Here is a 72,089-nt window from a genome sequence, read left to right as displayed (position 1 = left end):
AAATGTTTTTGATATTTTTTCATGACATTATTCGATTTTTTTTTTTTTGAAGATTTTTTTTTAGGACATTTTACAATGTTTATGAGATTTTTAATGATTTTTGCAAGACATTTTTGAATTTTTTTTGAATTTTTTATGATTTTGCCCCCAATGTCTAGCAAGGCAAGGAATATGACAAGTTAATAAATAGGCTTGCTGAAATGATGGTGGATAGAGGGAAGACAAAGGCCTTTTATTATGGAGACAATACGGATGCAATTTCCAAGGGCTATGGCGTGATGGGACAAGAGACTAGATATGACAATGTAAATCAGTGACATGGCATGAGGGACATGTCAAGAGGTTTTTGAAACCATGTTTAAATTTTGCGTCCTTTTGTCAGATCAAGATCAAGGAATGAAAAAGAGTGTATGGATAGTGATAAGATATGGATAGGATAAGCAAGACCAAGAATGGATAAGCGACATGGACTGAAGGTCGGGATAGGATACGGGATAGTGGCAGAAAGTTGCAATAAGCCAGGGAATATGGATGAAAGGTTATAATAAGCAAATGGATAAATGACCAAAAGCTATGATGGACTCAAAGCTGCAAACAAGATGCATGATGCTCATGAAGATCCTTAGCCTTGTCAAGATCAAAGGTGGAAAGGGAAACTGGACATGAGGGACAATAGGATAATGGAGGGGTATGACATGGTATGATAGGATAACGAAGGGCAATAGGATATGATAGGATAAAACCTGCCCCCAAGTGTGGTATGCAAGAAGTTCATAGATTACGCATGACACCTGTTTGCCAGCTTTTTATCATGGTACTTGCCAAAGGTGCCTATTTGCCAGGTTTTCACTAGTGGACGAATTATTTTTTGCCTAATTTTTTTCTTTTTTCTTTTTTTTTTTGCACTTTTTTTTTTTGTATTTTGACTTTTTCAATAGAAGATGGACACATGATAGGGGATGGAAGAAGGACTCAAGCGTCTTTTTGTTTTTTTGGATACTAGCCTTGAAAAAAATGGACCATGACCTTTAAAAGTATGCTCAAAGACGTTGGTAGGATAAGGACATGGAAAATGAGATGAAACTAAGGCAAGGATTTATGCAAAGGATTGGACCAGAGGGATGGAAGGATGGAAAATATGCATTGGATAATGGATAGGGTATTGGAAGAATTGTGCTTGAGTGGATGGAAATGAAGGCAAGATCAACATTGGCACACACCTTGAGGGGTGATGGACTGATGGAGGAAAAATGTATTTTGGATATTGAGATTTTGAAGAAGGAAAGGCTATGGATTTTGGGACATAAGGGCCCAAAATGGATGAAGAAGGTGGTGGAGGAACAAATTTGAGAGGTTTGGATGGAGGAATAGCAATTTTGGATGCCAAGTTGGATGTTTCTTTAGGCTTTGGTGCTTCAAGGAGTTGCTTAGGGATCCACATGGTTTTTGATTTTTCATGCTTTTGTGATTCATTGGAGTACATTGCTTGCACAAGGGATTTAGGAACCCATATATATTTTGACTTTGCTTTATTTTGCCCAATGGGCCTTTGTGGCCTTTTGGATATTTCTTTTTCTTTATAGATCATATTGTTCTTTGTTTTGACATGTCGATTATATTGGACATGTTGATCCTTGAATACATGTGGATTTTTAGACTTATGACTTTTATACTTGGCATCCAAATTGCTTGGAGGGGGAAAGGAATGCATGGATGGATATGAATGAAATGGAGTTCTTTTGGATGGATGGAATTTACTCAAGGATGTGTGCCTTTGCTGACCTTGTATAGAGGACGAAGGGCTATAAGGACCTAAGATGGATGGAAGGTATGATGGGGAAGGTGTATGTTTTGATTTTGATGGAGGGATACCAACGTCTTGAGAGTGAGTTGTGTAGACATGACCCTTAAGATCTTCTTTGATATGAAGGGGTTCTTTCTCATGAAGATCTACTCCTTTTCCTTTATGAATATATTGACTTGTAGGATACTCTTTTCTTTGGGAAGAAGACGCGAGTCCATTATGAGGTGGATATGATATGAGAGAAATAATGAGATCTTGAAGTGGATCGGATTGCACCAAAGTGGAAGAACCCATTATGCATGTCGAGGGTTCATGAACATCTTGCACTGACACGTTAGAATCATAAGGGGGAATAGGATTGTGTAGTGGACATGGTTCAATGATAGGCTCTTCAAGAGATGGAATGGGAGAAATAATGGGATCATCAAAAGAAACGTGATCTTGGAGTGTATATGGAGCATTAGGACAAGGAGATGGAGGAACAAAAGGATCTTGTGGAGGATCTGAAGGAATGATAGGGTCTTGTGTTGGAAATGAATTTGGAAGGATACTTTGATCTTGACAAGGAGGAAGATCATTGGATTCCTCTTTAAAGGTGCTTTGCTCTGGACTTTTAATGGGATCATCGGAAAGGATGGAAGGGATATCCTGATCTTTCTTAGGAAGTGGAATGTCAATGGGATTTTAAAGGACATTGTTTTCATGAAATGGAAGGGGATCATTTGGGATTGGATGGACTGTGATATCTTGATCTTGCTCGGGGAATGGAGTGTCAATAGGACTTTGGATAGGATGGACAAGAATAGGGGAATCATCATGAGTTTCTGGGAAGATGAGATCCTAGTCAACAATTGGATGGGATGATAAGGTTTCGGGATCTTGATCTTAATCTGTTTTAAGACACATTTCTTCATGCTCTAAATTATCCTCTTGACATGAGGTTGGACTTTGGATATGCACGAGCGATTCTAACAAGGGATCAATGGTTTGGCATGAAGGAAATGCACTTTGAACATTTGTGATGGATTCTGGCAAGGAATCAATGCTTGAACATGAGGAAGAGGGACTTCGAATGGGGTCCTCTAAAATAGGTAATGGCAATAAAGTGCATGGTGACATTGGGTCTTGTATTTCTGAAACATGACAAGGATGTGCATCATGAATTGGATTATCTTGGCAATCAATTATGGATAGCCCTTGGGTAATTTCATCCTTGGGTGTATTGTTTGATGAGGACAATATGGAAGGTTCTTGTGAAACTTCTAGAGGTGTAAGGATAGATGCCACTGGAGAGTCAATTTGTTTGCGGGGGGATGAGGCATTGCTAGACATAAGTGTATTATCTTGATCTTCCTCAAAGAACTCACTTGGTAGTTTCCTTAAGAGCATTGCAATAAAGCCACCTTTCTTTCAAGGTTTTGACATGGTTGTATCTGGAATTTGAACTTGTTTTTGGTTTAATGTCATGTTTTGATATTGGACTTGTTTCAATTGTTCCGACATGTTTAAAACTTGGGTTGGTGTTTGCTACAACCTTTGTTTTTGAATGTTTGGCTGTGGTTGTTGACATTGATATGTTGATTGAACTTGTTGATATTCCACCATTGGTTGAACCATTTGTTGACATTGTATAGTTGGTTGGACATATTGTTGAAATTGGACCATTGGTTGTGTCTGTTGGAAATGTTGGAGCTATTGAACAATTGGTTGTGGTGGTTGAAAATCTGATTGATAGTAAACACCTTCTTGTTCTTGTTGTGGAGGCACATACTGTTGAAATTGATGTTGTCTCTTTTCTTGAAATTGTTTCATCATCTCTATTTGTGAGAGGAGAGCTGGTATGTCTGATCGTTCGATAAGAGATCTTACATCAATTGGCTCAATATTTAGATTTCGACCTGGAAATTTTTGAAACATTTTGGACATTTGTGATCTATTCTTCTCAATGTTTTTCACTCTTTGCTCCAATATCTCCTCTTCTTGAGCTAGTTTCTCCTCTAGTTTTTGTATTTGGAGACTTGTTTCATCATAAAAAGTGTGATCAATATTGCCTTGTTGTTGGGTTGAATAGAATTGTGATTGCATTGTCAGTTGATATGTCAAACTTTGTTGCATCATTGGTCCTTGGAACCTTGTTTCAATAGACATGTCACTATGCAAATGCAATATTTTTGGAATTTTTCAAGGACAATGTATGATATGCAGCTAAATGCAAACTAAATAGACGAGCATGCAATCTATGTTTTTGGTTGTTTTTCAAGATTTGGACAAACTTTTTGGAATGCAAATCTAAAAAAGAGACCCTAAGGAAATTGAAATGATGTCTAGACCTCAAAGGACAAAAGGACCACGTGACAAAAGGACAAATGACAAAGTCTCCCCTATATGCTTAGATACTAAGCTAGGTTAGACCAAATGACAATAATGACATAAAAAGAAAAGGTTTGATAAGGTCCAGACTTCTTAACAATGACTTAGGGTTTATCAAATATTTGGATTACTCAAGTATGACAAAACCTAGTTTTGACACTATATGCAAAGGGAACAATTAATATGCAAGGGACCCTAATATGATATGATAATGACCTAAGCTTGATGAAGAGACCTAGGGTATGCAAATATGAATGTATGACAATGGTATGACTTTAATGCAAGAGGACACATGCAAATGGATGACCCTTATTGAAAAGAGTATGACTTAGGTGAAACCTAACCTTGGTACTTGACAATGAACTTTGCAAAATGCAAGCTAGGATGAACCTAAATGTAAGTGACATGAGTGTTGAGACAAGATTTTGAACAATGTTTGACAACCATGTTTGAAGATGTTTTGAACTTTGTTGGATGAAATGCTCTTGTGCTTAATCTTATGTTGGATCAATTTGTTTTTCTTTTTGAAATGGGATGCAATTCAACTTTTGACAAGCAAAGAATACAAGATATTGCAACTTAGACTCAAGACAATCATGCTCATTTCCACATTTCTTATGGTAGGCAAGGACATTAGGTACTTGAGAGGTAGACTCATTATGGGATTCAAGGAGAATACATAGATGCTTGACCCCACGGGCTCCCCTCCATGGCACTCACTTCTCAGGGCAGCCAAGCATCAGTCCCCATGGAAATCTCCCCATGGCGAACTTAGTATCTCTTCCGAGTATCCGAATTTGTCCTTCTCAAGCAACTAGAAGGGTTTTTGGCCTCTAAAAACAAGGTGTTTAGTAAGGATTTCTGTTAAGCATTACTCCTTGATGTCACACAAGCGTGATTGAGACATTAAGCCCATCAAGATATCAAACAAATGTAGTCATGCAAGCACGATTTAGACCAAGAGGCCCTACTTAGATGTTGATATGAGAAAGAGTTCAAGGGTCATCACTTCCCAAGTAACTGCAATTCCCACGTAACACTTCCTTCAAAGCTTTCGCTCATCGGGTATTTGTTTATAGTGAGTTAGAATGCCAAGGTATTCTAGCCGTACTCACTTTGGGTCGTTCCCTTCTCACGATTATCACTTGCTTGCAAAAGCAAAGTGGTCGGGAAGGCAGGCCCTCTAAAGGAGACACACAATCAACAATACAAGCATGGTATCGAAGATCTGGATTTCTGATCACCCTAAGAAGGATGAGAGCATACTCTCCTACTCCAATGTCATACTCAACAATCAAAGAAAACAAATGCTCATTCCAACCTATTTAGAAATCACTAGGTGCCTAAAAATTAAATGCAAACACAAAGTTTGATTGTTTCTCCACGGCAACCTGCAAAAACCCAAGTTAGAAGTTTAATACGCTTATTCTTTGACTTTCGAATCTGCACAAAGCATGTTAGTAGTTTGATTTATTGTCTTTGCCATGCATATGCCAAGATTCTGCACAGATAATTAGTACCAAAATCCAAAGCACAGAAAATAGAATGCAAAAACACAACAAATTTCAGGTAAACACTGCATTTTTTTACCTCTGTTCTGGACTTTACACAGGCGCAGAACTCATGACATAGGTGCAGAACCCATGACACAAGTGCAGAATGTCATCTACACAAGCGCAGAATGCTCAAAATAGGCACAGGTTGCTTCACACAGGCGCAGGAGTCTCCAGAAAACCCTGCACAACCCTGTTTTTGGGTTTTTTGGCCTGCAAATCAACTTGAGAGCACTCAAAACACCATAAAGAGGTTAGAAGGTTAGTGTTCACATCGGGTTCACCAATTAATGTAGCATAGGAAATAGGAAATCATCACAAACATTATAAACATAATAGCTCAATCACAAATGCATTCATTGCAATGATCTATCCTAAACAACACTCAATAGAGACATGAAATAAAAACATTCAAAACTAAAAATTATGCAAACCAGATGACGATTTGAATGCTCGTTCCATGCGGCTCCATTGTTCTGCTTTCCTCTTCAAAGGGTTGTGGATCTCACCTACAAGTGCACATACATAATTGAAAGCAAGATTGACATTGATTGTTGATCAAGAGTACTAGAAGTATAAATTCGATAGCCTGATTACCAATTATTCTCATTATTAGCCAAGATTGAAGAAATTCATCCAATTTATAGATAAATTGGAGAAAAGACAAGATTAGCATGAAAGTGATTCGAATGGAAATTCAAATCAAGAATAGCAAAATTATGACATGTCTATGACAAATTGCTATGCAAGGATTTATGACAATTTATGACAAATTCTATGTCAAGAATTTATGACAATTTATGACAAATTTCTATGTCAAGAATTGACAAATTATGACAAATTTCTATGTCATTTCCATGAATTTAGGAGAGAAATAGGAGGAAATTGAAATTAGGAATTAGAAAATTAGGAAATTGAAATTGATGAAAATTAGGAATTTGAAATTAGGTAAATTAATTAATAATCTTTCATTTATTAATTAATTCACAAAGAGGAATAATTAGCCAATTAAATGAAGATTTAATTGTAATGAGAAGACTTAGGATAAATAAGTAATTTATTAATCCTAAAGGAAGAAAATGATAAGCAAGGTTAAATGACTAAATCACAAAACCCTAGAAGGTGAATTAGCAATGCGAGGATGACAATTAGGTCTTGATTGAAGATAATTAATGTCGATCATGATTTTGATTTAACAAAGGACCAATGTGATAAATGATTTCATTGATAAATGCACCAATTGACGAGGAACAATGACAAATTGATCCAAATTGACATAATTGAGACAGACAATGATCGATAGCGAAATGATCGAAAAATGACAAAATTGACAAGAGGACAAGGATTGATGACAAAATAGATTGCAAGATGACAAGATTGAAAATGACCACGATCGATGACAAATCGATTACAAAATGACAAGATCGAACATGACAACGACCAATGACAAATCGATCAAAAAATGACAAGATTGAAAATGATAAAGATTGATGAGAGGACAAAAACCTAATTAGGATTGACGATGTCCAAAATGATAACAAATTAGCACGCACATTGATGCGATAGGATAAAATCGATCAAAATCATGATTGGATAGTGTTGTCAACAAGACCAAATTTGAAAGCGAGACAGAATGAAGAATGTAGAAGAATGACTCGATGATCGTAAATGATAAAAACCAAGTGCGTGACATAGGAGAAATGTTAATGCGATGCAAAAACCTAAAATGAGGCAATGTTCAAATGTTAAAGTATGACCTCGCAAGCGTTGATCATTTTTAGGTGTCTACAGTTTGTATTCTTAAATGCAAAGGTGTAATGATGTTGTATGTTGTATGTTGTAAGTGATCTCCTCTTCAATGGTTGAATCCTTGTCTTGAATGCAACATCTAGCCTTGAATGGAGACTTAGAATGCTCAATTGAAGGAATGCTTGAATGTTTGAATGTTTGAATGTTTGCCTAGCGCTTCCACCTCTTGCACTTGCTTCTTTTCTTCCTTACCCTTTCTAGGAGGGGAAAAGTAGTTTATATACTTATCAATTAGGGTTGAGAGACTAATTTTTCCAACCTTAGGCTGACATAGGCACATTATTTTCCGAATTGCAAACTTAAAGACTCGATGCCCAACAAGAGACCGGGCCCAAAATAGTGCTAGGGACTAGGGCGTTGGGCGCCATGGTCCTAGGGGACCAGGGTGCTAGGTGCCATGGTCCTGAAGGACCAGGATGCTAGGTTCCATGGTCCTTAAGGACCAGGGCGCTGGGCACCATGGTCCCACCTCCCGGGACAGCAGGGTGCAAGGAAGGATCAAGCCAAGGTGCAGAAATATGCAATTTTTGATGTCCTAAACAGGTTTCGGGGTCTCCATTCAGGTTCAACATTGCACCACAATCGTGAAGACCCAAATGCAGTCAAAATTACAAGTGTCACAATTTTAGGATGCTACATTTAGCCCCCACTTTAGCGGGAGTATAAGCGTACGCCCATACTTCCGGTAAAGTACAAGGAAACAACATTGAAAGACTTTCACCACGTCAAGGAGGCAAGATACACCAAGCCCCCAGTGGACTAAGGATATCACAACTTTGATTGACAAAGTAAAAGGGAAGATCACGAGGGAGAACCATGACTGTCAGTAGTAAGGTTCCCTCACTATGAGTCATGCAATAAAAATACCAAAAATTTTCAAGGCAAAGCTAAGTTTGCCAAGAAATTTTCAAGTATCTTGAAGAGATATGAACGGGGTGTATGCCCCCCTATGTTAAAGCAATCGCACATGCCTCATCGGGGGTGATTTCTTTAAGGTAGTGATACATATAGGAAATGAGAAGGGAAAGGAGCATGTTATCATAAGGATTTAGCCCCCAAGTGTGAGATAAACCCAAGGATAATAGACACAAAACACAAAGCACGAGGTGACTTCACTTTCCTCGGGGTCAGTATGCTGTATGATAATTCATGTATATCATATGTGTGTATGCATAATTGTTCTTCATTCCCCAATCAAGGAAGGTCACCTAGAAGAAGGGAACACATGTGTCTTTTGAGTCAACATGAGAGAGACCAAAAGAGATCTCAATGCTTTGCATCATCCTCAAGTAGACAACACTAAGGACAACAAATAGAAGAATGAGAATAACACATAGAAGAAGTACCAAAAGAGATCAAGAGAGGAGGAGAGAGTCTGCTATGCTAACGAAACTAGTCTAGCATGTCATCCACCCCCTGGTCTTGCTGATCAATATTTCGAGAAGGCGGGAAACACGCTAGAGGAGGAACATCCAACACAGCAAATGGAGCTATCACAAGATCCAAACAAGGGCTATGTTCATGTTCCATGCCACGTTGTTCTTGTCTAGGAGCTATGATAAGTGCTTTAGAAAATTCGTTAGATAAATGGTTATCAACATCAACATATTCATATTCACTATTAGAAGAAAGAGGAGTAACATTTTCATCATGAATAACATTTTCATCTATATCATCATCAAGATTTATAAAAATAGGATCTTTAACTTGCACAGGATCAAGACCATCATGCATCTTATGTTTAGGAGATTTCGGCTCAATCGTTGGCTGAGGAGAAAATGGAATAATATTAGTTGAGGGTGTTTTTGGGGATTGCAAAGTTTGAGAAGCAGCTGCCTGAGCTCTAAGACGACGCTTTCGTCGGCATTCACATGCAGAATGATTTCATCTAGTCTTAGTAGGAAGTTGAGAAGATTGAGGAGGAGGAATATTCTCATCCTTATCACTTGGGTGTTTAGGTTGTGGTCTCCTAGGTTGAATAATAGGAGAAGAGGAAGGTCTCTTCTCTCTATAAGAGGAAGGAGGAGGAACTGCTCCATATAAAGGAGAAATATCTGGTTTAATAAGGAGACCAAGTCCATCATGACGAGGACGTATAGGTCTACTTTTAGGAAGTTTATTAGATATAGACATAGTCACATTCATAGGGATGGGTTGGGAATCTTCTTCAGGAAAGACATTAGTTTTATCTTTCAAAGGAAGAACTTCCTTCTCAAGAACGATAGGAATATCAAGTTTGGGTGTTCTAGGTTCACTTAGAGATAGGATCATATCTTTTTTCCACTTTTGATAAGATTTGAAAAGATGATCACTTCGCAGTGGAAAAGATTGAAATTGTTTAGGCCAAAAATAATCAATAGGAACGCTAGAAGTTCTTTCTACTGGTTTAAAGAGACTATGATTGATAGTAACAACTTCACCATTATGGGGAAATTTCAAACACTTGTGAATAGGAGAAGCAATAGCTTTCATGGAAGATAGCCAAGGATAGCCTAACTTCACACGAAATTGTTCGGACGATGGAATAATAGCAAAACTCACATCAAGGGATTTGTTATGAACCTCAATAGGTAATGTAATAGAACCAATTGTAGGAGAAGAAAATGCATCAAATAATTTCACAACCACATTTGTTTTGTCATAGATCACTTGATTCAATTGCAAAGTAAAAAGAAATTCTTCAGTAATGACATTAACCATACAAGAAGGATCAATAAGCACTCCACGGCAAGGTGTATTCTTGAATTTTGCAACTATATATAAAGGACCATTAGGTGCCCTGATAGTTTCACTGGAATCAAATGTGATGGAAGGTTCTTTAGGGATTTTCTGCTGCTCCACAAAGTTAATCACATTCGGAGTCATAGACACAAGACTATTAGGTGAAAAAGAGGAATCATTAGTCTCAACCACATTAGAGGTATGAGAAGGTAATGGATCAGTAAAAATCTTAAGATTTTGGTTAGGAGGAGCTACAGATGTGTTGCCTTTATCATTCACACCAAAAATAGAGATAGTATTTTTATCAATCAAATCTTGAATTTTACCCTTTAAAGCAAAACATTTTTTAGTATCATGCCCAGGTTGACGATGAAATTGACAAAAAGATTTGTTATCAAAATAAGGTGAATTAATCTTTGTAGGATCTATTTGCTTTATAGGAGGGAGGGTAAGCACATTTTGTTCCAATAACTTATTCATAATACTATGCAATGATTCATTCAAAGGAGTAAACTTTCTTTCTTTCTTGAAAAACTTAGAAATAGGAGGCACACCTGATGCTGCATTCACATTGTTGTTGATGATGTTTTCATTGAACTTAATGGACTCTCTGTTCGGTTTAAAATTCCCAAATGGTTGTTGACTACTATCACCCTTATCACTCGGAGCCATAGGATTTGCTTGTTCCATTTGACTCACAGTCAGTTGATAATTGTGAAGAGTTGCGCACAACTGTTGGAAAGAAGTAAACTCAGAAAACAGAAGTTTTTCTCTAATATATTTTTGTCAATTAGAAATAAAGATTCTTTGAATATCATTGTCAGGTACTGGAAAGGAAATTTGAGCATACAAATGCTTATATCTACCAATGAAATCAGTCACTTTTTCTTTAACACCTTGTTTACAATGCATTAAATCAATCAAAGTAACTTTAGGACTTATATTGTTTTGAAATTGTTGAATAAAAGCATTTGCAAGTTGTTGGAAAGAAGTAATAGAATAGGAAGGCAACGAGCAATACCATTGTAGAGCCTTATCTCTTAATGTTCTAATAAATAGTTTTGCAAGCAACCTTTGGTCATGAGCAAAATCGGTACATATTGTTTGAAAGGTCTTAACATGTATTAGAGGATCACCCTTACCATTATAAAGCTCCAACTGTGGGATTTCAACATGTTTAGGGGGGATAGCCTGAACAATGTCAAGAGAAAGTGGGCTCGCAACATCAAATGTGGGCACACTAAACTTAGATTGATTCATAGAGGCAATTTGTTGCTGTAAAGAAGAGACAATTTGTGCAAGATTGTTAATGGTCGCTTTAGTCGAAGAGTTCATATTAGACATGTTAGATTGTGATGGAGGTATTATGTTATTGAAAGAAGGTATTGATTGAGATTAAGGTGGTGGGACACTATGATAGTTAGTCATAGGAGATGATTGGAAAGAAGGAACACTACAAGGAGGAATGGAAGGGTTAAATGAATTTCCCCCTTGTGTCATGTTTATTTGTGGAGATATAATAGGAACACTCATTGAAGGAATGAATGAAGAAGTAGGATTCCCCCATGACTAGTGATCATAGGTGGAATGTCTTGTATTGAAGTAGTCATTATGTTTGATGTAAAAGTAGGTATACTAGCAATAGGAGTTGTCAAAGGAATAGAATGATTGACTTGAGTAGGAGGTTGTGTATAACCTAAAGTTTCGGCACAACTCTTCATAGGCATCACATTCAAATCCACAATGTGTGCAATACTACGCAAAATATCAATTCCATTCTTATCACTTTGAACCATACGTTTCAGACCCTCAATTAATGAAAGAGCTTGACTATCAGGGTATTCTTGAGACATCCATTGTCGAAAATCATCAAATTGGTTATCCAATTTTGAAAGTTGTTCTACAGAAACCTCATGGAGAGCTTCTTCATCATTAAGAGGATTAGAGGAATTACCCATGTCCTCGTTAAAAAGGCCATTCAAATTAGGTTCCATCTCCTCAGTAATTAAACCTTGGAAAGACTTAATTCTAAGGCTTCGTCTAATGGGAATAGTGTAAGTAGGGCTTATTGTTGTAAAACTCATGCACTAAAGAGAGAGATAAGATTTTTAATTTTAGAGGTAGCAAATTTCAATAAAATCAGCCAATCTCCTAGATTTAAGCTGTTAAATGCAATCATAACAATCTCCCAAAGTTTCAGAAAAAATGTCAGGGACCGTGGCGAACAGAGTGCACACGGTCCTCGCAACTTTTTTTGAAATTTTCAGAGATGAAAGTTATGGTGATTTTAAAGCTAATCTGAAAAAATTGAGTGATTTTAAGATCTGTAGATAGGCCAAATTAAAGTTGCAATCTCAAAATTGAACCCTACCAAGATTGTTGAAAAATGCAAAATTTGAATTTTGAAAAAGAGAGGGAAACTGAAATTTTGAATTTTATGATTTTAGAGGGAATACTAAAAGCAATGCAAGCTTTGAAATTTAAAAGTTGACTCAATTTCACGCAAAATTCAATTTTGAAAGCAGAAATCAAAGTTGTTGCAATTAAACATTTAATTTCAAAAGTCACAAACTGCAAAAATTTGAATAAAGCACTGAAATTTCGAATGAATACCAACACACTTTTCAGATTTATGACAGTAAGAAACACAATTTTAACACAAATTTCAATTTCAACAATTTTTTGAATGATTATAAGCCTTAATCCAAGCAATCACTAGACCAACTTTGACTTTAATTTTGAAAGTGTTAGAATTAATGAAATCAGCCAAGATTCTGGATTTTAGCAGAAAAATATAGTAAGATCTAGCTCCCGAAATTTCAGAAAAAATGTCGGGGACGATGGCGCTCGGGGTGCACACGGTCCTCGCAACTTTTTTCAAAATTTTCAGGGATGAGAGATATTGTGATTTTGTTGCGGAATCCAAAGTTACAGCCGATTTGGAGGTGTTTTGATCAGTGAAATCATCGGTCAAAGGTTGAATCAAGAGGGTTTTAAAAATTAGGGTTTTGACACTTAACCACTTAATTTTTAGAATTAAAGCACAAATATGATTTGACAATTTGCAATAGAAGAGTAGATCTGAAACAAGCATTAACAATTAAACATTTCACAAGCTTAATTACTAAAATGAAAATTTAGGGTTTTTATGCCATTAACCTCTAAAATTTGCAAAAGATCAAACATGGAAATGTAATTAAGGAAGCAAAAAATTTTCAGATCTAACCAAGAATAATTAGAATTAGGATGTTCACGTCGGGTTCACCAAAATGTAAAGTGGAAAATCGAACCCTAGGTGTTCCCCCCACTCCAAGGAGAGAGAAAGGAGGTCACTAGGATTGACAGTTTTCACTTAGGAGAGACTTTACATTCAAAAGAGGGGTCGAAACCCACAAGATCCAATCCCACACAATGTAAGACTGGATTCTAAATGAGTTTCAAGGGTTAAGACATCAAGGATACCCTCTTTTGTAAAGAATGTAGATAGAATGATTGAACTAGGAATGCATGTGAAGTAGGAAAGATTCACTTATAAATAGAGATAGGGACAGAGGATGAAGCTACGGACTTGAAATTAGCAGTAAAATGTCGAGACGATGCTGTCCTGCAAATTTGAGTGAAAGTTGATGGGACAATGGCGCTCGGAGTGCACACGGTCCTCTAGAAAATCCGTGAAACGAAGGGGGATTTGTTCGTCTCTGCACAAGGATTCCAGATCTTCAATTATAGTCGCGTGCCTGCAACCTACACACAGAAAAGAGAGGATGATTGGGGGGTTAGGGATTAGGGGTTTGCCTTTAGGTCAAACCCCAGTTTTGGAATTAACCAAGAAATGAGAATGCTGTAAATGTAAGTATTTGTAATGTAATCAAGTACTGATACCTTGTTGTAAGAATGTTTGTATTCTTACATGCAAAGGTGTAATGATGTTGTATGTTGTATGTTGTAAGTGATCTCCTCTTGAATGGCTGAATCCTTGTCTTGAATGCAACATCTAGCCTTGAATGGAGACTTAGAATGCTCAATTGAAGGAATGCTTGAATGCTTGAATGTTTGAATGTTTGAATGTTTGAATGTTTGCCTAGCACTTCCGCCTCTTGCACTTGCTTCTTTTCTTCCTTACCCTTTCTAGGAGGGGAAAAGTAGTTTATATACTTGTCAATTAGGGTTGAGAGACTGATTTTTCTGACCTTAGGCCAACATAGGCACATTATTTTCCGAATTGCAAACTTAAAGACCCGATGCCCAACAAGAGACCGGGCCCAAAATAGGGCCAGGGACCAAGGCGCTGGGCGCCATGGTCCTGGGGGACCAGGGCACTAGGCACTATGGTCCTGAAGGACCAGGGCACTGGGCGCCATGGTCCCACCTCCCAGGACAGCAGGGTGCAAGGAAGGATCAGGCCAAGGTGCAGAAATATGTAGTTTTTGATGTCGTAAATAGGTTTCGAGGTCTCCATTCAGGTTCAACGTTGCGCCGCCATCGTGAAGACCCAAATGCAGTCGAAATTGCACGTGTTGCAATTTTAGGATGCTACAGTTAGGTGATCTATGAGAGGAAGAGTAAGAGAGGACATGGATACCACAGGTTAGTTGTGTTTTGTTAGGTGATCCATGTTGGTGAGGAGATTTAGAATAGTCTAGCTATGTTTTGCTAGTTCCACTCATCCTACATATGCAACATTTTGGTTTCAAGAGTTAAGAAGCTCATATTAGAATTTATTTTGTTTAATTTTGAGCATGCAACAACTTATATAAAGTGAAATAAAAATACAAATGTATGTTTGGTTTCAAGTATGAAGCATCTTGTGTAAGAATTTATTTTTTCCGGTTTCAAGAATGAACACCCCATGTAAGAAAAATATATACCTAGTTTTGGGAACATCTCAGGTAATACTTTTTTTTTCTAGTTTCAAGAATGTGTAAACCTGTATAAGATATATACAAATTCTACATCTAGTTTCAGGCATGAAGCATCTTGTGTAAGACTTTATTTTGTTTGGTTTCAAGAATGAGCACCCTATATAAGACATGCAAAAATATAGTACAATATAGTAGAAAGAGGGCGATATGTAATTCCCCCCTTAAGATGTCAGTGTAACCCTATGTTGATGCCTTAAGTAAGCTAGAAAAAAGGATACACACCTTCAACACTAAAGAGATATCCTTTTAGGCAGCAATGTTCATTAATCCAAGCTAAAGAGGAAATACTCTTACAAGCAAGGATAAGATAGTTGAAAAAGAGATATCTTGAAACAAGTGTAAAGGAATCCTTGGAGGAGAAGAGAACTTATCTCAAAAGACATCTACCTCCAAGAGGAGTCCTTGAACAAAAATATCACCACCAGCCAAAGGAGAGGAAGGAAAACAAGAATTATGTTCCCACTATTTCTAAGATGACACACTTTTGACCCTAAGTGGGGGATTTATTTATAATAGATATACAATTCCAAGTGAAGAAGAGGTTGTATTCAAGGATACACACCTCTTGTATAAGAGATAATCCTTGAGAAAACAACAACTTCATACAAGGAATGACATCACATCATAGGAAAACACCACTCATCAAAGGAAAAATGGATCTTTAGAAAGGGTAAGAAATATCAATGCCCCCAAGCATAGGGACAATGAGATGCATTTACAAAACCTCTAAGGAGATATTTATTCATAAGAGATGCATGGTTTCAAAAAAATAATAGGTTCCACTAAAGGAAAACACATATACTCGCATGAAGAATAATTATATGCAAGAAAGGACATCATGCTATACAAAATTAAATTCAAAATAAGAGGTTATCATGAAAAAGGAGAGAATTGAATATATGTTGCTCTTGCCTCCAAGTGAGGAAACAAGGAAGAAATATGTTATTTCCTCAAGATGTTTATTATTGAAAAAGAATCTCCACTCATGATAAAGAGCCCCCAATGAATTTAACTACTAGTTTCATAGGGTGAGTAGAAACATGAGAGGGTGAATGGAGTGTTAAGGCACTACCTCTTCACCAAGAAATAGTGCAAGATAAATTGTATGAGCTATGCAAGATCTATCATATTGGTCTTGAATAAATGTTTTAAAAGCTTTACAATTTCCAAGAGAATGAGAATAAGTATGATGAAAAAGACAACATTCATCACCTTCCTTATGCTTATAAATGTGATTTAGTCTAATGAAAGGAAAGACAACATTCAGTAGTATCTTAAATTGTACTCCCTTACAATTTTTTCCTTATCTAGGCCCCCACCTTGTTGTTCCTATCTAGAGGCCTAATCAAAGCCTTGATTTTGCTCACACCATACAAATATCTCATAATTTTCAAAATGAACACATCTTTCCCCTCTTTTCATGGTCCATGATTGGTCAGGACTAGGGCACTAGCACCTTGGTCTTCAAGGACAAGAGTGCAAGGCCCATTTTCAAGTCCCTTAATGATATCATCATTTTGGTGGGGACCTAGATCCTATGTTGGGTCATGCTGGATTTTTTATTTATTTTTGACAAGCATGTATAAAAGTAGGTCTACCCCTCTCATTTTGATGTACAAGAGACCAATTCAAATTCATATCCACTCAAGAGAGAAAAATTGAGATTTAAATTCAAGTAAGCAAGCAATTGATCTTCTTTCAAGCATTGAAATAGAAGTAAGGTCAATATTCAAGCATTGGATTTGACATTCATGTTCTATATTTATGAAGACTTCATGAAACCCTAATTCCTTGTGGAGACAAACAAAACTCCATTAAAAGGTACAACATTAGTTTTTTAGATATTATTAAATATTTCCCTCAAAAGGAGATCACTTTCATGCTACAATTCAATTACATTTCATTTATATTCCATGGTTAATTCCAAAATTGGGGTTTGAACTAAGGCAAAACCCTATTCCCAACCTATTTCCCTTCTCTACTATGCATAGTAATAGGTACGAAGCTATGATATTTAGAATTTACTTTATTCATAGAGATGAACAGGTTCCCCTTTGGATGATGAAAAGTGCAAAGGACCAGAGCGACGGGCATTTTGGTCTTGATATTTCAGGAGCTCCTTCTGGGAATAGATTTGAACACTCTTACATTACTTCAATCAAGGTTTGTGGCTCAATCTGACAATTGTAGCTCACTATTTATGCATATTTACTTCAATTCTAGTACATCTATCCTAATTTCAACATTTTCACAATTCAACTTAAAAGAGGATAACCAACCCGACAAAGGGAATCTAATAAGAATTCTCAACCCTAACCTTCTTGATTTGTGGCTAGATATATTAGGTTCACTACTCTTTTAATGTAATGGTCCCTAATTCTAAAAAATGGTTTTCATACATCTAATTATGGAAACCCTAATTTTTCACCATTACACATTTTTATCATACTTCAATCTCCAAAAAATTCTAGTAGCTAATTTCTCTTGATCATAAATAGGATTAGGTTTTGGCTCTTTACATGTAGAACAAGGGTCACTAGAAGGAGGAGGATTGTCTTTTATGACTTTTGTTGGATTTTTGGGGGGATTCTTGGATATTTCAGTTGGTATGCTACAAATATGTGCTTTGATGATATTTGAGAGATGTGTTGTCATTGATGTCAACATATTTCTCTATCTATGATAGTGTTGTAGTGAAGTTCAATGTGTTTATTTGTTCCATATAGTGATCATCAGAGTTTGTAGATTAAAATTTTTGTAAAGGATTGAGTATAGAAAAATTAGTATGATTTCTAGAGGTTTGCATGAAGATTTGAGTGAGTTATGGATATATGTGTTGTGGTTGGCCTTGCTACTATCTACTGATATGAGAATGCTCAATATTTTGATTAGTATTACTCTGCATTGTAATATCTTGATCTGTGGATATGGAGGATTGTTTGGGATGTTGATGTGTGTCTTCAATTCAAGTGGTTTGTGGTTTCAAGCTCCACAAGTTATTTTTTGAAGTTGACAGTCATTGTAGTTAGTGTTCTCGAAGTTTGATATAATGATGATGTGAGTCTAGTAATTTGAGTTGTTGCAGATGTTGCAGTGGTAATTCATGATTCTTGTGGATGCTTTGGATCATGTGCCTTTTGTGTTGGTGGTCCCCATTGATCATTGTGTGTGTTATTGGTGATTTTCTCCGATGTGTTGGTGTTCTTCATATTTGGGCCCGACTAGATGCTTGTAGCATGTTGTGGATGTTTGTTGCATAATTTTTGGAGGTGTTTCATAGTTGAGGCATGTGTTATGGGTCTATGCTATGTCTTGGCCGATATTGTTTGGTCTGTATTTGATTTTGTAGCTTTTGTGGTTATAGTTTTGTAATTAGGCAAATGTGTTGAGACAACCTCATCAAGAGTTGATGTCATGTATAAATAAATGTAATATCTTTGTAATCATGTATGTGTATGGATGAGAATCATAATGTATGTGCCCTGAATGTATACATCTTTTGGAGGTAGAGAAGAAGTGTGAAAAGGAGAATTTGTTATGTTCTTAATTGAAACTATAACATGACATTAGGAGATGCTATTTCTTTAGTTCATGATCTTCTGGATGTAATTTGAATATGTTTGTAAGGCAGTGAGTCTTCCCCAGGTTTGTAGCCCTTTTTGTTTTTGAGAAGTGAGCTCTAGGAAGTGTTCCTGAATGCATGTGTGTTCGCCATTGTAATATTTCATATACTGGTAACAGAGTATCATTATATTGTGGGCAGGTTCCCACCATGGTTTTTCCCTTGACCGAGTTTTCCACATCAAAAATATTGGTGTTATGTGTGTTCATGATGTGTTGTTGATTTATGATTTCAGAGTTAATAATCAAATCAGATACTAAGTTTAATATTTGTGAGTTTTGAGACAACTGATTCATCCCCCCCTCTCTCAGTTGTCTGCCCAGAAACAAACCTATTTCATAAATTTTGACTACTCCATTATCAATGAATCCTTGCATTCCATTTTGAAAATTTGGAAAATCATTGGTATCATGGTCATTAGTTTGATGATATGAGAGAAAAGGAATGTTTGAGGAAGAAGCACCTTTAGATGGATGATAATTTTTATCTTGCAAGATACTCAAAAATTTGTATCCTATGGAGATCATCCATAGGTGAATGATGAGGATGTCCTAGCCCTTTGGTACAAGATTTTGAAGGAGGGTTTATATGGACTTTTATTCCTTGTTCATATTTTCCAAGTCCTTTTCCTCTATAACTTTGTTTTGAGATTATGTTATAACCACTCCTATAAGAGCTTTTTAATTATGAAGAAGCAGGAACATTATTATGAATCTCCTTAAAATTTGTAGTATAAGGGAACATGGAAGGATCAAAGGGATAATTAGATGAAGAAGGAATATTCTTTGTAGGAATCTTTTCCTTTCTATCGTCATTATTCATATCCTCTTTGATAGGTTGAGAGTGAAGGTCCTTATTATCTTAGGCTTCATCTTTTCTTAATTTTTTATATGAGGAGATAGGTCATGAATAAAATTCATATCATCATCTTCCCTACAAATATTTTTATGACTAAGATAAGCTCTAGGAGAATAAGGAGGATCTAAAGGAATTGGTAACCCAATATGTGGACCTTGACCTCTTTGCACTAATGTATTATTGTGAGAAGAGGATGGTGTCATGTTTCTCTTCAATTATTTCTCTCCATTAGAGAGATCATTGATAGGAGTATTGACTTTTTCCCCATTCACATTACATACCTTAGGAGAGGTACAAGTGTTGTTTTGTTGATGTCATCTTTAGGATTATCATTGTCTACAAAAGCCTTTATGTGATCTACACATGTAATGAATGTACTTAAAAATGTCATCAAAAAACAACATATAACATGGATAAAAGCTTTGAGATATGATTTGAAAGTAGGAAACATTTTAGAAACCCTAAAAATGCAATATGCAAAAGTACTATGGATGAAAAGAAGCAATGTAAAATGAAAGAAGTCATTATCCAACACATGATTATGATAAAGGTAACTAAAAAAATGTAATCATATGTAAAATAGAAAATAAATCAAATTTATTAATTTCCATTATGAGTGCTTAAAATCAAATATGAAAATATAAGTGAAAAATTAGGCAACCCAGAAGCCAAAATTAGCAAAAAAAATTAGGGTTTTATATGAAATTAACCACTTAATTTATGTAATTATGATCTATGAGAGAAAAAATAATTTTTCAAATGCCTACAAGTCATATTTGAGACCACAAATAAAAAATAAGCATGCAAGGAGTCGGGTTCACCAAAATGTAATGTGGAGAAAATTAGGAATTAGGGTTTAAGATAGTAAAACCACTAACTAGCCCACTTAAACCATATAGATTGAAAGAGGATTGAACCCAATACATATAGGCTCAGTCCTTGTGAGGAAAGAGATTAAATTATAATTGGATTCAATTGGGTGTGGGGTTGATTAATCCTCTTTATAAGTTGAATTTGATTGAGTATGAAATTAAAGTAAAATGAGGGATTATTGAGGTAGTCTAACAAAAAGAGTAAGCTACATATGTCCCACGAAGCCACCAACCTAGATCTAGGCAATATGAGATGTTTAAAACTTATCCTCTAGAGTTCAGCCTAATTTTTTGGGACCAGGTAGCACAAATATTCCCTAGTCCTCTGAATTTTCCACTGTTAAAAGTTGACCTATTCATCACTATTGACTCTTCCAGATTTCTTAAGTACAACTACACACCTGTTTCCTATACACAAAAAGAAAGGGAAAGATGTTAGGGATAGGGATTTTCCTTAGGTCTAATCATGATTTTGGGATTAGCCATGAATGAAATAATGCAAATACTAAAATAAATTTTAAGGAGATTTACATTAGATCTACAATTGTTGATGATGATGCAATGCTCTTTGAATGTAATCACAAGTATTGAATGTAATGGCATGAAAAACACATGAAGATGAAAAAATATGATCACACACATATATTTGCATGAACATTGATTTAACTTTTCTCCATAATGCTTGAATGATGAATATGCAGCCTTGAATCTCTGAAGATGCTTAATGATGAATGATTCATGAATGCACCAATACTTGGGTAGATCATGGATTTATTCTAGGTTATAAAATGCATTGATAGGATGTATTTATATAGGGTTCCCTAAGTTAATTATTTATTAGGCCTATCTCCAATGGTCATTGTAGCTTTGAGGATCAAATTCTATTGGGGATATATAGCACCTACCCCATTTCAGGGCTTTTGGGGGTTCCCTAGTCTAGAATAGGGCATTCCATGCCTTAGTCCTTTTACAAAGAGGACCAAAAAAAACAGTCAGGGGGGTGGGCATCTCATAGTGGGACCCACCAAAGGGTGTACATGAAATCAAAGATAGATAATCAGACCTAGACAAACCTAGAGAGGGGATGAGGATAGGGCACACTAAAGTGGGAGCACAAATATGAGCTATCAATTAGAATAGCGATAATTTATGATGATACACAAGCTATGAAAGCAATCCATTCTAGTCTTCATCACACAATCAAATTGATCCATAACAATGAACTCCACATAATGAAGGCTAATTGTAATCCTTATGATGTCGTTAATGATGAAATATGATGCATGTCTCCCTTTAATAATATGATTCCTATCCCAAATTCTTTAGAAAGGAGTTAAGGTTCATTATAATTTACACCTTCCTTTAGTGGATATAAGGTCCCTCAATCTAAATATGAAACCTTAAAGGAGCCTTGTGTATCATTTATCCAAGCTTCTTCTATTCCAGCCTCTTCTTCAAACACATGTCTTGACAATGACGAGGGATCTTTAGACCTTGAAACTAAGAATGAGCTCTCTCCTCTAAACATTTCAATACCAAGATATAATGGACATATTTTGGGATGTGTTCAATTATTTTTGAAGATCATAAGGAACCACACTTTTCCAATGAATATTTAGGTTTCCAACCTCTTCCTTTCTTGACATCATCTCCCACATTGTCTAGTGCATCTATGACTTCTCATGTTTCTGTTAGGGATTGTTCTTAGCTTGAGCTTGTATAGTTGTCATTGATGTAAAACTCAGTTATCTAGATGGATATTTATCTAGATTTGCTTTGTCAGACCTTGGTTATCTACATGGAGTTTGGTATGGATACTCTTTTGGTGTTGGTTGTGTCATCCTATATTCAAGGTGGTTTAGAATGCTTTTAGTGCCCTTCATATATGTTGTTAATTGCATTTTGGGTTAGTGGATCATGTTATTTTGGTCTAGATAAGTATTGGAAGATGCATTGATATGTTTATTTAGGTCTCACTTTTGTTTTTGAATATTTGCATGAAGTATTTAATATCAGAATTGGTTATGTGGTCGACTAGTTGATTATATCTACACGTTATGCTTTGTAATGTCTTTTGGGATATGTGTTAGTATGTGATGTTTTTCATGTCATTCATGGGATTATGTATTATGATATGTTTTGGTTCCCTCTTTCTCTTGGAGTGTACCAATCTAATAATTTTAGGTCTGGGTGGCTTATTTTTGAGTAATATTGCTTATTCTATTTTGGTCAACCCTTGATTAGGATTTCAATTTTGTGTTTCATATATAAGATGAGTGAATGGATGAATTGAGTATGGAAGAGAAGTGAATTATGTGATAAGTGTATGTGAATGATTTTCAAGCATATTTGAGTTTGTGGTGATGTGAAAGTTAGTTTGGGAAGAGCTTTGAAGCTAATATATTCTACCAGATAGAGTGTTGTGATAATGGCGATCACCAGATATGTTTGCCATGTTATTAGTCACTTGATTATTGTTCAAGGATAATTTTATGATTAGGAGAATCCTTCTTAACTTCAATTCAACTATTTCATTTGTTGTTAATTGATAGTGAGTCCTTTGGGAGTAGTTTGTATCTTGTCCTGAAGAAGTGTTCTTCACTTGTACAGGTCCTTTTGTATCTTTCCTAAGGTAGTGTGCCTTAGTTATGCAAGTCCTTTGCTATTGGTTCTCATTGGCTACAAGCCTAAAATTTTGTAAACATTTTTATTCATATTATGAGTTAGATTCTCACCATGGTTTTTCTCTATTTGGGTTTTCTACGTAAATCGAGTGTTCATGTGTTTTTGTTTGATGAACTGGTGTTTAAAGTGATGCTATTGAACTAGTTGGTTTATAATTGTTTTTGATGTTCTCAACTGATTCACCCCCCCTCTTAGTCCTATTGGGTGTTCAATAAATGGTATTAGAGAAAGGTTCCTCTTTGGAAAGCTTAACCACTTGAGGTAGATCTTGAAATGGTATATGACCTTCATGTTAAAGCTCTAATGTTTGATGGAACAAACTACAATTATTGGATGGAAAGAATGGAATCTTATTTGGAAGCATTTTATAATAGAATATAGTGTTATTGTGAGGATCTAGTTATTACTGAGAGGGGGGGTGAACCAGTAATAAGCAATAAACTAAAACTTTTCACCAATCTGCAAAATACTTCACAAAATAGTTCATAACCAGTACTGGTAGCTAATCAAGCAATCACTTAATGCAGATTCACCAAAATATTACTAGTAGCAACTTAAGTGTTCATCATTAAGAAAATATAGTAAAGACATCAAATGCATAACTCAATAATCCATCCACAACATGAACACAAGGATTTTTCATGTGGAAATCCAAATGGGAAAAACCATGGTGGGAATTGGTACCCACAAAATTTGCACTCTTTCGGAATGCACCTTGTTAAAGGCCTAGCCCAGTTAAGAACTTTACAATAATGCCTAGTTAAGAGCAGACCCTGTTAGGAGTCGCCCAAGCAAGAGATTTTACAACTTAGCCCTATTAGGAGCTTTACCTTGTTAGGAGTAACCTCGTTGGAGGATTTAAACCCAAATTAATGAGCCACCCAATGAAGGGATTTACAGGATTAGGCCTGTTAGGACCTACCCAGTTAAGGGATTTTAATGTTGTTACAATTATTAGGAAACAATAGATAAATGATCTAGAATTAGCACTTCATAGCTTTCTATTACAGATCCTTGCCAGCTCCAATATGCTTCTCTCATATATACATCTCAATTTGGTTCGACACAAACACACTTCTCTGATCACTGACACAATAAACCTTCAAAAACTCTACCTAAATAGACTTTACAATTAGGTCAGTTACATAAACCTAACCTACAATGAATCTAAATAATAGATCATATCAGATCATTATAAATCATTATAGATCATCATATAAGTCATTACAACAAATTACAAGACAATTACAATCATTGAATGATCATAACTCATCACCGCATATCGATCTGATAAGCTATCAAACACTTAACACATTCTGCTAAGCACTTTGCTGCTTCCCAATAAATTTGATCCTTGTACGTGCCAAAACAACATCTTATCTCTTCACATGGATTTTGACACGTTATCATCAACTTATGAACCTAAAAAGAATCACCGCCAAACCATAAAGCATCACCGGTCAAAGATCTTATTACCGGTTCACAAACCCTACATTGAATAACAACAGTTAATTATGAACATGATGCGATTCAACTCATAGACTCCTTATAATTTTGTAAGCACACATTCCAAACCGCAACACCTAACTCAACACAAATCTCTACCGCAACCATCTCCTTCTTTGTTCATGCTTATCGATTCATTGTCACTTGGTAGTTTTTCTTTCCAGCTCAATCCAATTCAGTCTATTACCAGTTAGACTTAACCTATAACTTAGATAGGTTATATGACATACCAAAACATAAACACAAATGGTTGCCATCAATGACAACAAAAATAACTGATCATCAAGTATCATATCATAGTTATATCATCACCAATAGTCCATCAGTATATCATCACCAACAATCCATCAATATATCATCACCAACAATCCTTTACTAGTACACGATCATCTCCATTAGTTATGCCAACAATCTCCCCCTTTGGCATTGATGGCAACACAAAAAATTGCAACACCAAAAGTTCATCATGAAACCTATTATGTCTGTTGTACATCACTCACTGTTTGTTTCTTAGTTCTTCTCGTTTTCTCTTTATTGATCTTCTCCCCCATACAAAGGCATCTTTTGTCATCATCTCAACTACTCCCCCTGAGGAGTAGCCCACTTCTCATCAGTCGATAGTGAAAGATATTCAATGAGTCCACTGGATTGATGTTTCCACATCTTCTTAGTTGACCTTGGGTATGGGTATAACCCCTAACTTACCTCTAAGATATTCAAAGGTAGCCTTAGGTAATGACTTAGTGAATATATCTTCCAACTACTCTTTACTTGACACATGCTCCAATCTCGCTTTCTTTTCCTGCACTCTTTCTCTTGGAAAGTGATACTTTAATTCAATATGTTTAGTCCTAGCATGCAGTACCAGGTTTTTTGAAATGTTTATAGTGCTAGTGTTATCACAATGTATGATCACTGATTCTATCATATCCTGCTTGAATCCTTCCAAGACATGTCTCATCCATATAGCTTGTGTACAATTCATTTATACATCCACATCTCTTTAGTTGTAGAGTGAGATATACAAGTATGTTTCTTACTGGTCCAAGCTACCAGTCTACCACCTAGAAAGAATGCACCACCAGTTGTGCTCTTTTGGTCATCTACATTCCCTACCCAATCAGCATCAGCGAATACCTGCTTGGAAAAAATTCCTCTGTATGGATACCATAATCAACTGTCCCTCTAAGATATCTAAAAATCCTCTTCATTGTTGTCATATGTATCTCCTTAGGGATCTTCTAAAATCTTAATACTAAACCAACTACATGGGCAATACCCACTTTTTACCAATCACATTTTTATCATCAGGTCTAGGAACAAGTGACCAAGCATTGTTTTTCTCAATCTGATCAAGTTCTTCTTTCATTGCATTTAACCAATCATCATCCTTAAGAGCTTCTTTAACTATCTTTGGTTCAACTGTGGAAATTAGACAAGATCTTTATCTTATTTTCCTTCTAGTCTGTGCTCCAACATTCTTGCCACGTACTATCTAGTCTTCAAAATGATTTAACCTTACATAACTAGGTATAACCTATTTTGGTACAATAACCTCCTCTTGTTCTTCATCTTCTTCATCTTCTATTGGTTGAGCTTCTTCATCTGGACTATCCTACTCAACATCTTTCTGCATTTTTAGTTCAATTGTAATGCCTGCCAAAATACCCTAGAGAAATATAGATAAATACACACTAATTTAATCTAATTTTTTTAAACAATACAACACATAACATCACTTAATCAATGCAGACAGAACACAACAACATTTAAGTGTTATGAACATAGAATAATGCACTCGATCTATTCAAACAATTATGCAATCATAATACAATAAATCATTTCTACTAAATCCCTAGGGTATCTCAACGTCATTACTTAATCTACATACATATGTAATAAGCATTTACTTTCTTCTAGATCAATACCTCGTAATCTTAATCATTATACATACATAGGTGTAACATAGCAATACCTAACACTTAAGATATGCAACCTTCTCCTAAACAATCACAAGCTTCTTCTAGATCAATACCTCATTTATCCAAGCTTCTTCTAGATCAATACCTCATTTATCCAAGCTTCTTCTATTCCAGCTTATTTACACTTAAGATATGATTCTATGCTCCTAGCATGCTTATTACTTCATCATGATTCCCAAAGTACATAAGGCAATAATCACAAAGTCTTCCTAAACATTCAACCCATAGCTCATTTAATACTCCTAAAATCTCTTACACTATATCAATTAATCAACAATCATCTTATTACAAAATAAGTAACTACAAGAAATCATCTCAACACAAACTAAGGTACAATATCCTAATTCCATAACAAATAATAGCATCCACCAAATGGAGATATAATCTTAAACTATAACACATGATACATTCTAATCCTTTCCTAAAAGACAAGCATTCATTTTACCATCTACCCATACACTTACTAGTAATTTCCATTAATAAGATTAGTAATTTATTCATTATGAACATCCATACAATATTTTCATAAGGAACATTCAACTACATCCCAAGAATTATAAGATTTCAATCCTACCATTAGATCACTGACTACGAAGTATGATACCATAAGTTCAAATTATTTAATCACGACACAGAAACATGTCCTAAGATATCTTCCAATATTACTCATACTCATACATCATACCAAGACTCAGCATTTCTTCTAGTCAAGTATTAGTTAAAAACATCATTTCAAGACTAATATCATTATCATAGCATTTATACTATTTCCTTTTAACATGGCCTATCATTTAATTCCAAACCACAATACTTATCCACATCTCACGCATCCATTTCATTTAATATAAATGTGTTACAATACAACTTCAAGATTCATCATTACAATCATCTACTATAACCAAAGTTATCACTACAACTAGATCAACATAGTCATTTCTCATAAACATGAATTATTTTACAACCATTACATAATAATTTCACTACATAAATCACATCATCAATTACATTCTTTTTGCACTTATTATCCATGAACTATCTAAAGAAGCATCCTCATCCATGCAAGAAGAATCCAAACGTAGGAACATCCCAATGGTTCAAAAGTACCAACCACCCAACCATGTGGAACCAAAGGAACCACTCCCCATGCTAGGAGATGACACAAGGTCCCAACACACTCTACATCTAGGGTGACACTTATAACTAAGGAGACTAACCACATGAGGACTCTCAAGCAAGAACTCACACAGAACCACAAGAATAAACTCCTAGAGGCGTAAAACTCATCAGGACATAAATGCATCCAATAAGCATAATCATAAATCATAAAGGGGGAACACATGTAGGAGTGGAGTGTCATCACATGCCATCCTCATAACATAATAACATAATAACACAAGGCACTAGCCTAATGGACAAGTGCAACCATCTCAACCTATGAGAGACTAAGGGAGATTAGCTTACCATCTTCATGGCCTTCTCATGATTATCCTAAAATACTCTCCCTAGGACTAAGCCATGAGGCTCCAAAACTATTCATTATCTTATTTAAATGAGTTATAATTGCCATTCCCAATTAATTCATTATCAATGTTATCACTTGTTTACAAATCATGGAAAACTCCAATGTGCCCTAGTGGTCTAGACTTCATGTATCCTTACAAGGAACCTCATGCAAGCCTATCTCTCATGACCTTGGTCATCACAAGGAAGCCCAATCCTCCTAACATGGCCCAACAATAAATCACAAGGGGCTCTACCAGCATATACACATGAGAATAATACTTAATGCGGCCAAAAACTTCCACACATACTCTTACAACATATGCAAGGCTACAACAACATCAATATAGCAAAATGAGCCTCTTGGCTAGCAATAAACAAAGGCATATCAAGCCATCAAATGTTGCCATCAAATAAAAGATACCACCACAGCAAGGTCTATTCACTTGCTGGTCCAAAACAACATAGTAATCATCTCAATAATCCATGGCCTATCCACATGGAAGAGAGTCTAAAATATCCAAGATGGTGTAGAGAAGTAAATATACATAAAACTATCAAAATACATCAAAGCTGATAAAAGCCAAATCTGGAAAATAGTAACAGACCTCAAATAAAGCCTCTGGTACAAAATCAATTTGGGAAAATTAATTAAAATAAGCAAAACTATGAAAAATAAATAAATCAGACAAATTCGTGTATTTGCGCAATAGGTTCGTGATTTTGTTCAACAGGTTCGCACATATGTTCAATAGGTTTGTGCATATGTTCAACAAATTCATGCATATGTTCAACAGGTTCGTGCATATGTTCAATAGGTTCGCACGTATGTTCAACAGATTCGCGCATATGTTAAAACAGCGCATATGCATAAATTTGATGGAAATACTCAGAAAAATTATGACAGAAAAATAAAATCTTACACTTAACCAAATTTTACGAAACAAGGACCAACAAGGTGATCCAAAAATATGGAAATAAAGGGCATAAATGAAATAAAATCTAACCAAGTATAAATAAAAATATATCAAGTTTTTCTCATGGCAATACTGACAGAGAGAACCAAATAAACTCGGCAGATCTCCAAATAACCCAACAAAACTCTCACAAAATAATAACACTCCAAGAGGGGATTGAAAAAATATCCTCAAACAACTCGAATGGAAAACACAAGTTCACAGAGAATAAAAATCTATAGAGTCGTGAACACATTCTTAGAAAAAACCAAAATATAATTTCCAGCCAACTATATAGAAACTCACATAACATAAAGTTCTCACCAAATATTTATTTCCCAAAACTATATTGAAACTATAGAATATGCAATACATATTTCTTTCAACCCAAGCCCAATACACTTGCAGACACGGTGCATACACATAGAGGCCATTAAAACTAAAATGCATAGGCTCAAGCTCCAAACTGCAACCTGAAGTAATGGAATGAAGGTGAAGAAGAGCTCCCACAAAATCAAACCAAAATCCAACCAAGCTCCAACCAAAACCAAAAGTGAAGAAATCCAAAACCAAGGAAGAAAACTTGTTGGAGAAATTTTCCAGAGAAAAGCCAACCTAAAACACATCACGGGAATGAAAATAAAAAGCCAAACAATGACCAAAAACCCTAGCCTCAATCTCAGCCAATCAAAATATTTCACTCTATAATATATTTTACCAACCCCACCATATAATATAATTTTACCTCCCTTTTCAAATTCAACCAATAAGAGAAGAGGGTAGGTAAGATAAATATAAATTATGCTTTTACAATTAGGTGGGAATGTTTTTATTATTTTATTTTAAAGTGTATTTATACAACCCACTTAACATAAAAGTCAAACTAATAAATAAAACATGAGCCATAATTGAATAAATCAAATAGGGAAATTAAGTCAAATAAACCAAAGGCTCATAAATGAATTAAAGAACTAAATAAACATTAAATACAAAATAAATATTAAACCATGGCAATTAAATAAATAAATAAACAAATAAATAATTAAATACCAATAAAATATCAAATCACAAATAAATATAAAACCACAACATAATCTAAACAATAAATATTAAATCATCATTAAAATAAGTAAACATTTAAATATCAAATAATTAAATACCCAAAAAGGCAAGAATCCAATAAATTAAAATAAACATTAGATAACCAAATCACTATTAATCAAAATAATTAAAATAAACATTATTAACTATTTAATCTCGCATCAATAATCAACCAGCCTCAAAATAATAGAATTAACCAGCCAATACTAACATACTCACAACACCGAAGAAACCAAGCTTACTAACTGACATGGTGACTTGCGCCAAGATGCTGATGACTCACAATGAACAACTTAGACCTAGAGTATGTGAGGGGAACATGTGTCACCTCCAAACCATATACCATTGGGATTTAAAGACACACTCAGACCTATGGAGCTAGGTAGAGTTGATGTTTGGTACCTGCAAATACTACATCCACAAAGCAATGATACGACATATGCATATATATATTATAACAAACAAGGGTTAGAGAATCGCAACGACACATCTCACTTGCAATGAGTGATGTGGCATTGTCTCTATACCGAAGACAGTCATACAACAATCAAACACACAATAAGATCAACTCATCATAGATAATCATTAAATATGGTCAATACATCAAAACATCATCAAGTGCATGATTAGTATAATTCATGATTATAGTAAGGCATGTAAAATCCATCAACACTTATGCTCATCAAATCACATGATCAATATAATCTTTCAATAATATATCACATTATAAATATATAGTGTCTAATAAATCACATGATCAATAATGATAGTATCAACATCATATAAATCATCTAAAATAGCCTATGCCCAATAATGTTTATCATGCATGAATTAAAAGTCAACTCTAGTCAAAACAAGTCAAGTCAAGGGTGGACACTACATCAATAATCACAACTTTTTGTTCATCATCCAATGGATTAGATTTGTTGGTATCATCACGTTCATCAGAGTACTCATCAACTGTTACATTCACACTCTCCACAATCTTCTTTTTCCTTTTGTCGTAACACTTGAAAGCTTTTCTCTTACTAGAGTAGCCAAGAAATGTTCCTTCATCACTCTTAGCATCAAATTTACTAGTATAATAATCTCTTTTTATAAAACATTTGTTGCCAAAAACTTTGAAATAACTGACATTAAGAGTTTTACCATACCATAACTCATAGGGTGTCTAGACGTCATTACCTTTCTTCACCAGTACCCAATTCAATGTGTATACTGCAGTGTTGTTTACTTCTCTCCAAACCATCTTAGGTATATCTCCCTGTATCGACATAGTCCTTGTTGCTTCAACAATGGTTATGTTTCTCCTTTATGCAATTTTATTCTGTTGTCATGTCCTTGGAGTAGATAACTGCCTATTTATTTTATTTTCATCATAATATCTCACAAACTCATTTGATATAAACTCTCCACCCTGGTCAGATCTCAGGTACTTAAGATTCTTACTGGTTTCCTTTTATACTAAGGCCTTGAATGCCTTCAACTTGTTGAAATCTTATGACTTTTTATTCAGAAAATTAACCCACACCATTCTAGAAAAATCATCAGTAAATATCTTAAAATACTTGTCACCATAAGAACTTCTACTCCTCGTAGGACCACATAAGTCAGTGTGCACCAAATCTAGAATATGCTCATAAGAAAAAGATTCTTTTAAAAGAAGATGTAGTCATCTTACCCAACTGACATTCTTTACACATCACATTGTCTATTATAACAAGTTGTGGAATGCCTCTCACCATACTAGATTTGCTGACTTTAACCACATTATCAAAGTTCACATGACAAAACCTTCTATGCCATAACCAGCTATCTTCAACCTTAGCAACCAAATAATTGTTCACATTAGCATTAAGGTGGAATAAGTCACCTTTAGTTTTCTTACCGGTAGCAATTAATTCTCCTTTGCATCCTAAGATCATGCACACTCCACTCTTAAACTTAAGATGATAACCTTTGTCATTCAACTGACCAACACTCAAAAAGTTATGTTTTAAACCTTCAACCCAAAATACATCATCAGTATTACTTGTACCATTCAAATAGATAGAACCTTAACCTTTAACCATACAAGGTTAACTGTTTCCAAATCTTACTACACCACCATCAAATTCTTTAAGAGCAATAAACTTGTTCTTATCACCATTCACGTGGTGTGAGCAACCACTGTCAATAATCCATTCATCATTGTTGTCAATGTCAGATACTAAAGCCTTCTTATCAGACAGAGCTTCCTTAACAACAACAAAAACAATCTTCTCATTCTCTTCACCCTCAAATTCCTCATCAGTAGCACCTTCATCCACTACAACATAACATTGTTTCTTTCCTTTTCCCTTATATTTTCTAAACTTTTCCTTTTAATCACTATTAGGATAGTTTGTAGATATATGTCATATCTTGTTATAAGATAAATACTTAAGAGGAAGCTTGCCTTTGTACTTACTAGTGCCTCTAGGAAGTCTTTTTGCTAATAGAGCTTAAAACTCCATCAGTTTATCTTCATCATCCACTTCAACTTTACTACCACCATGATGACTTGACTTTCATTCATGACTATGACAAACATCTTTCCCTTTTCTCACCAGTACACTAGATACAGATGCTTTGAAAGAAGATTATGTCTTAGGTACACTGTTATCAAAACTATTTAACTCAAAAGTAGTGAGATTACCAATCAAAGAATCAACAGTAACCTTATCCTTAGTAACTGACCTCAACTCTTGAATTGAAGACACTCTAATTGCATAGGCAGGTAATAGAGTTCTAAGAATCTTATTCACAATAGTGTCTTCTTCTATAGTACCACTAGCACTTTTGATTCCACCGATAACTTCTTTAATCCTCTATCCATACTAAGTAATATTTTCACCTTCCATCATTCTTCTATCATCAAACTTTCCTCTAAGACTATCTTCTTTAGCCTTTTGAACATGATTGTCACCACCATAGATTAATTCTAACTTCTCCCAAACTTAAAAAGTAGTCTCTAAACCATGGACATCAATATATTTAGTATTAGACAGTGTACTTACTATGGCTTCCAATGCTTGCATGTTTTCTTGTTGCTCCTTCAACTGATATGCAGTTAGAGGATCGGTAGGAGGTACATATTGAGTAATAAAATGCTACCAAAATTGAGCACCCATACCTTTGATGTAAATCTTCATTCTATCACTCCATATCTGGTAGTTGTCCTTAGTGAATTTGGGACCCTCCTTCTTCATCATCTTCCTCAGATATTTTCCTCAAGTGGTTAATCTTCTACACAAAAGAGGACCTAATGCTCTGATAGAAATTGTTCTTGTGAGGATCCAGTTATTACTGAGAGGGGGGTGAATCAGTAATAAGCAATAAACTGATACTTTTCATCAATCTGCAAAATACTTCACAAAATAGTTCATAACCAGTATCGGTAGTTGATCAAACAATCACTTAATGCAGATTCACCAAAATATTACTAGTAGAAACTTAAGTGTTAATCACTAAGAAAATATAGTAAAGACATCAAATGCATAACTCAACAATCCATCCACAACGTGAAAATGATTATTTTTTACGTGGAAACCCATGCGGGAAAACCCACAGTGGGAATTGGTACCCACAAAATTTGCACTCTTTCGGAATGTGCCCTATTAAAGGCCTCGCCCAATTAGGAGTTTTAAAAAAAATGCCTAGTTAAGAGAAGACCCTGTTAGGAGTCACTCAGTCAAGAGATTTTACAACTTAGCCCTATTAGGAGTAACCTCGTTGGAGGATTTAAACCCAAATTAATGAGCCACCCGGTGAAGGGATTTACAAGATCAGGCCTGTTAGGACCTACCCGGTTAAGGGATTTTAATTTTGTTGTTACTGTTAGGAAACAATAGATAAATGATCTATACATAGCACTTCATAGCTTACTATTAAAGATCCTTGTCAGCTCAAATCTGCTTCTCTCATGAAGACATCTCAATCTGGTTCGACACACACACACTTCTCTGATCACCGACACAACAAACCTTCAAAAACTTGACCTAAATTGACTTTACAATTAGGTCAGTTATATAACCCTAACCTACAATGAATCTAAATCATAGATCATATCATATCATTATAAATTATTACAGATCATTACAACAAATTTCAAGACAATTACAGCTTTGAATGATCATAACTCATCACCGCACATCAATTTAATATGATGTCAAACCCTTAACACATTCTGCTAAGCACTTCGTTGCTTCCTAAGAAATTTGATCCTTGTACGCACCAAAATAATATATTATATATTCACATAGATTTTGACACGTCATCATCAACTTATGAACATGAAAAGAATCACCGCTAAACCATAAAACATCACCATTCAAAGATATTGTTACTGGTTCACAAACCCTACATTGAATAACAACAATCAATTACAAACACAAATTCTGGTTGACCAAACATGATGCGGTTCAATTAATAGACTCCTTATAATGTTGTAATCACACGTTCCAAATGACAACACTTAACTCAACAAGGATCTTTACCACAACCATCTCCTTCTTCGTTCCTTCTTACTACTTCACTATCACTTGGCAGTTTTTCTTTCCATCTCTATATAATTCAATATATTACCAGTTAGACTTAACTGATAGACTTCTATAACTTAGATGGCATACCAAAACATAAAAACACATGATTTCCATCAATGACAACCAAATAACTGATCATTGAGCATCTTATCATAATTATATAATCACCAACAGTCCTTTATCGGTACACCATCATCTCCATCAGTTATGCCAACATATAGGAGATTATCCAAACTAGTTATCAATGACCTTTGAATGGACCATCAACTATAAATGAGATTAAGGCTTAGGAGACAAATGCAAAAGATAGAACAATTCTTATTAGTTGTCTTAGTGATGAATCTTTTGGCAAAGTCTAAGGAATGAAAAAAGAAAAGCGAATGTGGAACAAGTTGTGTTATGTAAATGAAGGTGATTTGAAGACTTAGAAAGCAAGACACTTAAACCTGACGAAGAATGAAGGTTTTAGAATGGCTAATGATAAAAGCATTGGAAGTTACATACATAGAGTGAACCATATATTAAAAGTTGTCCTAGCTATTGGAGGAGTGCTTGAAGAAAGTGATGTTATCAAAAATATCTTGTTTACATTGAAAAAACCCTACAAACTAAAGAAGTTTGCAATTGAAGCATGTCATGACTTGAGAAACTAGACAATTGATCAGCTTATTGGTACATTATCTACCTATGAGATTGGAGAGATGGAAGATATAAATTCCTATCAAAGAGAAGTTGAATTCAATATTTCAAGGATAGTAGGAGATGAAGTGGAAACTACTGAGAACTTGGATGAGATTGAAGAAAAGTTTGTAAGAAGACTAAAGCGAGGAACTGGAAAGTATAAAGATAATTTTTCCTTGAAATGTTTTAATTGTGGAAGAATTGTTCATTATGATTGTAAATGTACATATAAATAAGATTATAGAAAGTTTGAGGATGATGAAAAGAAAAAAAGTTATAGAAGAAATGAAGTTAAGAGAAGAATGGATGGTAGAAATAAAGGGAAAAAGAGTATATATTCTATGGAGGTACATTCATCTGAAGAAGAAGATGTTAAAGACTTGAATGAACAATTTTAATTTCTAGCTATAAAGGAGAATTATCAAGAAAGAACTGAAAGATCGGAAGAGAAGACTGCACTACATGTTATATTGAACCTAGATCATGGATCATTGATTCTGAATGCTGAAATCACATGATCGGAGACAAAGACAAGTTTATCACTTTGAAAAAGAATGATGGTGGATCTGTAAAATTTGAAGGGGAATAATTTGTACCAATATGTGGGATATGAAGCATCTCGATTGATGGTATGCATAAAATTGGTAGTGTTTATTATGTAGAATTATTGAGATATATTTTGTTAATTGTTAGTTATATTTTCAATCGAGGTTATGAAGTTGTGTTTACAGAAACTAGATGTATGCTTAGAAAAGGTAAAATTGAAAATTTGGTAGTAGAAGGAATAAGGACAAGTAGGAATGTTTGATACATAAAATATAGAAGTAGAAATAGATGTTATCTGATTCAGAGTAATGAATGTAGGTTATGGCATAAGAATATGGGACATGTTAACTTTGATAACATGATAAAGATCAATAACTATAAAGTAGTGAGAGATTTACTAAGGATTATCAAGCTGATTGACATTGTGTACAGGGAATATCGGTTAGGAAAGAAAACAAGCAGAAGTTTCAAGAACAAGGAGTATTCTACATCACATCCATCAGAGATAATTCATACAGAATTATGTGGTCCTACAAGGACAGGCAAACTCAATGGCTAGAGATATTTTATGTTACTCATTGATGATTATTCTAGAATGACATGGGTTACATTTTTAGGAAAAAATCTAAATCTTTTGAAAGATTTAAAGTTTTCAAGTCAATGGTAGAGAATCGGGTTGATTCTAGAATCAAATGTTTGAGATTTGATAGAGGTGGAAAATTTACTTCAAATGAATTTGACAATTTCTATGAGAAATATGGCATTAGGAGCCATCTTTCTACTTTGAGAACCCCTTAGTAGAATGGTGTGGTAGAAAGGAAGAATAGAACTGCTATTGAGATGGTTAGATCTATGATGAAAGATGTTAACCTAGCTAATCTTTATTGGAAATAAGTTATACATACTACTATTTACATTCTTAACATGGTTCAGATAAGGCTAAATCATACAAAGACACCTTATGAGTTGTGGTATCCAAGACCACCTACTATGAAATATTTTAAAATCTTTGGGAACAAGTTCTATATCAGAAGAGATGGGAATGATCTCAAAAGGTTTTATACTAGAGTTGATGAAGGAATATTCTTGGGATAAGCTATGAACATCAAGCCTTACCAGTTTTACAATAAAAGATTGAACAAGATTGTGGAGAGTACAAATATGAAAGTATGTGAAGCATGAGATCAGATTTCCCTAGAACTTGTTTAGGAGACTGAATTTGAGAGCATACCTACTGCTATAGAAGAAAAGACACCTCTAGAAGGAAGCAATGAAGAGAAACCAGATGTAGCAAAAGAAGAGGATAGAGAAGAAGTGGAACAAACAATTAAAACCCTAAAATATGTGCATACGAATCATTCAGAAGATCAAATAATTGGAGAAAATAATAAAGGAGTTCAAAAAAGAAGAAGTGTTATAGAGGTAAATGTGTTAGGAATCCCAAAGATACTGAGAGGGGGGGGGTGAATCAGTATCTATCTGGTTTACAAATTTTCTAATCTTATTAAACAAATTGCATTCCAAAATAGTGTATCGGTAAACCAGAATTAATGCAATAAATAAGAACAATAAGCACAACATAGAAAGAACACCATAACACAATATTTTAAAGAGGAAACCTAGTGTGGGAAAAACCTCGGTGGGATTTGTGACCCACAATATTCACTTACTGGCCAATAAATGAATATTACTTACAATAGGGGCCTGCACATGCAAGAAGGCCAACTGCCTAAAGCTCACTGCTTAATTACAAAAGGAAGTCTCACTGACTTACAAAATTGATTATGAAAATCCAATATAATGTACTTCTTTGGTTCAACATCTTCTATGCCAGGTTCAGTACCGGCTTAAGCTCATACAATAACCATAAAACTTACTCCAAAATCTGCCTTTATATTTGCATATTACTTCTACAATAATCTAACCATGTTCACCTCTTTTTAAATGATCTACAAGATCTCATACTTATATATGATTCCTATTACAATTCACCTTGTCAGCTTACAAAAATATATTACAATTAAATACAAAATGTAATTAACAAAATCCTATCAGCTGGGGTGTCAGTAATCATCTTTGTCGCTGCTAGTAAACTATCTGTCGACGTAGAGTCCATCGGTGTTGGTGCCTTAGGATTGCAAGGTTGCCATCAATGACAATACCTTCAATCACCTACAATTTCTCATTGGAGTGTACATTTTCCAACAATCTCCCCCTTTGGCATTGATGGCAACACTCATGAGAAAAATCCAAAAATGTATCCAAAATGTGTTGTCCAAAAATTTTACCAAAATTGTCTTACCAAAACTGTGTGTTCCAAAACTGTGTGCTCCCCCTGAGAAAATGATCTCTTCTGTCCATTATTTTTCTCATCTCCACTTCTCCCCCTTTGACATCAATGACAAAGGTTGTCAAAAATGTCAACTGAGTGTAGTTCTTAGCTGGATCCCTGTAACTGGTGGGTTACAATCTAAAATATGTCTACCAGTACAAAGTTTAAGCTGTTACTGAACCTTTCACCATCTTTTAATGTTGCCTCTATCCTTTGGATGATACCAGTGAGTGTGTGCATTTTCTCTTCTGGTGTCTTAAGTCCTAGAACAAGTGCCTCTGAAATCTCTTTTCTCAAAGAGATGAGGATGTCAAGTTTTGGACCAAGTCTACATTTCAGTTCCTTAGCCTTGTATTGTATTCTTTCCTTTTTCTTTTCCAATTTTTCAAGTTTTTCCTCAAAACCTGCTATCTCCTACTCTATTACCAATATGGGTTCTGATGAACCGATGAGATTGTCAGCTATATCATTTATTTATGTGTGTACCATGTTGATGTCCTTGTCTATATCTACTATCAAAATATTTGTCTTACATGTGTCTCTGTACAACTCCTTAAATTCCATTAATGTTTTGTTTAGTGCCGGTAGGAGGGTTTCAATGTGTTCCATGCACTTCTTTATTGTCTCATCAAATAATTTTTCTTTTTCCTTATTCATTTTCTCACTGAAAGTCTCCTCATTAATTTGATCAATTGTCAAAAGATTGCTAGTGATATATTTAGACAATGTGTCTAGTTTACTCAAAGAATCTTTATTTTCAACATTGCACTTGGGTGCAATCAATTTCAATAAAGGAATTTTGTCATCAATAGCCTTATATGAAAGTGCATTGCAATCTGTGATTTTCTTGATGGAATCCAATAATACCTCTGTTACATTTGTCAGTCTGAATTCCGTCATGGAAGAACTAGAAGATTGTCCAACTACCTTAACAATGTGCAATGTGCCAGTGTGAGTAACCTCTTTGCTTGAGTTGTCCTCTAGTAGGTCAGTTTGAGTCTATATCTCAACTAGAAAAGGTTTGGGTTTCTCAGATGTTGCTGGTGGCACTGTCTTTGTCTCAACCTTTTTCTCTTCATGCTTCTCAAAATGTACCTCTATCGGTTTTTTTGTGCTTTCTATTTCCGTTTAATCTGATTGTGTCTCAGTATTATCTACCGGTTTCTCTGTATGTACCTCTGAACTGTCTATTATCGGTATCTCAAAAGATTTTATTGTATTATCGATAATCGGTTTCTCTAACTCAGTAGGTTTTTCAGTGTGTACATCAATGGTATCTATCTTTCCAATATCCATGGGATTAGTGGATTGTTCAGCATGTGTTTCAATTCTAATCTCAACATTTCCAACTGTATCCTTAATATGTATTTCAACTACAATATCCTCAGCTGGTGGCTCAGTTGCCACATCTTTCTTCTCAATGGTTTCCTTATCAACCATAATGTTTACTTCTTGTGTATCAATGTTCATAGTATATAACACTTTTGAATTAGGATTGATGTCTTCATGTGTTGTCTCCATGCTCTCAACATTATCTATTACCAGTGGTGTATCAATAGTTTCAATCGGTGGAGTATCAGAAGGAGGCGGGGGTAAGTTATCTGTTACTTTTATGCTCGGAGGACCACCTACCTTGCCTTTACCTTTATCCTTTTCCTTTTGATAAACTCTGAATGTCTTTGGTCATTTAAGTTCTTCTTTCTTTTCCTTTTCCACAAAGAAAATATCCCATTTGTCTATTGTTTCTTCAATGATCTCATTCACTCTGCCAGCCATTAAAGCTACATGCCAATGACCAGTGGAAAATACTGTCTAGTTTGCTTCACTTATCAGTTCATCAATTTCTTCTGTTGATTTTATTGGGTGAACTACAAGTAATTTTTCTACCTTTATCTTCTTTTCTAGTTCCACAATTGCTAACCTTTTTGCATCTAATCTTCTATACAAGTCACTTGGTAGATCATCAACAACTTCTATCAAAAATTTCTTGTAAATGTCTAAGTGTATAATAACATTGTTTTCTATGCTTTCCTTTTCTTCATTAGTGAAAGTGTTATACAACTTGCTAATTGTTTTATTTCACTTATTGATCCTAAATCATATGAAGAAGCAAGAAAAGAAGAAATTTGGGTTAAAACTATGGAAGAAGAACTAAATCAGATACAAAAGAATCAAACTTTAGAGCTAGTACCTAGACTAGTGGATAAGAATGTGATAGGAATTAAGTGGGTGTTCTGGAAAAGACTAAATGAACAAGGAAACATCACAAGAAACAAGGCAAGATTAGTATGTAAATGCTACTCTCAGGTAGAAGTTACTAATTTTGAAGAAACTTTTGCCCTTGTTGCTAGGATGAAAGCTATTAGAATGTTTCTCGAATTTTCTACCTACAAGAACTTTACAGTATATCAAATGGATGTTAAGTCAACATTTCTAAATGGTGAATTAGAAGAAGAAGCATGCATTGAATAACTGGATGGATTCAGATTGTCATATAATCCAAACATGGTTTTCAAACTAAAGAACCTGCATTGAATGGACTTAAACAAGCACCTAGAGCTTCATATGCAAGATTGGACAAATATTTGTTATAGTAGAATTTCAGGATAGGTACTCTCGGCAACAATATTTATTTTAAGGTTGAAGGCATTAAAGTTTTTATTGTTTTTATTTATGTTGATGATATTATCTTTCAACGAAGTGATGGCTTGTGCAAAGAATTTGTAGAAGAGATTTTAAAAAAAAATTGATATGTCTATGTTTAGAGAAATGTCATTTTTTCATAGGCTTCAAGTTACTCAACTAGATGATGGAATTTTTATTTCTCAAGCTAAATATGTTAAAGAGATGTTGAAAAAGTTTGACATGGAGAATTGTAAACCTACTACTACCCCTTTAGTTGTTGGATGCAAGTTAGGGAAAGATGATGCATCTCTAGATATTGATAGAAGAAGTACAAATCTATGATTGGAGGACTATTGTATCTTACTGTTTCTAGACCAAATATTATGCAAGTTGTATGTTTGGTTGCAATATTTAAAGTTAGTCCAAAGAAGACTCATGATCAAGTAGTGAAAAGGATCTTCAGATATTTGAAAGGGGCTTAGGATTTTGGCTTATGGTACCATAAAGATGGAGATTTCATGTTGAAGGCATATACAAATGTTGATTGAGCTGAAAGTGTTGATGATAGGAAGAGAACTGGTGTAGGGGAACCCCTTCAACATGATCATTCAAGCTCAGATGAGGAAGGATGAGACCTTAAACATGTCTTAGGATGTTTTCCTTGTGTTTTCAATTATGCATTTTGTGTTTGTAATAAAAGAACCCATCTTGTGAGCCAAACTCCTATTTTGGCATCTTGATAAGAAAATTAGGACTTTTGGACAAAAGGGGACTAAGTATTCTTAGGATAGATTTATCCTAGTGATTTTAGTTGTTTTATGTGCTTCTATGGTGTTTAGAGGTGTTAGTCTTGACCCAAGTCATTCAGGTGCAAGAAATGACATTTTTAACAACTTTGTCAAAAGTTGTCATGGGCAACTTTTGTGCAACTTTTTGAATTTTTGTTGGTTTAACTCCTCCAATGACTCTAACATCTTTTTTTCAATTGGGAGAAATTTTAGAGGGGTGTAAACACCTTGTGGACACAATTTACAAGGAGAGATTGTACGGATAAAGTATCTATGATTGCAAACAATAAGAAATTCTGAGTTTTTCCTGCAAACTGTGAGGTTTTGGCACGAGGTACAGAGTTGTATGGATTGGGACCAATCCCAAATGTTGTGATCTTGGTAGTGCAGTTATTTTCCAATGATTTGGTCTTGATTTGAGGTCTTGATCATTTTTTTTTCTCTATATATCTAGGTTTTGTTGTAGGTACCCGAAAAACCAGGGTTTTGCCTAGGGTTTTGCCTTCTCATGGCCATAACTTGTAACCTGTTCATCTAGAACTCATGGAATTGGATGGGATGAAAGTGTGGCCTATGTATTCTATTATTACAAAGTAATTTTGTAGGAGGAGAAAGGGAGATGTGTGTTTCACTAGTCCCTAGGTAGACATCTTTATGTGGCTACCTCACCCTTAGACTGCAATAATTACCCTAGAAGACAATTGGTGATGATTCTAGGCATGTAACCCTAGAATATACAATGGTTTATGGTTACCCAAATTCCCATTGGTTTTTGGTTATAAGTTGTATCTAGTTTGATATAGTTGCTTCACAAATTGAGGCCTAATTAGCCCTTTAGGACAGTTGGTCATCACCGACTTCAGACCTTTCCTTGCCAGACCTTGACCTCTCCTTTTGGTGGATTGTGCAAGACCATAAAGGGTATTTGAATCTATGATTTATTTGACAAGGTGTTTGGAAAATTTTTGATTTAAGGTCCCATTAACCCTCTCCAAGGGCTACAAGCAAATGGGCCTAATTATGAAGGTGTCATAGGGAATTGGGTTGAATCTTTGAAACTAGTTTTTGGTTAGGTCCATGTGAGTATTGTATGATCCAAAATAGGTTTTGTGAAGGTCAAGAACCTTAGGAGGTTTCATGATGCACTTTGGAGCAAGTTACTTAATTTGAGTACTATGAGCCTTGGAGTAAAATGAGAAGTTACAATTAAGATTGTAGAGTCTTGCTTTGTAGGATCATATTGGTGTGTTGAGGGGTTAGTGTCATAAATACTGAAGTGTTTGACAAGATACAAGGAGGGATCTGCATCAAGTGGTATCAGAGCTAGTAACGACTTTGGTAAAGAGAGAGTGATTTTGAGAAAATAGTAGAGGGAGAGGAAGAAGTGCCTAGGGGACCAATCACCAACATGGAATTGGAAAAGATTGTGAGAGAGTGGGCCAATGCTTACAAGGCTATGCAGAAGGAGATAGAGAGACTGAGGGGTAAAATAGATGAAAAGGAAGATGGAGGCATTGGTAGCAGTGAAGAAGGGGATGAAGATGAGATCGCTATGCCAGAGGAAGAGGTGATTCCTCCTTACCAAAGGCACTTCCTTTATGCCCTCAAGTCCATGGAGAGAAGAACCACAGAGCATAAGATTGATTTTCCAACTTTCACTGGAAAGATGGAACCAGATGTAGTGCTAGATTGGATAGACTCCCTGTCCAGTTTCTTTGAATGTGAAGACATTATAGGGCACCAGAAGGTGAAGATTGCTAAATCCAAGTTGAAGGGAGCCACCCTAGCTTGGTGGAACTTTTTAAAGGAAGAGAGAGAAAATGACAACAAACCCAAGATTGTTTCTTGGAAAAAGATGGTTGCCTTAGTAAAGGAGGCTTATGTACTGAGGGATTATGAAGTTCAATTCCACAAGAGGAGGAAAAATCTCAAGAAGAAGGACACGGATGTGAACTCTTACACTAAGGAGTTCCAAAGGCTATGTATGAAGACTAAGACAAAGGAGGAGGAGAGTGAAAAGGTTGCCCAGTACCTAAATGGATTAAGGTACAACATCCTAGAAGAAATAAACCTCCTTAGCCTGGATACAGTTGGTAAATGCCATCAACCTGCCATCAAGGTGGAAGAGAAAATCAAAAGGAGACAAGAGTAGAACAATAAAGGAAGAGGAAGATAGCAGAGGGGTGGAAGAAAAAATTTTAGAGGTAAGGGAAATGGTTTTGGAAACCAAGGTGAAACAAATCAAGAAGGCACTAAAGGAGAAAGTAGTCAAAATAACAATGGAGGATACAATCAGAGGGGTAACTTCAGAGGAAGAATACCACCATTTAGGGGAAGATCTCAAGGTAGAGGTCCAATCAAATGCTATAACTACAATCAAGAAGGGCACATGGTGAATAGGTGTCCTAACAAGCCTACTAGTTCCATGGGGAAAGAAGAAGTAACTTGATCCAAGAATCTGATTGCCAAAGTGTGGCAAGTGCAAATACATACCAGAGTGTCAGTACCCCTAATATCTATGGATACCCTGAAAGAGGTGAAGCTTAGATGATCAGGAGAGTAGTAACTACCATGAAGATAGCTGACAAAGAACCCCCACAGAGAAAGTCTCTATTCAAGACCACTTGCAAAGTGGGTGGAAAGGTATGCAAGGTTCTAATAGATTCCGGATCAACTGAAAACTTTGTGTCTCTAGAAATGGTGGAGAAGCTAAAATTGAGAATACTACCTCACCCTTTCCCCTACAAGGTCTCATGGCTCACCCAAGGTTAGCAAGTTGTTGTGAAAGAGCGGGCTTGGGTAGAATTATAGATTGGAGCCTATAAGGATGGGTTGTTGTTTGACATTGCAAAGATGGATGCTTGCCATCTCCTATTTGGGAGACCATGGCAATTTGATTTGAAGGCACAACATGATGGTGCTACGAACACATATTCAATTACCAAAGATGGTAAGGTGATAGAGTTGTTACCTTTGATGGAGAGTGAGGGGGAAACAAAAGCAAAGGAGGCCAAGGTGTTGGTGGTAGGAGGAAAGAAATTCTTGAAGAAAATAGCAGATGAAGGCATTGTTTATTATGCTCTTATTCCTAGTCCCAAAGTGACAAAGGTGGAGAAGTTTGAAGACAAGAAAGGAGACAGATTGAGGTTGATTGACCCTACAGTGCAGCAATTACTAAACAAGTACAAAGGTGTCATCTTTGATGGCATGCCAAGGACACTACCTCCTATGAGGGATATAAACCATTGCATAGACCTTATACCTAGATCCACCTTGCCTAACAAATCAGCATATAAGCTCATCCTGGATCAAAATGTGGAAAAATAGGTTGAAGAACTATTGGAATCCAGACTGACAGGCAAAAGTTTGAGCCCATGTGTAGTCCCTGTAGTCTTGGAACCCAAAAAGGAAGGCACTTGGAGACTTTGCACAAACTCAAGGGCTATCAACAAAATTACTATCAGGTATAGATTTCTAATGCCTAGGATTGAGGATTTGTTAGATTGCTTGGGTGTGCTAGATATTTTACAAAAATTGACTTGAAAAGTGGCTACCATCAGATTAGGATTAGGTCGGGAGATGAGTGGAAGACTGCATTTAAAACAAATGAGGGGTATGAATGGAAGGTTGTGCCCTTTGGCTTATGTAATGCACCTAGTACCTTTATGAGGTTAATGAATGAAGTCTTGAGAGATTTCATAGGAAAATTTGTCATAGTCTACCTAGATGACATTGTAATTTTTAGTCAAACCAAAGAAGAACACCTAAAACATGTAGACTTGGTCCCGAGGAGATTGTATGAAGAGAAATTAATGATCAATTTGGAAAAGTGTTTCTTTATGCAGGAAGAGCTCATTTACTTGGGATTTGTAATCTCATATGGTGAGTTGAAAATGGATCAAGAAAAGGTGAGTGCTATATTGTCTTGGCCTACACCTAGAACAATGAATGATGTTAGAAGCTTCCATGGTTTAGCCACATTCTATAGGAAATTTATAAGAGGATTTAGCCATATTTGTGCTCCAATGCTTGACACCATAAAGGGAGGACAAAAGTGAAGGTTCAGTTGGACTAAAGAGGCAGATAACTCCTTTGAAACATTGAAGAAGAAAGTTACAGAGCAGTCGGTCCTTGCCCTACCTGATTTCAACAAAATACTCCAAGTAGAATGTGATGCTAATCACATGGCTATTGGGGTAGTTCTTAGTCAAGAAGGAAGGCCCATTGCCTTCTTCAGTGAGAAATTAAATGAGGCAAAGAGGACGTACTCATCCTATGACCTAGAGATGTATGCTCTAGTGAAATCCTTGAAAAAGTGGAGATACTACTTGTTACCATAGGATTTTATATTTTTCACAGACAATCAAGCCCTTAGTTTCATAAATAGCCAATAAAAGTTGAACCATAGGCATATGAAGTGGGTAGAGACCCTACAAGCCTTCACTATCACTCTTAAGCATAAGAAAGGGGTCAAGAATAAGGTGGCAGATGCTTTAAGCAAAAGAGTATTAACCACAAATCAGATCCAGTTGGAGAGTGTTGGAATAGACTCCTTGAAGGACATGTATGAGGATGATGAAGACTTTGGAGAGATCTACAAGGTATGCACATCTTTTGATGAGCGGTTTCATGTTGATTTCTCTCAATTTCTGATACAATATGGACTATTGTTTAAGGGTGCACAGTTGTGCATGCCTAAATTCTCTATGAGACTAAACATAATTAGGGAGAAGCATTGTGGAGCAATGGCACACCATTTTGGCCTTGACAAGACACTAGACTTGGTGAAGAGGCACTACTTTTGGCCCTAATTGCAGACAGATGTCAGGAGATTTGTGGAGACATGTGTGATATGCCAAAAAGAAAAGAGGAAGTCCACCAATGTAGGCTTATATGAGCCTTTACCCATTCCTTCAAGACCATGGTAAAGTATAAGTATGGATTTTGTTTTAGGATTGCCTAGGACAAGAAAAGGTTATGATATTTTTTTTGTAGTGGTGGATATGTTTAGTAAAATGGCACATTTCTTGCCATGTAAAACCACTAGTGATGCTTCTTATGTTGCAGACTTATTTTTCCAAGAAATTGTCTGAATACATTGTTTGCCTTTGACCATAGTCTCTAATAGGGATGTAAAATTTAGTGGACACTTCTGGAGGACTCTTTGGAATAATCTTGGCACAAATATAGCCTTCTCCTCAGCCTACCATCCCCAAACGGATGGCCAAACTAAAGTTGTAAATAGATCATTGGGAAATCTGCTAAGATGTCTAACCAGGGAATATGGAGAGAAGTGGGATAGCATATTGTCTAAGGTAGAATTCTCTTATAATGATATAGTAAACAGAAGCACTGGTAAGTCATCCTTCCAGGTTGTGTATGGCATCCACCCAAGGGGTGTGTTGTTGTTAAGGGAACTACCTCAAGGAGAAGCCATTAGTGCAAATGGAGAAACCTTTGCCACCACCATAAAGGAGATACATGACCAAGTTAGAACTCACCTTCAACAATCTGGAGAAAGGTATAAGGCTTATGCTGATAATAAGAATAGGGATGTCTAGTTTGATGTGGGAGACTTGGTGTGGGTTCACTTGAAGAAGGAAAGACTTCCAAAAGGCAAATACAGAAAGCTTATGTAGAGGAAAATTAGACCCTGTCAAATCTTGAAAAAATATGGACAAAATGCTTATGAACTTCAACTCCCACCTGATCTTGTTTTGTCACCCATTTTTAATGTATGTGACTTAATTGTTTACAAATGTAGTGTTGATGCAGCAGAAGAAACCATTCAGGTTGTAGAAGATGATGACATTCCCAAACATGAACCACCAAAATTGCATAAAGTTTTGGACACCAAGGTTGAAAAGAGGACAAGGAACAAAGTATATATGGAGTATTTGGTGGCTTGGCAAGGACAACCAGATTCTGAAGTAGTCTGGATGACAGAACAACAAATCAAAAACCATGGTGCAGACTTGCAGACTCTCATCTCAAGTGGACTTGAGATTTCTTTTTTCGGGGAGTATGGTGTAGGGGCACCCATTCAACATGATCATTTAGGCTCAAAGGAGGAAGGATGAGACCTTAAACATGTCTTAGGATGATTTCCTTGTGTTTTCAATTATGCATTTTGTGTTTGTAATAAAAGACCCCATCTTGTGAGCCAAACTCCTATTTTGGCATCTTGATAAGCCAATTAGGACTTTTGGACAAAAGGGGACTAAGTATGCTTAGTATAGGTTTATCCTAGTGATTTTAGTTGTTTTATGTGCTTCTATGGTGTTTATAGGTTTTAGTCTTGACCCAAGTCATTCGAGTGCAATAAATGACATTTTTGACAACTTTGTCAAAAGTTGTCATGAGCAACTTTTGTGCAACTTTTTAAATTTTTGTTGGTTTAACTCCTCCAATGGCTCTAACCTCTTTTTTTTGGTTGGGATCAGTTCTAGAGGGGTATAAACACCTTATGGACACAATTTCCAAGGAGATACTATACATTGAAAGTATCTATGATTGCAAATAATAAGAAATTCTAAGTTTTTCCTGCAAACTATGAGGTTTTGCAACGGGGTATGGAGTTGTACGGATTGGGACCAATCCCCGATGTTGTAATATTGGTATTGCAATGAGTTACCAATTATTTGGTCTTGATCATTTGTTTTGCTCCAAATATCTTTGTTTTGTTGTAGGTACCCGAAAAACCAGGGTTTTCCCTAGGGCTTTACCTTCCCATGGCCATAACTTGTAGCCTGTTCATCTAGAACTCATGGTAGTGGATGGGATTCAAGTGTGGCCTATTTATTCTATAATTCAAAAGTAATTTTTCCAGAGGAGAAAGGGAGATGTGTGTTTGACTAGTCCCAAGGTAGACATCTCTATGTGGCTACCTAGCCCTTAGACTATAATAATTACCCTAGAAGACAATTGGCAATGACTCCAAGCATGTAACCCTAGAATCTATAATGGTTTATGGTTCCCCACATGCCCATGGGGTTGTGTTTATAAGGTGTATCCATTTTGATATAGTTTCTTCACAAATGGAGGCCTAATTAGCCCTTTAGGACAGTTGGTCATCACCGGGTTCAGACCTTTCCTTGCCAGACCTTGACCTCTCCTTTTGGAGGATTGTGAAAGACCATAAGGGGTATTTTAATCTATGATTTATTTTCTAGGGTATTTGGAAAATTTTTGAATTAAGGTCCCATTAACTGTCTCCAAGGGCTACAATCAAATAGGCCTAATTGTGAAGGTGTCATAAGAAATTGGGTCGAATCCTTGAAACTAGTGTTTGGTATGGTCCATGTGAGTGTTGTATGATCCAAAATAGGTTTTTTGAAGGTCAAGAACCTTAGGAAGTTTCATGATGCACTTTGGAGAAAGTTACTCAATTTGAGTAGTATGAACCCTGGAGTTAAATGAGAAGTTGGAATTAAGATTTTAGAGTCTTGCTTTGTAGGATCCTATTGGTGTGTTGAGGGGTTAGTTGTATACATCCAGAAGTGTTTGATAAGATACAAGGAGGGCTCTACACCAAGAGCAAGTGGTGTAGCATTCTTTTTGGGAGATAGATTGGTTTCATGGATGACCAAGAAACAAGAATCCATATTATTATCAACTGCTAAAGCTAAATATATTACCGCAATAGCTTGTTATACTAAAGTTTTCTAGATGAAGCAAACTCTTAAGGATATCAGAGTTGTATATGATGAATCTATTCCTATTATGTGTGATAATACTAGTTCTATAAACATTTCAAACAATATGGTTATGCATTCAAGAACTAAACATATTTCAATATGTTATCATTCTTGAGAGAGAAGGTTGCAAAAAAAAAGTTAGACTGGAATACATTTCTACATCAGAGAAAATAGAAAACATTTTTACAAGGAAATTGGTTAAGGATATATCTGATTATCTTGGATAGATGTTAGGGGTTATTTCCCCTCCATTTTCTAAGTAGATGTGGTTTTGGTGGTGCATCTTTCTAGAGGGAGACTTAGTGTTTATCCTTGTTTCCTAGATTGATGTTGATATTGCTCTCAGGAAAAGTAGTGGTGTGTGTGGTCAATATGTTTTTTTTTAATCTTTGAGTACTCTTTGTCCTTGATGTCAAAGGGGGAGAGATTTGTTGTGATATTATCATCTTTTCATTGGTGTTGCTATTTATTAGTTTATTGGTATTGTCATCAATGACAAGGGGGGAGATTGTTGTTAGCATGATCTTGTATAGTTGTCATTAATATCAAACCTATTTATCTAGATGGATATTGGTTCACATATGCTTTGTTAGACCTTAGTTATCTGGATTGCATTTGGTTGGATACTTTTTGGTGTTGGTTGTGTCATCCTGTATTCAAGGTGGTCCAGAATGCTTTTCGTGCCCTCGGGATATTTTTTAATTGCATTGTCGTTTAGTAGATCATATTATTTTGGTCTAGATATGTATTGAAAGATGTGTTATGATGTTTATTTGGGTCTCACTCTAGTTTGTGGAGATCGACATGAAGTATTTTGCATCAGAAGCATTTATGTGGACAACTAGTTAATTATATCTACATGTTATGCATTGTAATGACTTTTGGGATATGTGTTAGCATGTGTAGTTTGTTGGACCATTTATGGGATGATGTATTATGATATTTTTTTGTTCCCTCTTTCTGTTGCAGAGGACCAAAGTGAGTATTTTAGGCCTGGGTGGCTTATTTTGTGTAATATTGCTTATTTTATTTTGGTTGACCCTTGATTAGGATTTCAATGTTGTATCTCATATATAAGAGGTATGGATGGATTAATTGAGTATGGATGAGAAGTAAATTATGTTAGAAGTGTATACAAATGATTTCAAGAATATTTGAGTTTGTGGTGATGCGAAAGTCACTTTAGGAAGAGTTTTGAAGCTAATATATTTTGCCAGATAGAGTGTTGTGATAGTGGAGATCATTAGAGATGTTTTCCATGTTATTGGTCACTTGATTATTGTTCAAGGACAATTTCATGATTAGGACAATCCTTCTCAATTTCAATTCAGCTATTTCATTCATTTCTAATTGATAGTGAGTCCTTCGGCAATAGTTTGTATCTTGTCCTAAAGAACTGTTCTTCAACTATACAAGTCCTTTTATATCTTTCCTAAGGTAGTGTGCCTTAGTTTTGCAAGTCCTTTAGGTGTTGGTTATCCTTGGATGTAAGCCTAAAATGTTGTAAACATTTCTATCCATATTTCGAGTTACATATTCTCACCATGGTTTTTCCCTATTTGGGTTTTCCATATAATTCTGGTGTTCATGTGTTTATGTGTTTCTATCTGATGTGCTGATGATTAAAGTGTTGATATTCAACTAGTTGGTTAATAATAGTTTTTAAGTTCCAAACTAGTTCACACCCCCTCTCAATCCTCCTAGGTGTTCAATAGTTTCATTACAAAAAGATAATGTTTTCTCCTATCATCTTCAATCTAGTTCGATTACCCTTTTGTAGCATCCTAAATTGTACCCCCTTGCAATTTAATCCTCATTTGGGCCCTCACCTTTGGGTTCATCTCCCAAGGCCTGATTGGAGTCTTGATTCTGCTCATACCATGCACCAAACTCAATATTTTCAATACCTATTATTTCTCCCCTAAGATTCTATGTTCTTCATTGGTCAAGACCAGGACCAGAGCACCCTCGCTCTAGTCCTCCCAATCATGGCCCATTTTGGGGCCCCTCAACACTAACATGAAATGGGAAAGTACCTAGATGCCACATTGGCTCATATTAGAAAATTAATGTTTTTCGACGACGCATGTATAAAAGAAGGTCTACCCCTCTCATTTTGATGAATAAAATTAGTTGGGAAAATTTAAGGCTGCAATCAAGCATTCAAATTCAAGTGAGCAAGCAATCAATCTTCTTTCAAGCATTGGAGCAAAAGTGAATTCAAGATTCAAGAATTGGAGATGAAATTCATGTTCTATGTTTTATGAATACTACATGAAACACTAACTCCTCATCAAGACAAATAAAAAAAATTCATAAAGAGGTATAACATTAGTGTTTTAGACAGCTTTCAACATTTCCTTCAAAAGAAAATCATTTCTATTACAAAAATTCATTTACATTTCAATTCTAATTCAAGGTTAATTCTAAAACTAAGGTTTGATCTAAGTAAAACCCTTATTCCCAACAAATTTCCCTTCTCTACTATGTGCAAGAATAGGTGTGGAGCTATAACTTTCAGGATTGACATTATTCATAGAGATGAATAGATTCCTTTTTGGATGACAAAAAGTTCAGAAGACCAAAGTGATGGGCATTTTGGTCCTAACAATTCAAGATGACCTTATGGGAATAGATCCAAACACTCTCATATTTATTATATCTAGGTTTGTGGCTTTGTTTGATGACTGCAACTTAGTATTTATGCATAATTACTTCAATTTTAGCACATTTGCCCTAATTTCAACATTTTCACAATTCAACTTAAAAAATGGAATCAAACTCCAACCAGTGAATCTAATCAAAATTCTCAGCTCTATCCTTGTTTATTTGAGGCTAGATCTATTGGATTCACCCCTGTTTAATGTATTGTTCCCTAAGAAAAAATTAGTGCTTTTACTACATTCTAGGGTTTTACCACCTAATTTTTCACCATTACATTTTGGTGAAACTAACATCTTACACCTTGAAATCTGATTTATGTTCTTAGATCTAAGTTTTTTATGCATTTACAAATTCAAATTTACATTCACAATTTTAAATTTCAATTGAATTATAAAAATTTAGAGGTTAGATTCACACAAACTCTTTTTTTTTTAAATTTTGAAATTGAATTTGTGGGTTGTCTAAATTCGATTAATTATTTCATGTATGATTGTCTATGCAATTTAAAATTCAAATTTGTACTCATAGACTATAGGAATCAATGAACGCTGAGAAGGGGGAGTGAATCAGTGTTTTGCAATATATAACTTTCTTTGACTGATACTTAAACCACTAGATGCAAATGAATAGAAGTAAAATACAAAAAATCAACACACACAAGCATAAAACCATAACACTAAATTTTTTCCATGGAAACCTAGAAAGGGAAAAACCATAGTGGGATTGAGACCCACAATATTATAATATTGTGATCAGGAGTATAATAATATTACAAAGGGGAATGCACATGCATTCAGGCACATTGCCTAGAGCTCATTGCTCAATTAAAAAGAGAGGGCTACAACCCTCAGAGGACTCACTATCCTATAAATTATTATAAGAGATACAAGAGAGTTTGAACTATTTAATAGCATCAACAAAATGCCTGAGTATAGTTCCAGTTAAGCACAAAACACATGATCACACTCTACTCTATTTTGATATTTTGCATTATATCAAAGTACAAATATATCAACCTCACAAGTGAAACTATGCATAGTGTTGTCCATTAGATCAACACCTCCTTGGGATTCATGACATGGCTTCCTCCCGCCTCTCGTGGATCCTTGTCTTTGGCCACTCTCTCATTCACTAACAGCTTGAGATTTTGGCATAATGAAAGCGATGATTCCAGCAATTGGTATCAAAGCGTTGGGTTACGAGTTCAAATCCCAGGAGGTCACCCTGTGGTCTCCTTAAAAGAAGTTCTCTTTCCCACTCGTTGGTGAGGGGGGGATTGTTGGCTAGTCTGTCAGCACCTCCTTGGGATTCATGACATGGCTTCCTCCCGCCTCCCATGGATCCTTGTCTCTGGTCACTCTCCCATTCACTAACAGCTTGAGCTTTTGGTGTGATGGCAGCGGTGATTCCAACACACAGACACTCACATAATCTTTGCACACCACCATCAAATCACAAAATACTCATACAGATTGGACTAATATATCCGCAACACTTGATTAGGTCTCCAACATGTCATCTTCAAGCATAATCACAAAATATGAAACGTGTAACAAGAATTCGGCTCAATCTAATTACCAATCCTCATGCATACCAAAAGAAATTGATATTATGCTTCAAATAAGTTGGCACAACAACCTCTAACATGGCATCAGTCAACAAAATCATCTCGGAGATTATGCATAACACTCTACACTAAAATAGCCTTGTTCTTCCTGGAATACCAGATACCGGATCATCAAACTTGCACAAGAATCAATACCAAAAACTAGGATTGTGGACAAAGAAATTACAAACATAGAATCAACTACCTCTTCCACTGCAAACAAAAATATGCACTCAAAATCAAATACTTCTCAATGTACTCATACTTTGTCGAACACCATGTTCCGCTTTCCAGACTTAATCAAAACTTCTAGTAAAGTGAATTTGCATATATCAGATGACTTATCTTATCTGAGTTACCATCAATGTCAATCCCTAAACAATATTTGAGCACAAATCTCTTCCAGAATAGTATCTCTTGCCAACAATCTCCCCCTTTGGCATTGATGGCAACACTTAGTGAAAAATGACTGTGTCAAACCAAAAATGTCAAACATTGCAAAATCTAAAATCTTGATTCTAATAAGCCCCCCCTAAGAATATACATCATTTTTCACTCTCCATTCTCCCCCTTTTACATAAATGGCAAAGGCAGGTATCTGCTCAAAAATTGTATGTACAAGCAACTTACAAAAATTTCAAAATTTCTACAAAAATGGTCTTCAATGACTGCAAGTGGTCATCCCATCCTTTCTTCAGGTTTTCCAAAATGTTTATCAAAGCCATAAAAAGATAGGCATTATTTTTTTCTCCTCAGAGATCTAAAGGAATAGTCTTATTTAGTGCATTCAAGGCATCCTATTGACTGCTCAAAAGAGTATCCAACTGGGGAGTGATCAAGTTCCTCAACTCTCCCACTCTACCAACTATCTTTTCCTTCTCTTGATTCAGGATCTTTATTTTATCAAGTAAAGACATTACCTGAGCCTCATAATTACTTGCAAAAATGGCCTAGGGTTAGTATGACTAAGATATACCGACCATCTGACTTTCACATTATTTAATTTTCTTATCAAGTTCTATAGTGAACTTTGGCAATAGAAGACATGAATTGTAGATTTTACTGCCTTCGTTCAATGCCTCCTAAATGCCCTTCATACTGGTTATCAAACTAATCCTATCACCTTCAACCATTCTCAAATATGTCCTTAACCTCGTAGCATTAAAATAATTCAAAAAATTTACATCTGTTGTTTTCTCTAGAGTTTCAAAATGAGAATCTACTACCATAATCATACTTATTAGCTTACCAGAGGGCAAATCGTGAGTATCTTATTTGAATGTTGGCAAAATTTCTTCCAGAACACTTGTAGCCAGAGATTCAAGTTCCCTATCCTCAGAGTGAGACTTCAACAAGTCTTCATTGGCTTTTGCTTGAGCTAAGGCTGCAAACTTTAATGCTTGCACACGGGAGATAATGAATTCAGATTGATAGGCCCTTGGATGAGATGAATATCACTTATAATTTGCCTTCCCTTATCAAATTCAGCAGTGTCTCTTACCACCGAAACCTGTTCAATCTTTCCTTCCTCCTTTTCCTTCTCTCCCTTTTCTACATCCTCTACCTTCTCATCACTAGTCTCCTCAATAATTTTCTTAATCAACATTCAACACCGGAGGATCCTAAACTACTTCATCGGAGTCTGCAATCTATTAATTGTTGCCAATATCATCTGTTGTAACCTGTTCAGTTGTCTGTACATCTGGTTTTGTAATTTTTGGCTCTTCACCTTTGGGTGGCATCCCAAAGGCTTTCGGAGCACTTCCCTGGGATCTTTCTACAACTACATCATAATCATATTTCTTTATTATTTCCCTCAAAATTTCTTGTGTCTCCTTATGAACCTCTGCATTCTTACCAATCATTATTTTATTTACACGGGCTTTGCTTCTAAATCTTTCTTTATTCTCCTTTACAATTTTATCAACTTTTGTCTTAGCAATCACTAGACAGAGTTTCACTAAATCATACTCTCTAATTCTCTTGAATTCTATTCTAGAAGTCTCTTTTCTCATATCCAAAATATCATATAGACTTTTAGGGATTTAAGAAGCTATCTCAATAAGCACCCTTTTATACTTATTTAAATATACAATAGTAGCTTCTTCTAGAGACCTTTTCCCTTTCTCATCCAAATGGTCATAAAATTGGGAAAGCAATTTAAGATTACCTTGTTCTATTATTTCTTCCTTGAATTTCTTAAGAGTTATACCAAATGGATCATCTTTAACTCTTGGCTTCTTACTAGGCTAACTTCCATCGGAGGATTGCACCTTCACAACCCTAGCAACAGTAGCACTCTTCTTTACTTCCATCATTGCTTCATCTAATTTAGTTTCTTCATCTGTAGTGGTTGTTGTATAAACTCTCTCAGGTTTCCATTTCTTCTTCAGCTGCATTAAAATGGTTTTTATTGAGGCTTAGGTTGGGGAACCAATTTTTGAGCACCGGAGAAAGGTGTTGGCTTCCTTGTTTGCCTTGGCTTTGGGGAAAGAGATTCTAGTTTGGTCTTCTTAGGTTTCACCATGTCTTCTTCCTTTAGGATATTATTCTCTTGGGCTCTCTAAACTACCTCATTAGTGATTTCCATATCTTTTGAAAATTGATCCACTTCCTTCCTTACTCTCTACATTTTGAGTTTGGTGAACTGTGAATGCAAAATCAAATTTTTCTCCTTATAAGTTCCAAACCTTTCCTCATTAGAGCCTACTGGATTTCTCAAAAGGTGTTGAGCATATGCATCAAGAATGTCACCACTAACCTCATACCCTATGGGCACGATCCAAACTATCCTGGGTTCGACAACGTCCATCAAGCATGGATCGGTGTCCACCATGAAGCATAAGTGTCTTCATACTTCTCCATAATTTCAATAGGGATCCTTTCCCTTCTCTGCATCATGCCTTGAAATGTTTTTAAGTAACCACATAGAGTATCTCTTTAAGCTTCTGCATCACCCAATCCCCTTATAATTTTCTTTATCTGCACTGCCACCGACCTGTCATAAGCCCATTTAACTTTTCCTACACTAGGGACCTCATTTATGAAGTAGAAGTACAGACAGATAATAAGGGTATCAAACTTGAATACATGCTTTTTGTCCTACTTTATCTTCTTCATATTATTCAAAAGATCAATTCATAGTACCTCGCACAAATAATATAGCTTATCTTCCTTAAGAAATTGAAAAGCACCATCAATGGTCGTATCGGATACTGAGTTTTCTCTGCTAGACTGATAAACTTTATATCCCATCACCATGGATGAAAATATAACATCATGCTCAATAATATCACTAATTGTCATCGATCTTCCATCATGTTTAGAATTGATTGCGTCCATCACAATCGTGTTCTTCACATTCCTTAGGGCAGGAACTACATCGATTGCATTTATGCATGTTACGGCTTTGATAACTTGCTTCATAATCTTGTGTGGCCTATCAAGCCACATGAACTCATCATGAACTCTTCTCAAAATGAATCTAACCCATTTAGGTTTGTCAAAGACTAGAAAATTCACAAATTCGATGAAACCCTTGTCCTAGAGTGATTTGAATTTGGATTTGAGATTACCCATTTCATCTACCATGTGCTTTGTGTACAACTCCAACATCTCAGAATTCCCAAGTTCTTCAAAATTGCAATTAATATATGCCCTAATGTCTTCAACATGCAAAACACCATATGGAACGGTCAAAAATGCCCCTTGTGGATCATCTTCCATCGATTTGTATGGGTGTTTCTTAAAATTAGATATTACCCTATCATCTATGTCAACAACCAATGGAGTCGCCACACTAGATGATGCCATTGTCTAATTTTAGGTTATGAACAGAGAAATTTTATCAAATTCTGAAAAATACCTTTTACCCTTCAACAGGATGCAAGAAATATTTGTTGAATCTCTTAAAGCTTTGGGTTTCCTTCACAATCTCTTCACCAAGATCTCCTGCTCTTTCGCTTTGAGAGAAATGTAAGAAATGAAATTTAAATCTCCTTTTTATCCATCGCATAATATTGTGTGGCCTATCAAGCCATATGAACTCATCATGAACTCTGCTCAAAATGAATCTAACCCATTCAGGTTTGTCAAAGACCGGAAAATTAACAAATTTGATGAAACCCTTGTCCTAGAGTGAGCTGAATTAGGATTTGAGATTACCCATGCCTTCTACCATGTGCTTTGTGTACAACTCCAACATCTCAGCATTCCCAAGTTCTTCAAAATTGCAATGAATATATGCCCTAATGTCTTCAACATGAAAAACACCATATGGAATGGTCAAAAATGCCCCTTGCAGATCATCTTCCATCGATTTGTATGGGTGTTTCTTAAACTTAGGTCTTTCCCTATCATCTATGTCAACAACCAATGGAGTCACCACACTAGATGAAGCCATTGTCGAATTTTAGGTTATGAACAGAGAAATTTTATCGGATTCTAAAAAATACCTTTTACCCTTCAACAGGATGCAAGAAATATTTGTTGAATCTCTTAAATCTCTAGGTTCCCTTCACAATCTCTTTGCCAAGATCTCCTGCTCTTTCGCTTCGAGAGAAATGTAAAATGAAATTTAAATTGCCTTTTTATCCACCACAACCTCCCATAGAAAGTTACAGATCTCAAACAAGGGGTTTTTAGGATCTACATGAAATGCTTCCCCCTAAGGCCAAGTGCCTTAGTTACTAGATGAGGTTTCAACACCAAAATTAGGTGTGGACCCATCTACTGCATCTGAATCGCTCTTCTTAACCCATTTCTTCTCATACCTCTCTCTGATCTCTTCAACCTTTATTTTGCCTTTATCATCTGACTTGTTTTTGTCTGTAGGAACATTCTGGTTCTTATTCTTGCTTCTACATAATTTAGCAATGTGACTAGATTTGTTGCAAGCATAGAAAGTAATGTTGTTTCCTTGGTTAGTCCTAGAATTACTTTGATTTCCCTTTTATCTATATTGGTTAGCAATATTTCCAAATATTCCACAAGCATATCATCTTATATTTCTCCTATTTACCATACTTCTACATTCAATTGACTTATGACCATATCTATTGCAATTGAAACATTGTCCAGAGAATGATGAATTATTCTTATTTTCCCTATTTCTGCATTGATTTTCCATATGGCCAAATTTACTGCAAACAAAGAATTTACCATTTAATTTATAAGCAATAGGTTGCCTTACCGGAGATCTCTTATTCTTCTGAGTTTTAGCATTGCTTTGACCAGATTCGGAGCTTTCTCCTTTCTCAAATCCAAGTCCTCACATATCACTTTTATTCTTTTGACTTTGTAGCATCTCATCCAGCTTAGCCGAGCTAGCATTGAACTTTTCTTTGTACTCATTAGTAGTGGTAAGTACATCTCTCAGAATTATGATATGTCTATCAATCTCTTACTCATTGTTTCCTGATTGTATCAATTCAAGCTTCAACAGGTCATTCTCATGATTAAGTCTACAACATTCATCAGATCTTTCTTTTAGTGACTGAGTCAAGATTCACTCATTCTTCTTCATGTCTTCAATATCCTTTGTCAACTTCATCATGATGGATTGCATTTCATTCTTCAAGACTACATTATCTCTAGCAAGTTTTTTACATTCATTTGTCTTGTCTTTTAAGGCTTGGTTATCAATGCTTTGGTCTTCTTTCTCCTTGAGTTTGTCCATAAGCTCCTTTCTCTTTTCTCTAAATGTGTTCACTTTCTCCTTCAGAGACTAAATGAAGTCTTCAACATCTCTCAAATTTCTTCTCAGGCTATTTACTTCATTTCTTGTTTTATCTAGATCTTCAAGTGCCACAGTAAGTTGTTTCTGTAAACCGGAGTCCATTGATTCTCTCTCTTGGATCTTCCTCAAGATGTTAGGCTTCCTTTGAGGAACTAGGCTCTAATACCAATTGTTGGAATCAATGAACACTAAGAGGAGGGGTGAATTAGTGTTCTGCAATTTATAGCTTTCTTTAACTAATACTTAAACCACTAGATACAAATGAATAGAAGTAAAGTGAAAAAACTCCACACACAAGCATAAAACCATAACACTAGAATTTTTACATGGAAACCCCGAAAGGGAAAAACCATGGTGGGATTGAGACCCACAATAGTATAATACTATGATCAGGAGTATAATAATATTTTGAAGGGGAATTCACATGCATTTGAGCACATTTCCTAGAGCTCACTGCTCAATTACAAGGAGAGGGCTACAACCCCCAGATGACTCACTGTCCTACAAATGATTATAAGAGATCCAAGAGAGTTTGAACTATTTAATAGCATCAACAAAATGCCTAAGTTTAGTTTTGGTAAAGCACAAAACACATTATCAAACTCTTCTCTGTTCTGATATTTTGCATTATACGAGAGCAAAAATCTCTCAACCTCGCAAGTGAAACTGCACGCAGATGGTCACATAATATTCACACACCACCATTGAATCACAAAATGATCATAAATGGTAAGTGCACCAAGATGGTGTACAAAAAATTGGACAACCTATGAAAAAAATGTCTAAAAAATACTAACGCAAATGGGTTATTTTTAAATTTAAATAACCCGCTCATGCTAAGGCTTGGTCACCAAGCCTCAATCCAAGCCAAATTTTAAACGTAAAAAGAGCGTATGAGTTTTTTAAAATAAAAATGCGATCATGTTTTTCAAAAAATAAAAACACGTATGTGTTTTTGAAAATAAAAAACACATACATGTTATGTTTAGTAAGAAAAATATGTATATATTATCAGGATGTTTGAGAGTGGTTTCATCTCTATAGGAGTTATAATGTAGATTCTAGTTTTTAGAGGATCATATCAAATTTCAAACAGTCAAATTTCAGTAATTGGCATGTCAAATTTTAGTAATCAACATGCTCCTATTATCATTATTTATATATATATTTCACTCTCTTTTTCTTTCCCAAACTCTAGACCTATCTCTCTCCCTCTCTTATCTCTCTCAATTCTCTCTCCCCTCTCTAGATATATCCCACCCTCTCTATCTTTTATTCCTTCCTTAACCCCATTTCTATCTTTGAATCCTTCCCTTTCTCTTCATCTCTGTCATTGTTGGCATTTTTTATGTTTATGTTCTGATTGTCATTGATGGACACACACTTGTATAGAGATCCCCTTTATATGTATGAGCTAGAGCTCAACCAGTATTTGTTCCAACCAGTATGTTGTATTCTAGTCTTTAGACTATTGGTGATTTTGTAGAATGTGTTTCCCGGTCTGAAGTGGCATGTCGATCCCAAGCGGTTCATAGATCTCAACCGGTACGAAGGAGCAAAGTGGCATAACACATTCTTACCAATCTTCATTTTTGTCAAGCCGACAACCGGTATTTTGTATAAACCGGTAATACTCTATGATGAGTTACCAACCCACTAATTGATTGATGGTGCCGACACACTGACGGTGCTTTTTGTGTCGTGTTACTGAGTATGTCTAGATTCATTGAACCTAGGAAATTGTAATGCAATCCTATTGGACTGACATGAAATCAGATTCCTTTAAAAGGACATCATGTCTAGGGTTTTGTGTTGTTGATGTTGTTACTGAAAGGGTTTATGTTGTGGCTAGGGTTTAAGGTGGTTGTTGAGTTTTTGTAAGAGATATCTTATCTAGGAAGATCAAGTTGTAAATAGAAAAAGATAGAGAAGACTGAAGTAATGCTGAAATGCATTAGCAGTGAGCTATACTGGATCTAACCAAGTAGTTTGTGCTATTAGATAGATCAAACACTTGTTGATTACTCACATCTTTGACAAGTCTGTATCCCTTAACCGGGTAGGCCCAAAAGCCTTTGTAAAATCCTCTAATAAGGTGGTTCACTTCTTTGAATCTAAAATCCTTTAACAAGGTAGTCTTTAATCAGACTTATCTCCTAACAAAGATTGAGATTCCTAATAGGACCTGTTCTGGTGAAGAACATTGTAAGACCTTAACCGGTCTGGTTTCTATTCTACAGATAGTGACTTGTGAGTTCCATCTCACCATGGTTTTTCCCAGTTGGGTTTCCATGTCAAATATCTTGTGTTATGGTTGTATTGCTTTTGTGGTTGAATGATTTATTTGCATTTTGGTTTGCATGTGTGATAACCAGTCTGTCTGTTAGACTATTTTACCAGTTTATCTTCAGACTGTGTAAGTGTTTAAGTATAGAGATTTTTGGCATACTAATTCACCCCCCCCCCCCCCTCTTAGTATTCATCAATTGGTATTAGAGCCTACCTTTCTATAAGTTTAACCACTTGGAAAGAGATATGGGGGAATACACCTTGAGGGAACTTACTCAATGGCTCACTCAGTCTGAGCAAGCCTATGATGATCTTATGGTCAAATACAAGGCATCTCAAGCAAAAAGGAGAGAACATGCAGAGAAGCTAATGGAGCTATCTGAAAGTAGTTATGAAGATGAAGCAAATATGGAAGCCATGATTGCAAAATTAAATAAGTTGAATGATTCAAACTCCAATCTGAGAAAGGAGTTGGAAGGACTGACCATCCAGTTTATTCAAGAGCTTGAGAACCGGAGGAAAGCTGAAGATTGGGTAAAGGACAGAGATCATGAGATCTCCAAGTTGAAACAAGAGATTAGTGCACTGACTGCTCACATTCATGAGAGCAGTATGGAAAAGGAAGACATGCAAGGAGAACTAAACATATCCATCTCTAAAAATGCAAGCCTAATGGAGACCAATACTGCTATTTCCAAAGAACTCTCTTAGTCAAAGGAAATACTTGCTAAGTTTAGCAAAAGTATTGTCAAGCTAGAGCAAAAGCTTGAGTAATCTAGACCAGTAAAGAATACCAATGGTCTTGGTTTCTCTGGACATGAGGAAGGAGAATCCTCAGGAACAAATGTTGAAGCATCAAAGAAGCAACCGACACTCAAAAGAAAAGGTAAGAAAAAATTCAAACCTATTTGCTTTAACTGTCTTAAAGAAGGACACACTACCAATGTATGTAGGAGCAAAGCCTACAATAATTTTCCATATTTTATCAACAATGTACCTAGATCCAATAAGTTCAATGGTCATTGTTATGCATGCAACAAGTTTGGGCATAGAGCATCTGAATGCAGGTTTGTCATGAACAATACCGGAAGATATCCTCAGAGGACCCAAGGAGCTGGTCTGTAAACTTTTGTAAACTGAAACCCTAACTGGTTTAATACCTACAATTATCAGTCAGGTAACAGTGGTTATCAATCGGCAACTAGATGGAGAGAAAACTATTGGACTTGTCATGGACATGGTCACACTGCTGCTACATGCAGAAGGAAGAATGGAAATATGAACAATGGACCTTGGAGAGCACCTGGATTGGTTTGCTATCACTGCAACAAACTGGGTCACATTGCAAGATTCTACAAAAGTAGAAAGAGTATATCTGATGATATACCGATCACTCAGAAAGGAGAAGTTGATGTTGAAAAAGTTCAAGTGGACATGAACAAAACCTAGAGGAAGAAACCAATAATGTGGGAAGAGGAACCGGTTTTTGCACTTAGTGTGGAAATATCAGAACCGGCAAAATAAGCTCCAAAGACACTTAGGGGGAGCAAACGGTGAAATGATTGTGAACCCCTGGTTACACCGGTAAAAGACCTTAACCGGTATGTGATACCTATCGCTTGGTAGAAGACTAGAAATGATAAAAGAGGCAAATTAGGGTTTATGCCCTAATGGAGGAGCATTAATGGCAGTAGGTGAGAGACATGTATAAAAGCATATTTCAAATCATTTCTCACTATCTATTTTCGAGCAAAGAAAAGTTTTCAAGTGCAGAGCGAAGAAAAGGTGATTTGAACTAAGATTTCAAGAAATTGATAAATCTTGAAGGAGATTCAAATCTAGTTTGCAAGTGGTCGTGGAGAACACAAAGCAATGATTTGGCAACTGACGGAGAGTCGAGTGAAGCAGAATCAGGAAGCCCTAAATTCACGTTGTAAAGGTATTTTTCGTGTTCTTGAAATACTCAACAATGGCTTCCGCATCTCATACCAGTTCTAGTATATCCATTGAGTCGGAAAGTTTTATTCAAAGGAAGTCCAAATAGAATGCCTTATCACAAGTTTCGGCTGGAGTAATAGTTAAAGAAGGAATTTTAGATTATATTGATTAAAAAATAGAAGACCTAGGGTCTTTAGCTATTCACACCCCGTTAGGTTTATTTTGCAGCAAGGACAAAAAGATCAAACCGGAGTTTAGTATCCTAGAGAAGAAGAAACTCCATAATGCAGTATACTTTCTAGAATATTTTACGGAGGATCATATCAGGATCATTTTGAGCAGAGTCCATGGTGACAAGATGTACCTAGAGAGGACACATGATATCATGCCTCAGGCAATTCATGTAGTCACCAGTTTCTGTAACACAGGGCAAGTGTCAGCCCTAAGAATGGTAAGCAAAACCGAAATGGCCAAGCTCACCGGTTCAACAAGTGACTCACGGGGTATGACAGTTAATCCTATCAAGGATGATCTGGTGAAATACGCCTGCATGGTGATAGGATATAGAACATTCTTAGCGAGCAGGATTAATTCTATATCTGCTGCAGTAGTAAATGTGAGGCCTCACCTCGACTCAGTCTGACATTCAGTGGATTTTATATTTTAGACTATTATGGATACTTTATTTTGATGCATTTTGAGACTTAGAATTTATATGATTTCAGGACTTGGATAACATTGCTATGATTTGATGATTTACTTACATGCTTTATGAGATAGAACACTACATAATTGTTAGATAGGATGACATTGCAATGATAGATGTCGTTATTGAATTTGCAGGACTTTACTCTGAATATAGAACCATGATGTATGTTTAGTTTATGTGAATTGGGATGAAATTGCTTATGTGAATTTGCTTGATAAAAGATGTATTCAATCTGTGTAGATGAAAATTGTATGCAAGTGATGATGTGCATTGTTATAGTATTGAATTATATTATATTTGGATATTTGGAAGTACTAATGTGTAAATTGAGATGCACAGGAAATTTACCATGTGACCATGGAAAATTACGGAGAATCAAACCTAGACTTATGTATGTTCGTAAAGCCAGGGTTTGTCTATTTGGAGAGACAACACCCCATTTGTGTTGTATTTTATTCGTAACTGTATATGCTGCATGAGTGTTAAAGTGTTAATTAAATTTTAATGTGTAAAAACCTCAAGAGACAATTTCATGTTTTATTTTTGTAAAAGTGTTTTAATTGTGTCACTTGACACGTGTGTATTTAAATTTAATTATTTTGTCTCTTGGAGGGAAAGTGTTTAATTATAGTTTCTTAAATAAATTAATGTGTTGTCATAAATACTTTGGGAATATAATATTTCGAGTGGTCAACTTATGTTTGACCCGAAAATAAACTTCTGAGGGGTTTAAAATGGGTTAAATGAACACCTAGGGGTAGTTTAATAGGGTTTCCTAATGCCCATAAGGTATACCTAGGGGTTAGGGGTAATTTTAGGCAAGTTTCTACTTTATAATGACCTTTTTAACGCTTTAAAAATTGGCTTTTTTGAGTTGAGCGAAAATTGAAAATTGAAGTGAAATCAAATCAAGATTTTTCCTTTTGGGAAGGAGAGTCTTTTTGCTTTTTTGCTTTCTTTCTTCTTTTTGTTTTTTTTGAGAATCCTGTGAGAACTCAAAGAGTGAGCTTCTTAAGGAAGATTTTTGGGAATAGCAGGGTAATCACCCACCCTCCATTTTTGGAGACAGAAGAAAATTTGTAAAGAAAATAATGTTATGGAATAGAGAAATTGAATAAGGGTAGAAGGAAAAAGATTTGTGGATTGGGCAGCTCTTCATCAGATATCATTATAACCTTTGGGCAGATTAAGGTTGGTTTCAATTTTTACTTTTAATGTCTTCTTCTTGTTTATGTCTGGAAGTTGTTGAATAAGAAATCTGTATTCTTGAAAGTTTATGTGTGAAATTCTTTTGGTGTTTTGTTTTTGAATTGATGTGTTTTGGGAGTTTTCTCAAGATCTCTTACTCTTGGGAGAGAAAAGGATCTTGAGGGTGGTAGCAGTGACAGCCCTCGAGTGAGAGACTCTCTTTTGAGAGCGATCACAAGGGATCTTTGTGTGACCCTTGCTGCATGGCCTGTTTGTGCAATGGGGGTCATAAGGAGGGTTATAAGGCTAGAATGCCTTTGGGGGGCATAAGGATTAAGGGGTTGAGATTCTTGATATTTTTATTGTGCCACGAGGTGGCTTCTTGTTTATTTCATACTTGCAGTTCTCCTCAGGGTATTTGGTCCACTACCACCCTTTGAAAATGTTCATCACCAAAGTGTGGTGCTGTGAAAGCCAGGTTGGGAATGTGTCTGGAATATCTGTATGCATTGTTTTCTCTGTGTTTGCTTGTTTGTTACCTGTCTAGGAATTGGTTCTCCGAGCTCGGGGGCGGCTACCAGTTAGCCTAGGCTGGGAGGTGAGCACTCCGTGGTCATATTTGTGTTTTCTATTATGCAGGAAATTCAGAGGAAAGAGAATAGGAATCATGAGAGGGATTCAAAAGATTGTTATCGAAGATACTTGAATTCAGTTGCAGATGTTTGTTTATAGTTGTTATAGATATATGCCTCATTCATAAGAAAGAAAGAAGCAAGTTGTAATTTGTGAAAGTAGACTTGAAGTCTTATTGTTGTGACTATCCAGAGAAAACATTCTGTAAAATTGGTAGAATATCTTAGAGATGTTTTAAAGAAAGAAAAGCTTGTTATTTCTACTTCTAGTTTATTTGAAAAAAAAAAGAAAAGTTAAATTGTGTTACATGCAAAAGCTTCTTGTATTATGGAAGGAAATAAAAGAATTGTTTTCATTTAGATTTTATTTATATTTCACTTGTGGCAAATAAAAGTTTATTGTTGTTGAAAGATTTTTATGTATTTTTAATGAAAAAAGTAGTTTTATGTAAATATTAGTTTAGAGGAGAAAAATCAATGAAAAATTCCTTTTATTCTAGAGAAAAATATTTTTGTATCTTTTTATAAGAATTTTAAATTGTATTGTAGTTAGCATTGATTTTAAAAGCTTATTGATTTTATATAAATATATATATATATATACATATATATATATATGTATGTATATGTATATGTATATATATATATGTATATGTATATATATATATATATATATATACTTATAAATCTGATTTATCTTTATGTGTTTTCCCTTTATTAAATTAGCTAAAAAAATTTGCATGTAAATTCTTTTTTTTTTAAAAATTGATATGTATTTTTATTGGAATAAATTTCATCTTTTTTAAGTTATGTAAATATCAATATATATTTTTTTATATATTATATTTAAAAATAAAAATAAAAAAATAAAAAATAAAACTTTGGGTCTCCGCGGACTCCACTGCGTGTATGCATAGTGGACGACCACGCGGCGCCCACTGTGTGCACACACAGTGGAGCTGCTTGCGGCTCCCACTGTGTGGGCACACAGTGGACGGCCACGGCCACCACTGTGTGGCCACACAGTGGAGCCGCCAGCGGCGCCCACTGTGTGGGCACACAGTGGTGCCGCGGCGCCCACTGTGCACTCACACAGTGGCACGCACGCGGCCAAACTTGCCTTCCTCCTCCGTGACCTGCGATAACATGTTTTTCATGGCCACCAAGGGCTTCGGCCCAGCAAAAAAAATATTAACTGTTAAAAAGTATTTAGGGTTTAAACCCTAGCCGAATGGGGCTAGGGCAAGTTGTTCTAAAAAAAATATATAATAAATAAGTTATTTTGTTTAGATAATAAATAAGAGGGGAGATTAAAACCCTAATTAGGGTTGGGGGAAAAATGAAACAATTTTTAGGAAGATATAATGTTTTTAAATTTTGAATTAAAATATTGTCATTTATGCCAAATATATAATATATATATATATATAAATATCCATATATATATATGGGTATATATATATATATATATATATATGAATTTTTGAGTATTTTAAATAAGTAATTAAATTATAAATATATGCATATATAAATATGTATATATGTATATATATTTATACAATCCTGATTTTAATGTTGGGATAGATTATAAAGAGGAATTTCAAGAAAAGAATTGAAAAGACTATATAGTCATATTGGAGGATAAATTAAAATAACTTTCCTATTTCCTTCAGTTTAAATAATTTAATAAGACTACTGACTAAGTATCTCTTGGAGATAGAATTTAACTAGTAGGTTTTCCGCAATTAAAATTTAACGATTAATCGATGCTTAGTTCATTTCGGAATTAGCTCGAGTTTAATAATGAAAATTTCTTTAACGCTTGTCGCAAGAGTGAACTTGTTAATTAAATTAGTATCTTTTAAAAAAAAAATTTGTTTCATTTTTGCCCTAAATTTTGGGCATGACATTTTGGTATCAGAGCAAGGTTTCCACACTAGGAGCCTTACTCACTTACGTTTCACCTTAAATTTATTTAAAAATTATTTTGTTAAATGGAATTTTGCATTTAAATAAATTTAATTCTAAAAGAAATAAATTAATTGTTTGTCTTATTTTCTCTTAGGATGCCTCCGTTGACGCGACAAGCTCGCAAGCGTGGACGGGGTCCTAGACGTGAGCGCATAGCACGCGATGAGGTAGAGAGGGAGGCATCGGTTCCAGAGGAGAACCCAGGAGCACCTCCCGAACAGCCAAATGAACCTAACCGTGACATTTTAGCAGCCATTCAGAATCTTATTGGTATTGTTCAGGAAAGGATTCCAGCAAAGAACCCTCAGGTTAGGAGTCATGACTCTGGGAGTCATAGATCTATTGATAGAGAACGAAGCAGGAGCCCAGCTCCGATTCCTGTAGAGAGTCAGGGTGGTAATGAGCCAGAGTCAGTGCATATGCCAGGACCACCTCCTGCAGTGGAACCAATTTATTTTGAGAGAGGCCGTCGAGATCCAGGGGATCTCATCAGGGAGGTCATGCGCCTCCAACCACCATCCTTCGGAGGTTCTATAGATGGAGTAGAGGCCGAGGCATGGCTTCGGAGTCTTGAGAGGTGCTTTGTTTTGTTCTTATGAGAGCAACTTGAAAGAACGTGTTGCAGTTCATCTTCCGAGAGGGACAGCCTCCACTTGGTGGAGACAGGAAGAGTACAAATGCGGATTAGTTCCTGATACACTCACTTGGGAGATATTCACAGAGAGGTTCCGTGAGAGGTACCTATCAGAGCACTTTAGGCAGCGTCGTATAGATGAATTTCATGATCTCCAACAAAAAGGCTTGTCAGTAACAATGTATCTATTTTGTTTGATTCAAGAGCTACTAACTCCTTTATATCTCCATTGGTTGTGGAGCGTTGCGGGCTAGTGGCAACTAGGCAGGATGTCAGTTGGGAAGTGGAATTAGCTTCAGGGGCTAGAGTGTCAGTGGAATCAGAGGTTAGGGCATGTCAGTTGCAGATTGGCAAGACCACCACTGTAGTAGACCTTAGAGTGACTCCACTTGGATCTTATGGAATCGTACTTGGCATGGATTGGCTTTATGCCCACAGAGCCAAGATGGATTGCTGCCTGAAAAAGATCAAGTGTGAGGATGATCATGGTTCGCCCATAGTTATCACCGGGATTCAGAGGCCCGTGTCTCTTCATATGATCTCCGCAATGCAGCTTAAGCGGAGCATGCGGAAGGGATGTCAACTTTTTGCTATCACTATCAGTGACAGAGAGGAAGAGGAGGAAAAAGAAACATCGCTCGATGACCATCCTATCCTTCAGGGATATTCAGATGTATTTCCTTCAGAGTTACCGAGAATGCCTCCCCGCAGAGAGATTGATTTTCATATAGACCTAGTACCAAGAGCCGAGCCAGTTTCCAGAGCACCTTATAGAATGACCACCAATGAGCTTAATGAACTTAAAATTCAGCTTGAGGAACTTCTTGAGAAGGGTCATATCCGTCCTAGCGTATCCCCGTGGGGTGCACCAGTGATCTTCGTTAAGAAGAAGGATGGATCTCTACGATTGTGTATGGATTATCGGCAGCTAAATAAAGTAACCATCAAGAACCGATATCCTTTGCCCAGGATTGATGATTTATTTGACCAGCTTCAGGGTGCCAAAGTCTTTTCCAAAATAGATCTGAAGTCAGGATACCATCAGTTGAAAATAGTGGAAAGTGATATCCACAAGACCGCATTTCGCACTAGATATGGTCACTATGAGTTTACCGTAGTCCCCTTTGGACTTACGAATGTCCCAGCAGTTTTTATGAGCCTCATGAATGGGGTGTTCCATACCTTTCTAGACGGGTTTGTTATTGTGTTCCTCGATGATATACTGATATATTCTCAGAATGAGAAGGAGCATGAGGAGCACCTGAAATAGGTATTGCAGTGTTTGCGGGATAACCAGTTGTTTGGCAGCCTATCGAAGTGTGCTTTCTTTCGATCTGAGGTCAAGTACCTTGGACACGTTATTTCTGGTGATGGGATCTCAGTTGACCCATCAAAGATTAGGGCTATTATGGATTGGCCAGCACCTACCAGTGTGATAGAGGTCAGTAGTTTCATGGGTTTAGTAGGTTATTACCGATATTTTGTCGAGGGTTTCTCCAGAGTCGCACACCCTATTACCTCTCTTCAGCGTAAAGGGAAGAAATTTGAGTGGATAGAGAAGTGCGAGAAGGCCTTTCAGGAACTCAAGAAGGCACTTACTAGCGCTCCTATCCTTGTTGTACCAGATCCTTCAGCTGATTTCATGGTCTGTACAGATGCTTCCCTAGAGGGCTTAGGGGCAGTTCTTATGCAGGGTGGTAGGGCCATAGCTTTCGAGTCTAGGAAACTTAAGACTCATGAACTTAATTATCCCACTAACGATCTTGAGCTCGCAACAGTAGTGCATGCACTTGTGAGGTGGAGACACTTCCTTTTAGGTCATCACTTCGAGTTGCATTCAGATCATCAAAGTCTCCAGTACATCTTCACTCAGCCAAACCTTAATGCACGTCAGAGGAGATGGATGGAGTTCTTGTGCGAATATGATTTTGACGTTCACTACATCAAGGGAAAGGAAAATGTAGTTGCAGATGCCTTGAGTAGGAGACGTCACGAGGTTTACACCATATCCATGGGCACGGACTTGAGGGACCGTATACTTCGGCACTTGTCAGAGGATGGATGGTATGCAGAGGTATGTCAGGTATTACATTCTCAGGTTACTCTAGAAGGGAAATTTGCGGATTATTCTTTGGAGTCCGATGGACTGTTACACCACAGAGGGCACATTTATGTACCTTCCTCCAGAGGGTTGCGAGAGTTCATTGTCTTGGAAGCTCATAGAGCTCCTTATGCAGCGCATCCCAGGGTTAAGAAGTTGCATGCAAACTTGAGACAGTTGTATCATTGGCTGGGAATGCGGTAGCTCATTGCTGAGATAGTAGCTCGGTGTCTCGAGTGTCAGAGGGTAAAGGCGGAGCACCGCCATCCAGGTGGGTTGCTTCAGTCTCATGCTATACCAGAGTGGAAGTGGGATACTATATCCATGGATTTCATCATTGGTCTCCCTATGTCTTCTCGTTGCCATGATGCTATCTTGGTGACAGTTGACAGGTTGACCAAAGTAGCTCACTTTTCACCAGTTCGTACTACATTCACAGCTCCAGCAGTAGCACAGGTGTTCTTGCGAGACATTGTTAGACTACATGGCGTACGCCGCAAGATTATTTCTGACAGGGATTCTCTTTTCACTTCTACCTTTTGGAAGTCATTACAGGCAGCTATGGGCACTAAGCTCAATTTCAGTACAGCCTATCACCCGGAGACAGATGGTCAGATAGAGAGGGTCAATCAGGTGTTAGAGGATATGCTTCATATGTACGTCATGGATCATCAGACCCGGTGGGAGGAGTATCTTCCTTTAGTGGAGTTTGCCTATAACAATGGGCATCACACTTCTTTGGGGATGCCACCTTACCAGGCATTATACAGCAGGCCTTGCAGGACGCCCTTGAGTTGGGATCACATAGAGGATAGAGTTGCTATTGGTCCTGAGTTAGTTCAGGATATGGAGCAGCAGGTGGATTTGATTAGGCAGCGTCTCAGAGAGGCTCAGGATAGACAGAAGAAGTATGCCGATGCAAAGAGGATAGACCGTAGTTACTTGGTTGGAGATAGAGTTTTCCTGAGAGTGCGACCACATAAGAGTCCAATCCATTACGGAAAGGGTTCTAAGCTCGCACCTCGCTTTGTAGGACCTTTTGAGATTTTGGAGAGGATAGGCCCAGTTGCCTACCGTTTAGCTTTGCCACCTAGCCTGTCATGCATCCACGATGTGTTTCATGTTTCA

This window comes from Cryptomeria japonica, chromosome 7, assembly GCF_030272615.1.
Source record: "Cryptomeria japonica chromosome 7, Sugi_1.0, whole genome shotgun sequence".
Classification (NCBI taxonomy): Eukaryota; Viridiplantae; Streptophyta; class Pinopsida; order Cupressales; family Cupressaceae; genus Cryptomeria; species Cryptomeria japonica.
This window is presented reverse-complemented; position numbering follows the sequence as displayed.